Below are 57,213 nucleotides of genomic sequence, written 5' to 3'. Positions count from 1 at the left end.
GTCTTGGTTGGACTGAACACTATTCAGATCCGGTTTCCGAGTCCATGTATACCTGATTCAAATAATGTTATACCCCAAGAAAGAAAAGATCACTTTCAGCTATGCTGACTGTCGAGGAGATCACCATATGGGGCAGAGGCCTTATCGGGTCAGGTCTCAACAAAGCCATCGCTCCATGAGAAGTGAACATGATCTAGTTGTTTCACATGTTCCACATTTTAAGAAGCTCTACCCCGATCTCCTAAGTTGCGTAATTTCTCGACTAGTGATTGAAAAATCGGCCGAGCTATGTTTTTTTTTCTTTTTTTTTTTATGTTTTCTATCATTTTGACATAGATTGAAAAATGTTTTAGGTATAAATACTTATTTTTACACTTTCCCATTTTTTTGGATTATTTAAAAAAAAGTACGGTTTGTATAGAGCCGAGGCTCTAAACAATCACATTTGAGCCCATCTTCAAATAGTGTCAAGAAATAGGGTTTTAATATTGGAAAATTTTGTAATAACCTTAAAATATATTTTCATCTTTAATTATAAAAATTAAAACTTCAAAAGTAGTGTAGATCGAGTAGATCTATGAAAACTTGAAAATTGACGGTCAAAAAATGCGTTACAAGATACATTATTTCCAAAACTTGACATCCATTTTTTTTCTCATGTCCATGCATCTTGATGTCAAGAATCAATTTGATGATATTTGGGTATTACATCTTCTAGTAAAAATTTTGAGGTAGACTCGTTTGATTGTTTAGAGCCTAGGCTCTATATAAACTTTTCCCTTTAAAAAATACCCCCGCCATTGATTTTGTAAGATCTATTTTTTAAATATTTTTTTAACATCATTTTGAACTAGTGGTTTAAAAAACGGATCGGTACCCCTGATCGGGCACTCCAAAAACCCATCCGGATCGGTGAATCGACGATCCGAATCGAGAATCGTCCTACTCGGTTGGATTAAGCTTTAAAAAAATTCAAAAAAATTATTAAAATTCATTATAAATGTTATATTTTAAGAATCCAATAAGAAACGAGGGTACTACATTGTTAACTTTTATTTTTTTCATCAATTTGTGAATATTGAGACGTTCTTATCCTGTATAAACTTATGTTAACCATTAAATTTACATCGCACAAGAGAAAAATCATAGAATTATCAAGGATAAAGTATATCAATCATACATAGACTACAACAAGGAGTAGACTAAATCGATGAAAAAATGACCACTAAAATTTCGAATTAGCAAAAAACCCTAATCCGCTAACAAAACCCAAATTATTACAACCTAATTATAATCCAAAATTATTACAACCTAACTAACTATAATATTATATACTGAAATTAAAATTATTGGTTAACATATTATAATTATTTTATTATACAAACATTAACAAATCCAAAATATTTTATAATATGATCTAATTTAAAATATATTATTGACAACTGTAAGAAAAATAGTACATTATATGATTTATAATGCAAAAATTAATAAATAAAATAAAATTTTGATTATCAATATAGAAATTATTTGAATGCATATCAATTTTTGAAATAACACTTTAATTTTTCAAAATTTTAATTTTTTAGATTCTAGAATAAATTTAATAAAAAAGATTGTTAATAGAAAGATAGAATTTCAAATGGAATAATTTTATTTTTAAATACATTATTTTCTGTTTATTTTTTATTTTTTTCACAACAAAAATAGTATATTACATGATTTATAATGTAAAAATTAATAAATAAAATAAAAATTTAATTGTCAATATAAAAATTATTTGAATGCGTACCGATTTTTAAAACAGCATTTTCATTTTTCAAAATTTTAATTTTTTAGATTCTAGAACAAATTTTTTTTTTTTTTAACAACATTATTTTTTGCTTATTTTTTATTTTTTTTACAACAAAAATTATTATTTTTACAACAAAAATAAAAAAATTTTTATTTTTTTTACCATAAAAATAAAATGATTTTTTACAATATAAATATAATATTTTTTATTTTTTTTACAATAAAAATAAAATGATGTGAAGCACCCACGGGGTTTGAACCTGAGGTGTCCATCAACTAAGAAGAAGCAATGACCATAAAGCCACGTTGTTACAAGTGTATTAACTTTTCATATTAATAATACTTATTCGATATCTATTTTAATTTAATGCGCATTGTAAGTATTATCCCACATCCAAGAATGAGTATAAAAGTTTGTTGTATAAATAGTTTCGATGGACTACTTTAAATGTACATGTGTAAACGCGTGGCTACGATGCTGTGGTGTCTAAGGCTTGCCATGTGTGGCCATGTGTGACTAAAGAACGGCATTGATCATGTAACCGGGCGGTTTTCAGTTTTACGATGTAATCGGCACAGGATTACCGATTTTCGTGCCCCTCGAACGAATCCGTTGCGACTCGCCGATTTTTAAATTTTTAAATTACTGTACTCGCCGATTTTTAAATTTTTAAATTACTGTTTCTAAGTGTTTTGCTTAATCTTACTTTAAACTTACATTTCCTGTTTTTTTGATATTTTTTTATTACTTTTTTACATTTTTTTCTGCTACAGTACTTTGCTTAATCTTACTTTTAACTTACATTTCCTATTGTTTTTATATTTTTTATTACTTTTTGTTTTGCTTAATCTTACTTTAAACTTACATTTCCTATTTTTTTGATATTTTTTTATTACTTTTTTACATTTTTCGCTGCTACAGTACTTTGCTTAATCTTACTTTAAACTTACATTTCCTATTTTTTTGATATTTTTTATTACGTTTTTACATTTTTTTGCTGCTAAAGTACTCGGCGCTAATCGGGTCGAGTTACTGGGAGTCAACCCGAGTAATCAGCTCGGGCCTGGACCACTTTCCAACACTGTTCTCGACCACCAGCAACAACAATTGAATCAGGCCAACATTCCAACACTGTTCTCGACCACCAGCAACAATAATTGAATCAGGCCAACAGATGTTTCACCCTCCCAATCCTCACTGCTTCCTAGCGCTAGAGCATGGAAAATGCAAAGATGTTAAGCTGTCTAGGTCATCCCAGTCTTCATGTCAAAAGCCACCTCCTCATGGTCCCAACCCTCAAGAACATACCGAAGAGGAACAAAGCCACATTTGTGCATTGTTTCCACGGTAGACTGTGACGAGATGTTCTGGTGTGTCAGTCGACGATATCAAAATAATGCTCCCCAACCTGCAATAATGTCAAAGCTCAATCTCAAATAGAAGACCAGTGAACATTACCGAGTCCCTTAACTAACAATTACAACCACAAAGGCAAATGTCCTACAAACACAAATGTCCTACAAACCAATTACAACCACTAAGGCAAATGTCCTACAAACACAAATGTCCTACAAACCTTGCACATCATCATTATAGGCTTTTTCCAACTATTGGGGTTAACTACACAAATCCTGATCGGTCTGCTGTATCAAAGACGAAGCTATAACTCACCATATCTTTTCTCACTACTTTCAAATATGTCCTTTTGGGCCTACGTTTACTTTTTTTTAACATTCTACTTAAACCATCTAGCACCAAATAACAGGTATCATACCAGGTCTACAGTACACATGACCAACCCACCTAACTCTACTAAGTTCTCTTAAATGTATTCATTTCGAATTGTATCACTTAACGTCTTGCCACTCATCTATCTCAACATCTTTATCTCGACTACACTCGTCCTATGGGTATGTTGTTTTTTGACCACCCAACATTTAGCCCTATAAAGCAAAACTAATCTCACAACTATCCTAGAGTATGCGACGGTCATCGAAAATTCCGATTGCACATCTCTACCTCATCCACCCGACTCTAATTTTATGTGCGACATTTTCTTCAATCTCACAATTTTCCTGAATTATCGACTCAAGATATAAAAAATACTGATCTTGTTGATATTTCTTGACCGTCGTATCTTAACTATTTTCTCGTCTCTACTACTATTACTGGGAGATACCACCGAACCATAGGGGGAGAGCAATTCAGACAATTCATAACTATTAAGTAATTCACGGATTGAGTCCTTGAGCTCCTCCATTGCCATAAGCTCATTCCCCTTCCAGAAAACATATCCTCCATTGCCATAAGTTCATTCCCCTGTCAGAAAACATATCGCTGTGTACATGGGGCCAGTAACATCTCAATAAAAGGTTTTACAATTTGATAAGCTGCAGATAAAGTTCATCAATATGATGGGGACTATTCCAGTAATAAGAAGACCCATCCTCATTCATCTTGCCTCGTGCATGTGTGTGAGCGTGCGTGTGTGCGAGAGAGAGAGTACTAGGTCATTCTTATTAAGGGAGAATTAACTATCAGTGAAGATCGATTATTAAGAGAGCTACTGAAGAATAATCTAAAGGCAGGCAACTACTGAAATGGCATCATTCATTAGTATGCAACATCTCTGAGTTGGAATACAATCCCTCTAGTTTACACAATACAAAATTACATGCCGCTTATAGGCGAGTTATCGATTGTGCTATAAATTGATAACAAACCAATACTTTATAATAATTATACTAGGCAATGCTTCAATCAACCAACTGTTTTCACATTTTCTCTTTCTATCTCGTCATAGGGCTTAGCGCATGATTTCGGTAGAAAAGGCTCATATGTCAAGATTACTAGCAAAAGCACCAGCAAACACAAAAAAAAGAAAACCATTGAATCCCCTGCATATTCATAAAGAATTGGAAAGGGATTAGTAGGAACAGAACAAATGTCAATAAAAAGGGAGCATGATCAATAAAACAAAATGAGGGTGTTAGAATGATTACAGAGCTAAAACAAACGTGGGAATTCAGCGAGAGCATGCACAATTAAAGGCCTTCCTAAAGATTCCAACCTCTAATGAGATGTTCAAACTGAGATTATGTTTTTCATTATGCTTTGTGCCCTCTGTTATGAGCCTTCTATTTTCCTTTTTGAGTTACCACTTCGGTAGTTCTTTCCAGCAAATTTCCCTCTTCAAATTTTCAGGTTTTCCCGAGCTGTTTTCTTTTTCTAAAAGCAAAAAAAAGTGAAGTGGGAAAACTAACTTGCTAACATGAGATTTGAGCTTGGGCTTGAATGGTTAAAGTGTTCACATCGCAACACAACATCCCACATTCAAATCCTACTGCAGAAACACATCCACCCCCCCCCCCCCCCCCCCCTTCCCCCGCCTCCCACACCAAAAGAAAGAAAATAAAAACACCCTTGCCCATACTAGAGCATAAAAGAAAGAAAGAAAGAAAAAAAGAAAAGAAAAAAAAAGAAGACGAAAACACCCTTGCCCATACTAGAGCTTGACTTGGTTTCCTCATAATAAACCAGAGTCAAATTAAAATTATCATATTCTTTATCATATTCTTTTCTTGAAACTAGTCCATGAATTTTACTATCTCAAATTGCCAATTTACTGAGTAGAATGATCAAACTCGATGTATCTGGAAGTAACCATCATATCTCGCTAGTGCAAGTTTGGGGTGCAAACCATGACCGTAAGGTTTCACAAGAAGAACTCTACACCACTAACCTCACTAAAATGAATGTCATCAACCTCATGAACGATAGTTACTTGACATTACCAAAACCTATGCGCATCAAAGTTGAAGAAATTCATACCTGGGAGGAAGGAAGCATGCTGACGCTTTTGGGCCCAAGAAAATCTGTTAAGATTGGACAATACATGAGAGAATTAGAATTCTATTTCTAATGGCAAATTTGCTAGTTCTTGTTTTTTTGGGTAAGTAATGGCAAATTTGCTAGTTCACACTCATACAATGCATGTTCCATCAACTGCAGTGAGTATTCGTAACTATATGTTCTTTAAATATTTATTAGCAAACTGCGAAAGAGGGGAAATAATTAAAAGTGCACTTACATGGCACCTCCTGCTGCTGGACCAATTGCTTTAAATAGAGACATAGCAGTCAAAGAAATCCCATTCGCTGCACCTCTTTGGCATCGAGGCTGTGAACACAGTATGTTTTTGTCATTGAGAATAGGAGAAAATCATAAATAGCAGTCATAGCGAGGTTTGAATTTGGTAAAACTTTCAAATAATAACTGAACTAGATATGCACAAGGAAGTCAAATAGAATACATGAATAAAGTGAGAAAAATACCACAGAATTGTTTTGCAGAATGGCTATCCCAGTGACAATCGTAAGCTACGAGATAGATGAAGGACAACATTAGCAACAAAAACATAAAGGAAATCTAATAAGCAAAGAATCATTCAAAGACAGGCTTGAAAAACCACAAACCCAACAAGAAAATGATGATTAAAAGTTGCACTATGCCTTCTTTCTCAAACATCATTAAAAACAATATTCAACTAAGAAACTAAAGTGCATCTAATAGATATAGAAATCATGAATGATCTACCCCATTGAGAATATTTTCTTCGAGGGATAACCTTATAGAGGAAGCGAGCAAACCGCTGCTAAATGGTGTTATTCCCCAATTATACACAGCAAACTGCTACTAAATGGTGTTATTCCCCAAGAAATGTATAAAATATTATATAACATATTTTATTATGCCCATTAGTCCTATTTTAGTCATGCCCATTTCATCTTTTGTACCTCATAGACTACCCAACAGACCTGACTTTGTCATATAATAAATCCCCCATATTTCAACTTTCCAATGGCTTTGTTTTCAAGCAATTATGATAGATGTTTGAGGAAAAATATGCCCTTTTTTCACGTGAAACCTAGTTTTCGGGTTTCAAATTGATGTGAGTTGGCGTAGTTTTTTTTTTTTTAATGAAGTACAACACCCATATGGTTCCATTTTGAGTTTTTTTAGCTACCAGACTTTGCATTTTTAAAGAAACCTTTAGTTTCTGGAGATAGGACTACTTTAGTCCCCGGAAGTCAAAACTTGTTAAAACATATTCTTGTTAATTAAAATAAGAACTACGTATCTAGGGCTTACAGAGAGGGCATTCTTCAACAAGGATGCAACATTAATCACAAATTTCAGAGTGAAACCAGTGAGCATTGCGATCAATGGGTAGCACATGAGCAATGGTATGGTAAGAGCCTGCAAAAAAAAGGAAGCTCAAAATTTCAGGGGCAAGAATTTTAAAATAAGCCACAGAGGTCATTACTTAAATTTCATTTTTACACTTCCAACTAAATAAAAAAGAAAAGGAAAACATCCAAAACATGGAAACATATACCGACGCAAGGCGTGCGACATGAATTGGTCCAAAGAGCTTCTCAAGCTTTGGAAATATACAGAGTTGTGAGAACAGTAAGATAAAACCTAACAATATAAAAATAATCAGTCAATTCAGATAACATATACGCAGCATAACAGAAGGTAATTGAGAGAGGTAAGTTTGAGAAGATTTCATTGAGAATTGGTGAAAGCCTACAACAAGTGTGACAGAGACCAAGCACTATAAGAGAGAGAGAAACCTTTTCACAACCAACAAAACAGATGCATATGAAAAATATGGTTAATTGTTAAGTGTGCTTAACTTTCAATGCTCTTCTCTTTATGAAAGGTTAAACTGAAAGATGATAAAACCCCAATATCTGAGGTTGGTCTAAGGTGCTTCTTTTTCTAGTGATGTCTGCTGTGTTTGAAGTGTACTGTCTGTTCTAGATTACTCATTTGAGAGGGTAGATTGATTAATGGAGGACTAACAAATGAATTTTCACCTACACCTTATCCTTTGAAATGAATAAATCATAGAAAATATTATTGCTATACCTCAGATGGTTATTGGAAAATCTCATCACATTCTTTACAAATAAAAGTTCATTGATTAAATAAGACTTGCCGAAATACAATCCAGCAGACATGGAAATTCTAGCAGCTAAAATACCAATGCACATGATGCAGTTATGAAGTGAAGAATAACAAGTTAATATTCAAGAACTCAATAACTGTATTCCCTATGTATGCTTCTTAAGTACTCGTGCAAAAAAGAGACAAAATAAAAAATAAAAATAAGAAAAAGAGGAAGAAGAAGAAAAAACCACTAAGAAAGCACAACATGCACACATACCTGAAATTGCAAGCACCTGACCAACATCCTCTGAGGAAAATCCCAACCCACCAAGGCTTCGAGGGCTGTTAGCCCAAAGAGAAAATATCTACAAATGATATATTGGTTATTGAACCATGAAAAGAAAAGATGTTTACTTTTAATGGCAGTTACTATATAAACACACGATTATAAAATTTCCAAATTAAAAAATAAAAAAGGTCACAGTCATATCAACTGAGACAATTGAATGATGGAACTACTGAAAGTGTCAATATAATTGCAGTTCAGAAGTCCAAAGCCATACATATCAACTATAGTTGCATGTTGGAACGAGGACAGAAATAAAAGTTTGGCCTCAAAAGATTCAAGTTGGTGGAAAGTATTGTGAAAATGTCCATGACTTTGTAAAGCAATGAATGCTAATAATTCTAAGAATCCCATTGCAGCCATCAATTTTGTCTTTTGGGATTTAGCTGAGATACGATCATCGGGATTCATCTTGGTTACCACTATCCTGAACCATCCAGCTACAAATTGGCCAAATGTAAATTCTGCGGTTCTAAATAGAAGATTTACAATAAAATCCACTCTTGTAATCTCTGTCACTTTTCTAAGAGAATTGATGTGAATTAGGATTACATCTCTCTGAGTGGTTCAAGCACCTGCAATTGAAAGAGAAGCACACCTTCCAGTTAAATTAGTACTTCGATCCAAGACCAGAACGGGATAAAACCGTTTCATCTGTTGATCTACACACCTTGCATTGCTTACTGGCTACAAAAGTATTTGAAGTTTGCAAACTATTGTAGGTGCAAGAAGTGAAGTATTAGACTTTTCTATGGACCATACATGCCTAACAATGGAAGGGGAACTTATGTCATTATAACCTTGTCTTATTCAATTTTAGTCCCACGTTATTAGTGGCTCAATTTGTATGTATTGCAGCATTCTTGTCATTGCGCATATTTAGTATATATGGAGAGAAAATAAAAGATACACTTATATGGAGTTCTAAATCAAGGGGAGAAAAAGCCAGTGTCCAAGACAAGAAATATAACACTTTGTCTAACACCACCTCTGAGTGAATGGTGTAAAATTTGAACTTCACGTCAAACATGCCTTTACTCTACCAAAAGTGTTGCTGACAACTCCTTTATAAAACAAGCGAGGATCCAAAGTTATCGTCCTCTAGAGAGATTGAGATGTATTGTTACAGACTTACAGTAGACTCCATGATAGAGCTTATGATGCACTTGAAGAAGGATTCTGATTTACACGATCCAAGCATACACATTATTTCCTTGGCATGGTCATAAAAAGATTCAAGCAAGGGGCATTCAATTCTCAAAGAAAATTCACCTAGCCCTTTTATTTGCAGAATTTTATTTGTGTGCTGCAACGAAATCCATGCCTAGTTCATAATGAAAATCTTCAAACGAAATAACTTTCAGGCTGTCTAGATAGGTGTAAAGATCCAAATACAAAAACAAGACAAAAAGAGAAAGCGGTTTAAGGTTGTCTTTTCTTCCATTTCCAAATTACTAAATAACTGCAGCATCAATCTGCATAAGAAAGAACATTAATTTCACTTCGAAAAAAAAATACATTATGTACTTCATTCACTTCAAAAAAAGAATTACGAGGACACAAATCACTAGATATCAACTTGGTATGCAGTAAATAACAATACAAATGAATCAACCTCACCAAAGAGAAGCTCATGAATCATCTTTGACATGTAAAAATTTCACTAAGAAATAACGAGCAGATGAAATCTTTGTGAGAAGACCAACCTCAGTGTATGATATCTCATGAAGTGAATAAAAACCATATATAATAACAGTGGACATCAGGGACCAATTTTTGAAGAGAGACATTCGAGAAGTTGAAATCCTTTTTTTCTTTGTTTCTGTATCAGAAGCCTCTAGATCATCAGATGTGTCGAATCCTTTCTCTATCTCCTCCAAAGGATGTTTATGTATTGTCTCCTACAACAACAATCCATTAGCTTCAAAATATTAACTAGCCATTTGAAATTTAGTCAAATCTAATATTGGTAATGCTATATATCATATCAAAAGCATCATTTACAGCTACTTGACAAAAGAAAAGAAGAAAAACATCGAGTTGTAAACAGAATAGAAGGATATTAACACTCCAAATAGACCAAGATTTAACCTAAGGCCTAAATGGAGAAAGTAAATCCCAATTCGTTCAGTTCAGAATATAAACCTAACCAACACCCAAATGTTGATAAGACAAGATGTATGAAATAATTGTTTAGTACCTCTTACAATGAGAAACAAGGAAGTAAACTTGGAGAAGGACAATCACAATTCATTTTTCAATCAATCTTATATATTTCGGGTTTCCTGCTCATGTGGCTTAAAGCTCCTCATTGTGATAATAAGAGTGCCAATCAAAATCGAGCAATATTGAGGTTAACAAGCACATAAAAACACATCAAAGTTTGTTTCAAATTCGTCCAAGAGAATTATGTGACCAAATTATTGGTATCCGACAAGTTTCCTTCACCTTGAAGATTTTCGACAAATTCACCATACAGAAACTCATCACTAGGCCTTTGTTAACAAACTCCTGCTCATTACTCTGGTTTGTGATTCATAGACTTCTCAGAGGGCATTTAGGCTTTTTCCTTTTGTCTTAATATTTGGCTCTACCAGAAATTGAATCTTTTGAGAATCTATGAAACAATATCTATTGGCGCAATTTTCCCTAATCTCATAAAGAACATGCATTCCTCTTATTATTTTCAAAATCCAATAAGATTAGTGTAATTAAAGAGAGGATGGGTATAAACGGAACCTGATCAAGAAAAGAGCAACGCTAAAATCACAAAGTGCCAAAATTAACTAAAAGATTTATATCGAAAGAATGAGGGATGAGAAAACATACTGGCAGCCAAAAGGAAGCAATAAACACAACAAATGCAAAGACCGATATGCATAGGCAGGGTAAGAAGTATGGAAACCTGTAAAACAAAAAACATCTAAGAACTCAAAATATATATATGATATGGAATGTGTATGTGTGTGTGTATCAGGAGAGAGAGCGGGAGGGGGGGCATGGGAAGAGAGAGAGAGAGTCCAAAGAAGAGAGAAATTCCATACCTCCCAAATAATGAATCTTTGGAAAATGTATTGGGATATTTCTCTGCAGGCTGATATTTTTTCCGGAAACACAGACGTCAATTAGCAGACACATAGAGATGATGCAAAGAGAACAATTTCAATTCATGACACTAAATTGATGCCACTTACGAACAAAATATTCATTTCAATTTATAAAACCAACATGTTTCTTACTTCAAAAGCAAATTAAACAAGCAGAAACTATCAAAAACTACTAAAATATAATGAGAAGCTAAAAAAAAACTATTTCTAATCACTCAAAGCATGAGAAAGAAGAATTGATTAATCTGTTTCAAAATGTCATAGAGACCAGTAAACATGTGCTGCAAGGGCAGTATTAGAAGTACCTGAGCCAAATATCCTCCTATTGCTGGGCCAATAATTAGACCTATACCCCACGATGTACCCACCTGAAAATAAAAATTTCTGATGAGAATTCACCTCTTCAAGTAATGGTCTACAGAATATAACTAAGGCAAACAATACGAAATCCAGATACATACAACAGACATTGCCAAAGCTTGATGATCTTCTCGGAAAAGTTCTGATGCGTAGGCCTGGATAGAGTTTATTACAATTAAGTCAAAAAAAGCATAAACTCATAGGAGTAACTAGAAAAGTGTATAAGAACTAAGACAAGCATTACATGCAATTTCAAAGAACACATTCGACATAAACTCAATACTAACAGATAAAATTGCTTGAATGGATCAGTGCCAATTAAGGACATTTTAAACAAAATTCTAGGAGTATCATGGAAACCAGATCTTAAACTTTTATATACCTTAATTGTCCCAAGCAACCCATTGAAACATCCGAGAATGAATCTCGTGATAACTGCCATCCAGAAGCTGTTGCTAAGCCCAAAAAGCCCATTGAATAATACTCTGGAACAGGTATTTGTTTCACGGTTAGTTCAAAGCAAAACATACAATCATCAACTCCTTGTTAATGCTGTTTAGCCATCTTTTGATTTCTGAAAGTTAAAATATGTAGCAACAAATGGGGGAAAATATACAGAGCACAAAAGGATCATCTTCACTAACATTGAGCCAACTCCGCATAATATCACAGGTTTTCTTCCATATCGATCAGCCGCCATTCCCCAAAGGTATGAAGTCAAAAATCTTCCAACCATAAATGATGAACCTACAGAGAGAGAATGAATTGATCAGAATCATATGCCAACAATTAATATTGAAACTACTACAGTTTTCGTAAAAACAGAAGACTAGACAAATTATAATAAGATCATCTAGTGGGCTAGACAAACTATAATAAGATCATGTGGTGGACTTTTGTTTCCTTGATCAGGCTCATACGAGTTTTTAGAGAATACGTACCCACAAAACCAGCATAAAATCCGATATCTTCCACTTGTTCTGTGATATGGAAATCTCTTACCTGCACAGATCAGAAACATAAGAGGATAATGGATCAAAATTACCAGTGAACTAATCTTTCAAAGAGAGAATAGCTGTAACTTGCATACTCAAGAAAGTGTCATGGTGGTTTTTGAGTAAAGTTGTATATATTATTACTTATGAAATGCATCTTGTTGTACCTAATTTTTGGTAATTCTTGTGAACCATAAATTTTTAGAAAGAATGGCATTTATGAGCCTTTTGAATAAAATCCATTAAGGAAGCATTCATGAAATAGTATTTGTTATTGTTAAATTTCTGGAATAAAAGTATGCATGTTTGGTCTTTTTTATTTTCACGCACAAACTTAATTTGTTGCTCCACACACATCATTCCCCAGCAGAACATGCATCAGAACAAGACACAGCATATGGCACAAAAACCATGTTTGTCTATGCACACAACCAATAGTTCCCTTAAAACTTTCGTAGTGCCAAACACTGGGCTTTCAGTCCAGTCATCCACGCATGAATAGAATACTTATCATCAAGCATTTCAGATGGGAGTAGGTAGTTAATGAAAATGAAATGAATGCACAGTGTTTGGCACTATGCACTCAGACATAAATATTGACTAAATATGTGGCTAAAACCAACATGGCATCTTAATGTCAAGGTTACCATGCACAATAGCCATTGTTTGCAATATCATTGATGGAGGGCAAAATTATATTTATTTTTAATTTTGATTCAATTTTAAAGGAAGTATATTTTTATTTTAGTTTTAGGATTTTTAGTTTTTTAGGAATTCTAGGATTTTTATTGTTTTTTTATTTATTTCACGAGTACTATCCATAAGTACTATTCACAAAAACTATTCACGAGTGCTGTTCACGAGGTAAATTGTCATTATATAATTTAAGTTAAAGTTAAGATATATAGTTTATTTTAATCATTGTATGGACATGTAATGTCTATGAATATTAAATTATAATATATAAGAGCTATGCGGTGTTAGGTTTGGTGATAGTCAAAATCACCATACCTATGTTTTTATTAGAAGATAAAGAGTATTATGATAAAAAAAAAGGAAAAGAAAAGAGGTTTCTTTGGGAGCAAGAAAGAAGCTCAAGGTGATGTCTACAAAAGAGAATCAAGAAAGACACAATACCATCCTGTTGAGGGTCACCCTTTTGGGGCTATGTATGCGAAGTGATCTCTAAGGTGGAGATGGGTCTCCAAGAAAGCGAGAGACATAGCCTCCGAGAGAGGGAGTATTGCCATGAAGTTTTGGGTTGATATAATTTCCACTTCCAGAGAGATAAAGTTTCTCGGTTTCTCTTGAAGTTATCTTTCCGATAACAGTATTGCAATAGGAAAGAAGATATTGATCAACGGTGTTGCTCGATCTGCTTTAGAAGGGAAGATCGGTGAGGAGGTTTTACAGATGTTTAAAGAGAGGTATATCTCTTGTAACCCAAACTGTAATCTTCGCAGTGATAGTGGATTTCTACTTGTCAAGGTCATGGAAGTAGCCCTACGAAGTGAACCACGTAAATCATGTGTTGTGGTCTGATTTTTATGTTTATTTTATTTCTTGCACTCGATTTATAGTTGTATTTAATAGAAACAAAATTCAAACAAGATAGGAAAGTGTATTCATCTACTTCTCATTTAGCCAATCATGTACACAATCTTGGGTGGGATCCCGGCGTTTGGAATTCTCAATTCTGCAAGCTTTGGGTTCTAGAGAACCCTACATGTGGGGCCTTGAGAGGACAATTCCACATGATTTTTAGTAATTAAAGGAGTTAAAAGCTCAAGCTTTTGGAACCCTAGCTTAGGGTATGGAGAATAAACTCTAGATTTTTTTGAATTATGCTTGTATTTGGCTTTGCTCCTTGCTGTTTTTATTGTTTCGCTCTTGTTTCCCTCAAATTCTCTTGCATCAATCATACAGCTACATCAAGGCGTATGAATTGTACATCTAAAGCATACACTTCCTCCATGAGTAAAAACCTTTTCTCTAAAGCATCTAATACAAAAACTAGGAGCATGGAAGTACATACATATCCATATATGGCTAAACCATGAAACTTTAAAGGGTTATTCTAAGGTACATCACTCTAATAGTGACCTCTAGAATTTCATGTTTCCGAATTATATGACCATATAATACACTTACAAAACGGAAAATTATGTTAGCAACAACTTGTTTAAAAATTTTAAAAGGCATATTTATTTACGATTTTAAATCACCTCCAACATCAAACATGATTAAAAAAGTCGGAATCTTTATTAATTTAAAATTGATTTTGGAAGGATTTCAAAATTTCAAATATGTGCTTAACAATTACATCAACAATTTATAGTCAAAAGTCATTTTTCCAGATACAAGGGTGTCTTACAGTGAAATTTTTTTTTTTGTAGTGCGAAACTCTGATTTCATTGTTAGAGTGTGTAGTTGTGAAAAATTTGTAGTGCGAAAGTCTGATTTCATTGTTAGAGTGTGTAGTCTAAAGCAGTGTTTGCAAAATCGAACCGGAACGGTTAACCGGACATGGGCATGGAAGCGATTTAACTGAGCCTAACCGGTAAACCGGTAGATTCAACCGCTCTAACTGGGCAAGTCTCCGATGTCAAAAAAAGATACAAAACAAATCTACTAAAATAAGCATATAAAGAATGTGATTAAAACAAAACACACTCAAATAAAGTTGAAAATTAATGAAAAAATGGATTTTAACTAGTTGATTTGTGCCTAGGGGTATTTTTAAAATTTTCTGAAAAGATAGGAAAATATAAAAGTGAGTATCAATGACCAAAATATTTTTTAATCTTTACCATAATGTAAAGAACATTAAAATAGTGTTAAAAAAATCGACTTGACAAACACTTTTTTTAAAAGAAAATGATCTTTTTTTTTTTTTAAGAAAATGATAGTTTCTTTTAAAGAAAATGATATTTTCTGATCTTTTTTTTTTAAAAAAAATCTTTTTTATGACAATGATCTTTTTTTTTTTTAAAGAAAATGAAGAAATAATTATGTTATATATAACATAAGCTCTTATTTTTAGTTGCATATAGTTAGTGGGTCTAGTAATAAATGGCATATGGTTAGTGGGTGTCAAGTAATAAAGGACTTCATTCAAAGAGGATTCTAGGCAAGTAAATATTTTTGAACCAACGAAATCTTAAATCTTATTTTTAGTTGCATATGGTTAGTGGGTCCAGTAATAACTGGCATATGGTTAGTGGGTGTCACTAGGCAAGTAAATATTTTTTAACCTTGCATATGGTTAGTGGGTCTAGTAATACTTGGCATATGGTTAGTGGGTGTCACTAGGCAAGTAAATAGGCATAAGGTTAGTGGGTGTCAAGTAATAAAGGACTTCCGATCTAACTGACCGGTTAGAAGTTAGATGGGCCGGTTTTGCAAACATTGGTTACAGTAACCAAATTGTGAAATTGGAAAGCATATAAGAAGAATGTATCTCTAGCTCATAGAATGTCACGATCAACTTTAGTAGTCAAATGTAAAGTCACGTTGCCAAGGGTGTATCACACCTATAAAATTTTCCTCATATCCCAACCATCCAAGTTCACGTGGCGGCTTTTGAGTATTACCACTAGTGATACTGGGGGTGGCAAAAGAGCAGGTCGTGTCCGGATCTGGGTCCGGGTCCGGCCAGACCAAGACCAGAAGTCACCAAACCCGGACCAAGATCCGGCCCGGACCCGAAAATATAATGTGGTTCCAGATCCAAACCCAGACCTGAATAGTATTCGGGGTGCAAGATTTGGACCCGGTCCTAGACCCGACCTGTCGGCTCCAATTTTTGGACCCATACCCAGGCCTGGATCTAGGTCGGGTCTAGACGTCCGGTCCGGGTCCATTGCAACCCCTACCATGGACGAATTATTGTGGTCTCATTTTTTACAGTCCCATTAATAAAGTACACAAATAGGAAAACAAACCCATAAAAAGTTTTCAGAGAGCAACTTACATACCATGAAGTATAGGAATGGGAATAGCAACGATATTGGTAGCGCTGGAAAAGGTGAACCACCACAAACAATTGTAAGAAATCCAAATTTAAATGCTTCTTGTCCAAAAAGAATAATTACCAGACACAGAGACAGAGACAGGGAATAAACCTTCATATGAAGAGAGAGAAAGAGCAATGGAGTGGTATTAGCAATTCAAAATTAACAGAGAGAGGAGAACCCTTCATGAAGAGAGACAGAGAGAGACTTACAGCTACAAAGAATAACTGCCCAAATGGAAAACACATTTAGGAAAGGGGTTCCTCTTTCAGCTTCCTTAATCCTGTTCACTCTACATCCCGGGCAGTTCTCATGGTGAACCTTCGTATTCAACAGAGCTTCCCCGTAGTCCCCCATTTTATCTAGACCTTCATGCCAATACAATGGAAAATCAGATAATAAAAAAAAAAAGTACAATAAAAAATTTAAAATTCCCAGAAAAAAAAGAAAAATTCAGGAAAAAAGATTTAGAAAAAAAAAACGAAGGGTTTCCAAACAAATTCAATTTAGGATTATATATAGCATACGGCAGCTGTGTACAGTTCACCGTAAACAAGCGCATCCACCATCCGCGACAAATGGGGCGTGCAGAGCTTAGAGGCTCTTCCGCTTAACACCTGTCATCGAGAATGAGAGTAAATCTCCACCGTCCGTTCCTGTGAACAGACGGTGGTGTTCATGCAGCGCACTGTACACCAGACGTGAACTGTACACTAGCACTAAATTTAAATCCTGGCTAATAGCTTCTGGACTTGGGATTTTAGCACACCAGGAAAAGGGGTAAAAATCATTTTCTCACCTGAAAAAAATTATAAAAAATACAGAGTATCTTAATACTTTGATCACTTCACCATGGAAACACACGCTAAAGCTTGAAGCTCTATTTATAGCAACAATAAAAAATAAAACATAAAAACATAAAAAAAAATAAAAGAAGCTCTAGGCTCTCTTTTGAAAGCATACGAAATCCAGAAGTTACTGAAACCTTTTGTACCAGAAAACAAAATTCACTCTCTGTTCTTTACACGCGTCGACTTTTTTTTCTCGAAAATGCATAAAGCTGCCGGCTTCACCATTAGATGTGAAATTGGGACTATCTACCTTTTACAGTCGTCACAATTGATCTTTGAAATCAATTGGGACAATCTATCTTTCACAGTCGTCACAATTGATCTTTGGAATTGTGTGACGGCATTTATTCCAAAATTCATTAGAAATTTTTTTGAATTTTGTGACAAATCAAAGCTACTAAATTTTACCTCCCACAGTTGTATTTGTGATCTCTGTGTAGCAAAAGAATGATCTCATTGTATACACTAACAAATATAAAATAAGTGGTAATATATAAAGAAAAATGATTTAATAAGGCTGCGACCCAATCAAAATAAGTATCGCCACACCTTATAATTTATCAAAATTACAATTCAAGCATTAGAAAACCTTTAAATGGATCATTTCGACTTGAATATTATGGTTGTAAAAAAAATTAAGATTTCGAGCACTAAAAATAATATATATTTTAACAAATTATCAAGGCTCCTCATTTTGCGTTAAAAATAAGAATGGAAATATCCATAAGATTGTACCATTTTTTGAGTTTCAAAATTTAATTTTGGTGTTGAAAATTGATTTTAGAGCCATCGAGATTCCATTGCCGATTGCTTTCTGGACAAAAATTTGAGGTGATAGTTTGATAAGGGTGCAGCCTATTAAAATAAGTAAAGTATTGCCTTATAACTCATCAAAAATTGCAATTTAAGTGTAGAAAAACCTTTGAATCGATAATATTATGATTGTGGAAAAAAATTAAGATTTTAAGTTTTAATAATAATGTATACAACAAATCATCTAGACTAAAATAATGTTCACTATTTTTTAATTTCAATTTTTTTTTTGTTAGTGTGAAAAAATGATTTTAAAGATATCATGAAAAGTTTTTATGCCCAAAGTGCTTTTTAGACAGGACATGAGGTGAGGCTTTATTACGTTTTCATTAAAAAAAAGAAAAAAAACACACGAGGTGAGGTTTTATGTTGTTGGAAAAGGTTTATATAGAGCATATACTTTAAACAATCAAATTAAAGCCCACCTTAAAAATTTCATTAGAATAGGTTGTTTTAATGATCAAATATCTTTAAATTGATCATCTCGACATCAAGATGCATGGACATGAGAAAAAAAATGGATTTCAAATTTTGAAAATAATATATCTTGTAATGCATTTTTACACCATCAATTTTTAAGATTTTCAATTTTTCATAGATCTGTTTAATCTATACTATTTTTGAAGCTTTACATGTTATAATTAAAGATAAAAATAGATTTTAAGGCGTTCATAAAGATTTTTTATATTGAAACCACATTTCTCGATACTCTTTAAAGATGTGTTTTACTATGATTGTTTAAAGATGTGTTTTACTTTGATTGTTTAGAGCCTCAGCCTTATACATACGGCACCCTAGTTTGTTTTCATAAAGCCTGGGCCATGTAAAAACTTCATACCAAATCCAGAAGCTACCGATACCTTTTGTAACCGACCCACTGAAAAAGAAATCAGATTATCACTCTGTTCTTTACACGCATCTAGCTTTTTCTCTGAAAATGCAGACAAGTTGCAGGTTTAATCTTTATAAAAATATAAAATAAGCAGATACATGATATAATAAATAGGAACCAGAAAATGAGGAATTAAGACCATGTGCTCTCCTTCAAAACGATCAAGAAAAGGCTGAAATACTTTATAGCTTTTGACTTTTACGCATACATCATTGTTTAATAAAATAAATAAAAAAGTAAACATTGGAAACAAAACAGATTTGAGATCACGTGAAGATTCTTGACGTTTTACAGGTAAATAGTAAGATCTAGAAGAATTAACAGGGAGCCTGTAAAAATATCTTATAAAAATGTTTTTTGTTTAAAAAAAAGCATCGATTGAGAAATTAACTAGCATAAAAAACCAGGTAAGGGCCGGGTCCGAGGAACCGGCAAACAGGCAGGCCAGTTCAATTGGCCTACCCAGGCAAGTCACATACCATCTAAAAAGTGTTAAAGAATAAAAGATAAATACAAAAAATCCAAAAAAATATAAAAAATATATTTAAAGCTTGATTATAAAGTGCACATCCAAATGAAGTTGAAAATTAGTGAAAAAATAGATTTAAAAATACTCAGTTATGTCTAGTGATATTTTTTAATTTTTTTTAAAAAATAAAAAAATATAAAAATAAATATTCATGGCTTCAATACTTTCCAATTTTGCCAAAAAACATAAACAATATTTAAAAACACATTACAAATAAATCACTTATTTTTTTGGGAATTTTATTGGCCAATTCCAAGTTCGACGGGCAGAGTTTTGCTAACAAATAAATATGAAACCAAATTTGGACAAGTGTCATAAAAAATAAAGGGAAGATGGAATAATGTATCAGTATTTTCAGGGTTTTGCAGCAATCAGGTAACAGCATTTGAGCTTCTACCGTATAAATATGTATGGCATATATATATATATATATATATAAAATAGGAAAAAAAAAAAAAAAAAAGCCTGAATCAGGAAGGATATTTGAGATTTATAAAAAAAAAAAGTTTTATTTGGGCTTCTACGGTATAAATTTGTGATTTATAAAATGAATATATGGATTCATATGTCGAGATGTAATACTCTCTATTAAATGCTAATAAAGATAATGTAAGGTTTTAACTAGCATTTATTCATAAGAAATGGAACCCATGGCATGCCTTTTTACAAAAAAATAGACATACATAGAATAGAAAATCAGGAAAAAAATTAAAAAAAAGGAAAGAACGGTTTTGCAAGATATGAAGCAACACGAATATGCCTGAAAATCGCCCAACTTCATTGAACTGCGTTTCCAGCACCGGAACTGAGTTTTCCGACAAAAATTGAGGTGCCGATTTATGAAATTGCGGCACTGGAAAATACTTTTGCTTCACCGATATTACCAATATCTGAATCGGAAAATGGAGTCTATGCATTCTCCGGCGATGAACCAACACGAAAAAGCCTGAAAATCGTCCGACTTTACTGAGCTGCGTTTCCGGCACCGGAGCAGAATTTTCAGGCGAAATTTGAGGTGCCAATTTATAAAATGGCAGCGCTGGAAAATACTTTTGCTTCACCGACATTACCAAAATCAGATTCTGAAAATGGAGTCTATGCATTCTCCGGCGAGATTTTAGGTGTATTACAGTATTATGGAAGCAGTAAAGTAAGAAAATAAAAAGATTCGGCGTATAAACCCTAAGGCTTAAGGCCTTACTCCATTGATGAAAATCGAAAGCTTCGCAGGAGAAGAACAACTGGTTAATGGTGCTGATCTCAAGCTCAACCGTATAAACAAACTTAAAAAGACATCGCCATGGAAAATATTCAGAAGAAGCTCTGAAAAGTGAGAAACCAGGTGAAATACTGAAATCAAGCAGCACGAAGAAAAACTCCATGAAAATCAACCATCAGAGACACAACTCGATGAAAACTCACTTTAAGATAAGAAGAAACAAAAGAAAACTAGCAAAAAATCGAAAAAAAAAACTCAGCGTATTTCTCTTAAAAACAAATTTTAACCCCAAAACAAAATCTGAAAAACAGAACATGAATTCTTTTTCTGTCAAAACCAGGGAAAAAAGAGAGTGGAAAGCAGTTCATGGATCAAAATTTACAGCATAATGAGAGAGATTAGAGCTTTGAGTTCGTGTATACGTACGGAACCGTCTATTGGACCCGATAAAGTTGCAGAGCAGTGAGACTCGAGTCGGTCCGATAAGGGAGGAGACGGAAATGAATTCGCCATGCTTCTGCTTATATAGACCCGCAGGAGCACGCGGTTTGCTCTCAAGGTTAAAGTTAAAAAAAAAAAGAAAAAAAAGAAAAAAAAGAAGAAGCACGTGGTTCGTGCCCACACCATAATATAAGAGGCCGTTGAGTTGATTGGATCTTTTCATGTCCAAACAAAGGCAGCAAAACCTTAACCGAAATATTTTTGCAAAAATGAAGGGTGCCTATGGACCCTATCCATCCTGTACCCAAAAGCAGTTTTTTCTTTTTATGACAAAAAAATCTTGGTCATTATCATCATAATTTTATCTCAATTATTTGAGATTGGTTACTCGAATCCTATTATGTCATTTAGCTCTATCGAGGGCCGTAAATTCAATAAGAACATAAGTCATCATGTCTTTTATCGTTATTTCTATCACTGTCTTTTTTAGCATTTTACTTGCCTTTTTAGAGTCTTTCATTTGAACCAAATGGCACCTCCTCATTTGTACTGTATTATGTATATAGTACAATAACCCATGATTTTGGACCTCTTTTCTCTATGATAAAAAAAAAAGCATGTCTTATACAACGTATGTGACATATATTGTCACTCACTTTGATATAAACTAAGAGTGAATCCAGTACACATTGTATTATCATTATTTATAATGAAGCCCATCCGGCATAATGTGTACCACACTAAGTTAAATAGGAACAAAAAACCGGTCCATACACACTAAGCGATTAAACATAGAATTTATAAACATTAGTTCATGTCAATTTGGATTGGAACGAGATAAGACAAGGCATGCTTGGATAGTTTACAACGAAGCAGTCCGGTTTCCACTACATATCGAGAGCCGGCTGACTCATTGGTAGAATTGGCCGGCTATCCTGAACCGGTTTGATGGAAGGAATTTTTGTACTTTTTTTGTATTTGCGGTTTTTAAATACGTTTTGAATGGAGGAATTTTTATATACCAATGTTTTAAAAATCGTTGGCCCAATCGGGATCGGGTATTGATCAGACCATCCTGGATCCACTTAAAAAAGGGGATCCAAGCACTTTTCTACACTGAGTTGTTGTGATGACATCATGATTTGGAGTAAATCGCCATGATGGCATCAAAATTCGGAGTTAATCGTTATGATGACATCATTTGTTTGGATAGTATCCGATCAAATGATGTCATCATAGTGATTCACTCTGAATTCTAGTGAGGTGTCTAAACAAAAATTCAGATAAATATTTGGGTCACAAAGTGACTATTTTGATATCTTTATTTTTTATTTTTTAGCATAATTTATATATATATATATATATATATATATTAATGTCATAACATTAAAATTATAAGGAGCTTTATTTTATTTTTAATCATATGATATGGAAGTGTTTTCTAATAATTTTTTGAATCATGTTTATTACAAAATTATAATTAACAATTATACATTGATTACCAAATTTTGTATTTTATTTATTATTTTATTTGTATTATAAATTATATAATATATTTTTTTATAATAAATTTTAGATTTATCTTTATTTGTTTAGCAAAATATAAACCTACAATTAGAATTTCAGTATATAATAATATAGTTAGTTAGGTTGTGATTATTTTGGATGAGTAAAGTCAATTAATAAATAACTGGTACTTTGATGTGATACTAATTTCATTTTATATGAAAAATTATTTTTTTAATCTTATAATATGGAAGTCTTTTCTAATATTTTTAAATTATTTTGATACAATATTATAATATTGTATTATAATTAATAATTATAGAGACATCCAGACAGAAAAACAATGTCTTATTATTCACCTAGTTTTACAAAGTAATGAAAGTACATAATGCATCACTCCTAATTTATTTTAGAAATTAAAAGAATACTATTTTTAGATATTTATAGTGATTTTTTTTAAAAAAATTGAGACAAAAATTGCCAATTCGAGCGATTTTTCGATCCAATCTACCGATTTTCCGATCCAACATGGGTATCGGTGACCGATTTGAGATGCCCATACGATTTTTTAAATCTTGTTGTATAGACGGCCTAGAATTTTGTTTTAAAAAGATAGAACTTTTTTTTAGAAAGATAGGCGGGAGCCCACCCTATATTGTATTTTATATTTTAAGGGACAATTTCTTCCGCTTTACTAGATAAAAAAACATTGGGACAAATTTTGAGAGGGATTATGTTAAGTCTTTATTTGCTAATAAATTATTTGTTAGCATCTTGTAAAGTTGTTAATTGGAAAAACTTTGGGATATTTTTTTTTGAAAATTAAGATTTTGACAAATAACTCACTTTATGATATTAAGTCTTTATTTGACAAAATTTTTCATAAAAATTTACTAAATGCCTAACATAATACTTGTTAGTGCAATACGTTATATTTTAAATATTTATTTGACCATAAAATGAATGTAATAAATAACAAACAATCAGTTATGAGACAAGTTCTTAATATTATGTATTTTCAGTAAAATAATTAAAATTATAATGCAGTATCAATATTTAAACAGAGTTTTTAAACACAGTTTCAAATTGGCAAAGGGAAAAAAAAAAAGAGCCATTTTAGCACAATGTGAGTCGGACCGATTTCAATGGGTTCTAGAATCAATCCGCAATAATGTGTGTTGGATAGGCACCGACACGGATCAAAAGCCAATTTGACGCATACTGTAGCGCAAGAAGCCGGATTAGATACAAATCAAAAGCCAATCCGATTCATATTGTATCACAAGAAGCCGATCTGGCATAAGAGTTTTTAAACATTTTTTGATGGAAAAAGTTTATATAAGGATGCAACCTTATAATGTAAAACTATGGATGCACATCAAAAATCCATCGGAAAAGGTAATTTTAATGTTGAAAATCCCTTTGATTGGTCATCTCGACATCGAGATGTATGATCATGAAAAATAAAAAGATTTTAAGTCTCATAAATAATGCATTTTACAACATATTATCTATACCGTACATTTTCAAGATTTTCATATGTTTATAGATATATTTGATTTTAACCATTTTTTAAATTTAAAATTTTATAATTAGATATAAAAATAGATTTTGAGATAATCCTAAAAACATTTTACATCAAAATTATATACCATGATAAAATTTGAAGGTGCACATTACCTCTGTAGCGAGGGATGCATCCGTATGCCAACTGCACCCTTCTTGATAGGGAAAGAGAATTTTGGATTGGACCTTAACAGTAGATAAGACAATAATGGGTGGATGGATGGTCCACAGAGAACGTGGGCCGAGGTGCACAAATCTTTGGGTCGTACTGTGCAGAAACAGAAAGAGAGCAAGACAGCAGTAAGTACGAAGGCAGACTCTAGGGTCTACCATCCAAATATGTGAAATTTATTTTGCTGATAAATAAGGATAATTTTAGGGGTTGCTTTTGAATTTCTCTGTTATATTTTCATGAAATTCCTGCCATTTAAAACTCCGGTTTTTTTTGGCACATATGCCATGCTCGTTGCTGAGCACTATGCATCTACTCCCTCGGTGAAAGAACTGCTTAGGCAGATTTTTTTAGGGTGTATAGAGCCGAGGCTCTAAACAATCAAATTAGAGCCCACCTTCAAATAGTATTGATAAATGTAGTTTTAATATTGGAAATTTTTGTAATAGCCTTTAAATATATTTTCATAATTAATTATAAAATTTTCAATTTCGAAAATAGTGTAGATCGAGCATGTCTATGAAAATCTTGAAAATTGACAGCCAAAAAATGCATTACAAGATGCACTATTTCCAAAACTTGAAATCTATTTTTTTCTCATGTCCATGGATTTTGATGTCGAGATGATCAATTTAATGATATTTGGGCATCAAAACAACCTCTTCGAGTGAAATTTTTGAAAAAAACTCTAATTTGATTGTCTAAAGACTAGTCTCTGTATAAACTTTTATCTTTTTTTTACTAAGAAAAGGTTATATAGAGCCTAAGCTCTAAACAATTAAATTAGAGCCTATCTCAAAACTTTCATTAAAAGAGGTTGTTTTGATGCTCAAATAGCATCAAATTGATAATCTCAACATCAAAATGCATGCACATGAGAAAAAAATGGCTTTCAAGTTTTAGAAATAGTGCATCTTGTAATGTATTTTTGGACCATCAATTTTCAAGATTTTAATAGATCTGCTCGATCTATATTATTTTTGAAGCTTTAAATTTTATAACTAAAGATGAACATATAATTTAAGGCTATCACAAAGATTCTAGTATTGAAACCATATTTCTAGATACTATTTTAATCTGGACTCTAATTTGATTGTTTAGAGCCTCGGCTCTATACAAACTGCACGCTTTTTATGGGTTGGTATAGCGTCCATAGCACGTGGACGCTTAATATGTGAACATCCCCTTTTAATGGTAACGAGATTTTTATTTTCTTATTTAAGAATGATATCAATATGAAATTTTGGTTTTAGTTTCATTTTTTATAAATAAGATTGAAAAAAATTAATTAAAGTATTTTGAACAAAAAATATTGGCCAAAATAAATTTAGAGGTATTTTGGTAATTTTTTATTTAAAATATTTATAAATTTTATTTAGTTATATTTATAAAAATACACCTACATAACAAATTCAAATGAGCATATTATTTGAGTAAAAAATAAAATATGAGACTAATTTTCCGCCGTTAGATATAGCCATTTGAGATCTCAACCATTGGAAGGGTGCTTATGCACCCTACCACCCGTCGTGATGTGGATATGATACTTTTCTTTTTTTTTTTATTCTAAAATTTTGAGAACCATATGAAAATCACTAGATGATAAATAAAATAAAATAAATAAATAAATAAATAATTGAATTTTGAGTTTTCTAACATTTTAGATCTCACTTTCTAAAAATTAGACAATCCCTGGAGCCATTATTTTTCTCAAGGGCATAGAGAGTGCAATTTTAAAAATTCTTTTATTGAGGTTAATCTACATATCGAAGAGGTTACCTGCAAAATATGGGATCTTAAAATTACTCCTAGATTGAGTTTCACCCAAAGGTGTAAATAGACTATATACTCCTATACGAATATAAAATCTTTTATCCCTTTCTTTTTTCTTTTTTTCTTTTTTTGTGGAGTTCAGAAATAAAAATTGCTGACCACTTAAAAACAAGCCCGATTGTATGTCCAATGAAGGCCTTTGGAATGGGCTCACACGCCCTGGCTAGAGTTTAGACCTAGATCCAGTCTAGGTCTATATAAAGGCCTTTGGAATGGGCTCACACGCCCTGGCTAGAGTTTAGACCTAGGTCCAGTCTAGGTCTATAAAAAAGAAAACTAGATCTTAATATAAATATTTTCTAATATGTAATTAATTTTGCACGCATGCACGGGCGTCCACCCATATATATATATATATATATCCTATGGGGCTCGGTTGACCTAGCCTCATACTCAACCTAACCCAATAATGTCCATAATGGACCTAGCCTCAAATTAAGTTGGATTCAAATCATTTGGACCCACTGTATTCAATATTTGAATAAGACATCTAACATCATTCGGACCCACTGTATTCAATATTTGTATAAGACATCTACATGTGCCACACATCATACGGCAAGGTCGACCCCCCCCCGGCCCCCCCACACCCCTACAGTGGTATCAGACAAGTATCTCACATTGTTTCGCCAAGTCAACCCAATCCAATTGCCACTCCTACTTGTGTGGTGCATGCAGCAAAATCTGGAGTAGCTCCAGCAACCAAAGTCGAAATGCTAAAATTGACCACTGCCGCCCTCCTTTATTTAATGGGTGTAGAACCTAGATCAAATTAGAGCCTACCTTTAAATAGTATCAGAAATGTAGTTTCAACACTGAAAAATCTTTGTGATAGCCTTAAAATATATTTTCATCGTTATTTATGAAGTTTAAAGTTTAAAAAATAGTGTAGATTTGTCAATCTCTGAAACTTGAAAATTGACGGTCCAAAAATGCATTACAAAATACACTATTTCCAAAACTTGAAATCTATTTTTTTTCTTATGTCCATGCATATTGATGTCGAGATGATCAATTTGAGGATATTTGGGAATCAAAACAATCTCTTCTAATAAAAATTTTGAGGTATGCTCTAATTTAATTGTTTAGAGCCTCGGCTCTATATAAACTTTTTTTTATTTAATAGTAGTAATAATTGCACTCCTAAATAGTAATGGGAACATGAGAGGAGAAAACGATGGATACAAACAGAACTCATTTATTTTCTTTGACTTAAAAAAGATCTAAGTGGGGCTGATTATGTTTATATCATAATGATTATGTTTATATAATAATACAAAGGGAAAAGTTTATATAGAGCCTCGGCTCTAAACAATCAAATTAGAGCACATCTCAAAAATTTCACTAGAAAAGGTTGTTTTAATGTTCAAATATCCTCAAATTGATCATCTCAACATCAAGATGCATGGACTTGAGAACAAATGGATTTCAAGTTTTGGAAATAGTGCATCTTATACTGCATTTTTGGACTGTCAATTTTTAAGTTATTCAAGTTTTTTTAGATATGCTCGATCTACATTTTTTTGAAGGTTTAAATTTTATAATTAAAGATAAAAATATATTTTAAAGCTAGTCAATGATTTCCAAAATTGAAATCACATTTCCCGCTATTGTTAGCTTTTTTCTTTGGATATTTGGATAATATCTACGTTTATACTCTCTTAATCAGCGTTTACAAAGTCGGCCGAGTTACTCAGGCTCAGGGCCTTGCCCAACTCAGAGATATTAAAAAATCATATGAAATTCTAAAAAATAAGGAATTTATTGAGGATATTTTTTTTAGTGTTTCATATCAATTTGAAAAAGATTAAAAAATGTTTTTACCATAAATACTTATTTTTATATTTTTCCATCTTTTTTATATTGTTTCAGAAATAACCCCAGTCACAAATTGATTTTTTAAAATCTATTTATTTACTCTTTTTTTACCTCATTTTGATGCATTTTTCTTAATCTTACTTTAAAAATATATCTTTTTTTTTGGACTTTAGTTTTTTTTTATAAATTTTTTGAACATTTTTTTGTCGCTATAGTATTTTGATGCTACTCGGGTTACTCGGACTCCGTCTAAGTACTCGGATTGGGTGAGTAATCAGCCCAAGTAGTGGTTTTCACTACTGTATCTATACTACATTATTAGGCCATAGTTAAGAGGTGGATGTATGCATAAGAATAAAAAAGAGCCCTGCCGTTGGACAGGATTCACGGCACAATTTTTTAATAGAAGTATTTAGGGGAGATGTAGGGTAGATGTATTCTCAAGGTATAGGTACTTTAAAGTTTTTTAAAAACATATTTAAATCTCTATGTAATTTACTTCCTATAAGTTACCCTGATATATCTTTCTCTTTAAAATCCTATCCCAATCGGAAAAGTTTATATAGAGTCGAGGCTCTAAACAATCAAATTAGAGCCTATCTCAAAAATTTCAGAGGTGGTTTTGATACTCAAATATTCTCAAATTGATTATCTCGACATCAAGATGTATGAGAAAAAAAAATGGATTGAAAATAATATATTTTGTAACACATTTTTTTATCGTCAATTTTCAAGATTTTCAAGTTTTCATAAATCTGTCGATCTACAGTATTTTTTAAGCTTTAAACTTTATAAATAAAGATAAACACATATTTTAAGACTATCACAAAGATTTCCAGTATTGAAACCACATTTCTCAACACTATTTGAAGGTAGGCTCTAATTTGATTATTTAAAACCTAGATTCGAGCCCAGGCTCTATACAAAGAGCACCCATCATTATACTCCACGTTTTAGTATGTCTAAAAATCTCCTTACTATAATTTATGAGATCACATGAGTATAACACTCATGTAGGGTAAAGTTAAGACATTTTTAGTTATCCAAAAAAAAAAAACGTCAAGCCATTTTTTACTTAGAACTTATAATTTTGTCTCTATCGCACAGAAATAGATTAATATTATGGAAAGATGGACCGGAAGAGATGCCCAAGATTGAGTTATGTATTCTAATAGATAGATGAAGATTGAGTTAAAGATATTAGATCCTCATAATATCATTTCCTCTTATTCTTCTATGTTTTTTTTATCTCTTTTCTGCATTGACTTCTTTTACGTTGGTGGTCTTACTTGGATGAGTTCTTTCAAGTTCAGGCAAGGTAAAGGATCTTGAGGAAAGAGATTTAGAGAGAGACAAAAACCAAAAAGATTCATAAAGAAGAACTTCTAACACACACAACAAGGTCTATGGACTTCTATAAACCCATTAGTTCTTATTTTTTTCTTTTTATAAATATATTAACAATGATAATGGAGGGTGAGACATTATGTTGAGACATCCGCCTCCCTAACCACCGATGCCCCAACCCCATTCCCTTCCATAAGCCCATACTTGGTCCTTAATCTTTGTGTTTATGCAATATAACCAAGTGATCATAAGTATAATTTAAGGGGAAAGTTTATATAAGTGTCAAACTTAAAATGTAGAAGTAAAACGCACATCTAAAATCCTTTTAAAAAATGTTGTTTTGATGTTGAAAAACATCTAATTGATCATCTCGACATATATATATATATATATATATATATATATATATATATATATAAACAAAGAGATTTCATATCTTAAAAATAATACATCTTGTAAAACATTATTTAGACCATTCATTTTCAAAATTTTCATATATTTATAGATATGCTTGATTTAAACTATTTTTAGAGTTTAAAACATCATAATTAGAGATAAAAATAGATTCTTCCATCATCCTAAGAATTTCCGACACAAAAATTACATTTCATGACAAAGTTTGGAGGCGCACCTTAATATAATAATTTAATGTTGCAGCCTTATGCAATGCTTAGAAAATACTTCAGCACTTGACTTCTTTATAAAATACTTTACATTAGTATAAGTTGATTGCTAGTAATTCACAATTACTTCATCATTTTCAATAATGTTATAAATATAATAATATTTCTTTTCAATGTGCTTACTCTTTAATTTATAGCATTTATTTTTTGGGTTGTATTTGGCTGCTCATATTATAGAGCATTTTATAATTGTACTCAACAAATTTTAGACACTTATATACCCTTGTTTTATAATACTATATTTGTTTAGTAAAACTGTCTTAGGTCATTAGGAGGGGTGCGATATCATCCACATGGGTACAACACCTACGTGGAGTATTAAATGTCACTAGTGTGCTCCATATGAGTAATGCCACATACATATGGATTATGTCGCACCCCTCCTAATGACAAAAAATACACTTATTAGAAAAATGCCCCATGTACAAAATAAGGGTATATAAATGTCCAAAATTTATTGAATACAATTGTAAAATGCTCTATAGTGTGAATAACATGTAAACTTTCTATTATTTGGGTCTACTACAGAGTTCATAGTTTTTGTTACCGGTAACCTATAAATTAATAGCCTTAGAGTCTTTGATTTTCTGATATACCTAAAGATTATTTTTATTGCATTCCAGTGAGTCATTTTACAATTATTTGGGAATTGACTAACAAGACTCTATATCACTGTTGGAAAAACTAGGCGATCTAATTGGTAACTGCCCGATTAGATTAGAACCGGTCAGTGGCCGATTCCCATTTTGGCCGGTTTTGTTGACAGATAGGGTATTAAAAAAATAAAAAAATTCCAAAAATAAAGGATTTTGTTTATAATGTATTTTTAAAATTCTTTTTATCATTATGACAAAGAATTGAAATTAATTCGGTCATTAATACTTATTTTTACAATTTTTCATCTTTTTTTTAAAAAATCACCCACCGGTTTTAGAAGGTACAAACCGCAATCACATGGGGCTCACTTGCGTTGCAAAGGCTACCTCCCACATGACACTGACTTTACATTTACATTTTTTTCATCTTGTTTTAAAAATTTTCAAAAATACTTCTAGGTACAAATTATTTCTTTAAAATTCAATTCTTTTATTAATTTTCAACTTCATTTGGATGTGTTTTGTTTAATAATTCTTAAAATATATTTTTTATATTTTATTAAATTTTGTTTGTTTTTGTTTTTTATTTTTTAATACTTTTTAACCACCTGCGACATGCTCGATTAGAACGGTTGAATCGACCAGCTTACGAGCTAGTTGAACCGCTTTCGGGCCCATATCCAACTAATCGTTTTAGTTCGATTTTGTGAACACTTCTCTCTACATAATACAAGTCAGGCCAACCTATGGAATTTGTTCCATCTCAACTATGTCACTTCCACTTGATGGAATAGTTGCATTCATTTATACGTGTGTTATACATTTATTGATGGACTCAATACAGGAATTAAATGAAGGAGAAAGTTTATGTAGAACTGAGGCTCTAAACAATCAAATTTGAGCCTACCTCAAAACTCACTAGAAGAGGTTGTTTTGATGCCTAAATATCTTAAATTTGATCATCTCGACATCAACATGCATGGACATGAGAAAAAACTAGATTGCAAGTTTTGGAAATAGTGTATTTTGTAGCGCATTTTTGGATTATCAATTTTCAAGATTTCCAAGTTTTCATAAATATGTCCATCTACACTATTTTTTAAGCTTTAAACTTTATAAATAAATATGAAATTATATTTAAAGCTATCACAAAAATTTCCAATATTGAAACCATATTTCTCGATACTATTTTAAGATAGGCTCTAATTTGATTGTTTAGAGCCTAGGCTCTATACAAACCGCACCCTTAAATGAAACCGTTGCAATCATTTATACGCATGTTTATACTTATTGATGGACTCAGAAACCAACCCTGAATGGCATGTTCAATACTCCTCACTTGGTTAACCATGAGGCGACAAGGACCCTCATGGACCACAAGATTAAAGTGTCACACCGTACCCTTAAATGAAACGATTGCAATCATTTATACGCATGTTTATACTTATTGATGGACTCAGAAACCAACCCTGAATGGCATGTTCAATACTCCTCACTTGGTTAACCATGAGGCGACAAGGACCCTCATGGACCACAAGATTAAAGTGTCATATGCTCCTTTTCCCACTACAATAAAAAGAACCACAAAGATCGCCACAAAGACAAATCTTTGAAGGCACAAATCTTTGAAGTGTCACATGCTCCTTTTCCCACTGCAATAAAAAGAACAACAAAGACCGCTACAAAGACAAATCTTTAAGCTTAAAAAATAATGTAGATCGAGAGGTCTATAAAAACTTGAAAATCTTTAAAATTGACGTTTCAAAAATACGTTACAAGGTACACTATTTTTAAAACTTAAAATCCATTTTTTTCTCATGTCCATATATCTTGATGTCGAGATGATCGATTTGAGGATATTTAGGCATCAAAACAACCTCTTCTAGTGAAAGTTTTGAGGTAGGTTCGAATTTGATTGTTTAGAGCCTCGGCTATATATAAACTTTTCCCTTTAGATATTAGTGTGGGTTGAGCATGTAGAATTAAGTGGTGTGAGTGGTGAGGATGAGGGTGTAGGTTTTTAGAGATAGTGGATTTTTGGGTGGTTCAGCATTAGAAATATGCTGTCATATATATTTTTTAATAATAAAAGCAGGTGTTTCTCTCTCTTAGTTGCTGATCAGGATTTTAATGCAATTCCGCATATATAACTGAAATAATGGTTTTTAACTTGTCTTGGGCCTTGGAGTCGGCCCTAGCTCGACGTGAGTAACTTGATTGAGTTTGAGTGAACTCGACCGAGTAGTGTATAGAGCCCAAAAGGCCCTTAGAAATAAAAAAAATGTTAGATAAAATAAAAATTATAAAGTGAAATAAAGCCAAGGCAACAAAAACAATCCAAAAAAACCTAAAAAAGTATATAAAACATAGATTCAGAAAACATTGATTTATCACTAGAGATATTTTAGAAACTAGGAAATTTTTTAAATACCAACAAGAGATGAACTATTTAATAATTTATCTTTTTGGAAATATTCCAACTCAAGACCATGTGCTATTTTATGGGTATTTTGGAATGAAATTGAAATATATGGGTTAAGTGTTAAATTGCTAATCTTTCTCGGTACTTTGATAAACTCCTTTCTTTTTTTTAAAAAGATACTATAAAAACATGGAATATGACAAGAAAAATTCACAAATTATTTTTACAAAACATCCAGATTATATGTATAATTTTTACAAATCTATTTCACATTTTTCTACATTTTTTTTTTTTTTATAATTTCTTTGGAATGGCCCGAGTCGCACTGTGTACTTGGCTCAACAAGGAGCCGAGTCCAAGTTATTCAGCCGAACAAGAGTGGACTTGGTCGAGTTTGAACAACTAAAATTAGTGTTTGCTCATTGGATTCAGATTTTCAGGAGTCACTTTTCCTGGAAAAGCTCAGCCAATCGTGTTTGGTTGGCTTAGAATTAACATTTATGTTGGAACTAAGATTTCCGTAGGATTCCTTAATACTCATTTTAAGGCTAAATTTTGAAAATCTCAATTCCACCAAAATAGATGGAATTGACATTTCATGGATATGATCCATTTTGCTGATGAATAAAAAATAAATAAATAAATTTAAAGAGAGAAACTATATCAAAATTTAAATAGAGAAAATATATTAAAATTTTAGAGAGGGAAATTATGTCAAATTTTAGAGAGAGAAAGTATACAAAATTTTGTAGATAGAGAAAATATACAAATTTTTTAGTGAGAAAAACTATTTCAACTTTTTAGAGAGAAAAACTATCACAAATTTAAAGTTTTAGGGTGACCGTATTAAAATTTTAGAGAGAGAAACTATTTCAAATCTTAAATTTTAGAGAGATAAAGTATATTAAAATTTTAGAGAGAGAAACTATATTAAATTTTAGATAGAGGAACTAGTTAAAATTTTTTAGAGAGAAATATCTCAAAACATTTAGATAGAGAAATTATCTCAAATTTTAAGTTTTAGAGAAAGAGAGAGAACATATGAAAATTTTAGAGATTAAAAACTATATCAAATTTTAGATAGAGAAACTACCATAAAAGTTTTAAAGAGAGAAACTATCTCAAATTTTAAGTTTTAGAGAGAGAAAATATATTAAAACTTTAGAGAGAGAAACTATATAAAATATAGATAGAGAAAGTACTTGAAATATTTAGATAGAGAAGCTATTTTAAAAATATCAGATAGAGATACTATCTCAAATTTTAAGTATTAAATTAAAATTTTAGAAAAAAAAACTACTTGAAAATTTTAGAGAGAGGAACTACTTCAAAATTTTAGAGAGAGAAACTATCTCAAGTTTTAAGTTTTAGGAAGAGAAAATATCTTAAAACTTTAGAGAGATAAACTATATCAAAGTTTAGATAGAGAAAGTACATAAAATTTTTCGACAGAGAAACTATTTGAAAAATTCTAGATAAAAAATTATCTCAAATTTTAAGTTGGAGAGAGAAACTATATTAAAATTTTAGAGAGAAAAACTACCTGAAAATTTTAGAGAAATAAACTATCTCAAAATTTAAGTTTTAGAGATAGCAATCGTCTTAAAATTTTAGAGAGATAAACTATATCAAATTTTAGAGTAAGAAAGTACCAAAAATTTCTTAAAGAGTGAAACTATCTTAAATTTTTTAGAAATAAACTATTTCAAATTTTAAGTTTTAGGTAGAAAAAGTATCTTAAAATTTTAGAGAAATTTTTTTTATCATATTTTAGAGAGAGAAACTACTGGAAATTGTTTAGAAAGAGAAACTCTATGAAATTGTTTAGAGAGTGAAACTATCTCAAAATTTTTATTGAGAGAAACCATCTTAATTTTTAAGTTTTAGAAAGAGAAAGAGTCTCAAAAATTTAGAGCGAAAGAATATATCAAATTTTAAAGAGAGAAAGTATATAAATTTTTTAGAGAGAGAAATTATATCAAAAATTTTAGAGAGAGAAAAACTATTTCAAATTTTAAGTTTTTGAAAGAGTGTGTTAAAATTTTAGAGAGAGAAATTATCTCAAAACTTTTAGAGAGAGAGAATTTATATTTAAAAAAAAAAACATTCCAGACAATCCAAACAAAAATTTTCAATTTTTTTTTTATTTCTGTCGGATGCCGTCTAAATACGGAATTGACATTTTCGAAAAATCTAAATTTTAAGAAATCTAAATTTGTGATTGACTTTCTTCAAAATGCTATCGTTTTCCACGTGATGACCTAAATAATTTGTTTCCCGACGTGCCGACGAACGGATGTGCTACACGTGACATTTAATAAAATGGGTTGGCAACAACGTGGACCACGTTGCAACCTGGACTTTTTATAATTTATTTTATTTATACGGTCGTTGCGAATCGCCGCAAAAAAAAAAAAAAAATCCAATCATGGGGTCGGTAGCGAGTGCGTACACCGTGTTCCTGCGGGAGTAGATTATATACACTTTTATGTTAAAAAAAAGAAAGGGGTTGGTGACCGAGATCGGCCACCCAAAAAATCAGGTCGGATCGATGCTTTGACAATCTGGATTGGAGAATAGGCTAGGTCGACCGATTTGGGTTTCAATTTTGTTTTAGAAAATCACTAAAATTGTGTTTTAGGTTTTGAAAAATAATTGTATTGCACTATGATTTTTTTATTTCATAAAAATATATAAATATTGAAAACATGTCCTGTTTGTTATATTAAGATAATAGTATAATCTTTTTAGAAGTAAAAGTATTGATTTGGAGTTCTTACGACGATTATCAAGGACAAAATACTAACCGAATGATGGAATGGATAACACCAATGGTTTAAAAACCGGATCGGTGACCCGGATCGGGCTTTTCAAAAATCGATCCGGATCGGCGAATCGGCGATCCGGATCGGCGAATCGGCGATCCGGATCGGAATCGGGTGAATCGGTCAGAATAAAGCTTCAAAAAAATCCGAAAAAATTATTAAAATTCATTATAAATATTGGTTTTTAGGAATTCAATAAAAAATGAGGGTACTCCATTAAGAATTTTCATGTTTTTGAATGAATATGCGAATATTGATAGGTTCTTTCCCTGCATGAACCTCCATTCAGCATTTAATTTACAGTATTTCGTGCTCATCCCTACACTGTTGCTGTTGGGACTCGATATGTGAATAATATGGCTGGGATAGGGTGGCCTCAGAATCATCATCTCTCTCGTTTTCTCTTTGAATAATATGGATTAAAAAAAAAAAAAAACAAATTTTCAAAAAAATCTATCATGGATTAAAAAAAAAATCACAAATTTTCAAAAAATTCTATCATGGATTACAAAAAAAAATTCGATCATGGATTAAACAAAAAAAATCACAAATTTTCAAAAAATTCAATCATGGATTACATAAAATTCGATCATGGATTACATAAAATTCGATCATGGATTACAAAAAAAAACAAACAAAAAAAACAAAAAATTCAATCGTGGATTACAAAAAAAGAAAAAAATAGTTCGATCATGGATTACAAAAAATTCAATCATGGATTACAAAAAACTCTATCATGGGTTACAAAAATAGCAAAAAACAAAAAATTCAATCATGGATTAAAAAAAAACAAACAAACATTTCAATCATGGATTACAAAAAAAAAACAAATATTTCGATCATATATTACAAAACATTCGATCATGGATTACAAAAAATTCTATCATGGGTTACGAAAAAAACAAAAAAATCGATCATGGATTACAAGAAAAGAAAACAAACATTTCGATCATGGATTACAAAAAATTCTATTATGGGTTACAAAAAACCAAAAAATTCGATCATGGATTACAAAAAAAATCTATCATGGATTACCAAAAAAAAAAAAAAAAAAAAAAAAAAAAAAAAAAAAAAAAAAAAAAAAAAAAAAAAAAAAAAATCCGTACGGAATCGCCGATTCACTGTTCGGACTCGCCGATTCCGTACAGTGAATCGGCGATTCACTGTACAGAATCGTCCGGTTCTCTCTAGAACCGGACGATTTTCGATTTTCGGGCGATCCGGTTCCTTTTTCACTATTTCCGAGTCGAACCGGGCGAGTCCGGTTCGACTCGGCGTTTTTTAAAACGCTGGATAACACTATACGTTTTGGTACTGCATCCTCTCTCTTTTATTTTTATCCAACAATTTGCATAGTGCATACTATACACTATTAATTAAAGAAGGGAAAAGTTTATATAAGGCTGAAACCTTAAAATGTAGAATTGCATATGCACCTCAAAATTCTATCGGAAAGGTTGTTTTAATGTTAAAAAACCCTCTATTTGATCATCACGACATCGAAATGTATGAATATAAAAAAAAAATTAAAATCGAGTCTCAGAAATAGTGCATCTTGCAATACATTATCTAGGCTGTCCATTTTGAAGATTTTCATATGTTTATAGATATCCTTGCTTTTAACTATATTTAGAGTTTAAAATTTTCTAATTAGATATGAAAATAGATTTTAAGATAATCCTAAGGATTTTTTAAAACAAAATTACATGGTATGATAAAATTTAGAGGTGTGCCTTAATTGGATCGTTTAAAGTTACAAACTTATAAAAACCGCACCCATTCAAGAATGCCTCTCTCTGGCTTTGCCAATCTCACCCTCTCTCTCTTTTTGTGTTGGGATTTTTCACATATTGATCTCTCTCTTGCATTACGCCATTACCATACAGTTTAGTCCCTCATCCAGCATAACAAAAGTGTCAGGTGGGGTGGGGGGCGGGGGAGCCGGGGGGTGTTGAACATTATAAGACGCGGTGAAGGCATGTGGCGGTGGTGGGCTTGAGCTATCGTGGATGGCCTTTGAAACGTTAAAGAGGGTGTGGGCCATCATATTAAATTAAGCCAGAAATGTATATGGGCCCACCGCTACATCCATTTAATAAAAAATTCATATTTAGAACCGGACAGTTCAGTCCAGTTTATTGAAAGAATCGGAAGGTTCTATAAGAGAACTCATATGAAACATGTGATATGGAGAAGGAATATGTCGGTTCTTGATATTTTAAGAGATCTAGATCGGCCTGACCGATTCTTAATTTGGATTAGTAAGTTCTGATTCGGATTATCGATTTTTTAAATATTGTTTTTACAGTTCTCTATTTAAAATTGGGAAAATTATAAATTCTTCCTATTTTAACATTCCACACATCTTATTCCCATTATTTTTTATATTATACTTTAAACCCCAACACTATATTTTCTTATATCTACCCCCAATTAAATAATCGACGAGTTTTAGGATCAAAATACCCTTTGTTCTCTCTCTTCCCTTTTTAAAAAGGATGGTCATGTGCTATCAATTATGTCAAAATGCACTTTCTCTCTACCATCTCTCCCATTCTCTCTCTTTACCCGTTCACTCTATCATATTCTCTCTATCCATTCTCTTCTTTTATCTCTCTACCCATCGTGACTCCCATTCTCTCTACACCAAATGATATAAGACTTGAAAATACGGTCCAGCACAATTAGTGTCCGACCGTATTTTTTAGCTATAAAACTTTTGGAAAGTTATTGGTCTAGCACAACCGAAATTTTTTTTTGCGGTCTAGCACATTTTGTGCCGGACTGCTAACTTTTCAGAAGTTTATGGCTAAAAAATACGGTCCGACATAAAATGTACTAGATCACAAAAAAAAATTCGGTCCGACATGAAATATGTCGTATCGGTAACTTTCTAGAAGTAGTATGGCTAAATAATACGGCTGGACACAAAATGTGTTAGACCGCAAAAAAAATTTGAGAGAGGGAAATAAAGAGACCGGTAGTTTTGGGGGAAATTATAGAGAGAGAATATGGATGGGAGAGAGTTGCTTTGGCTGGGTAAGTAGAGAGAGAATACCAATGAGAGTTTATTTAGGCTTTTGGGTAAAGTATAGAGAGAGAGAAAGTTTGTTTTAGTTTGTGGGTAAGTACAGACAGATTAAGATAGAATATAAAATAATAAGTTCCAAAGGAGAGCGAGAGAAAAAGTGACATTTTGGTAAAAAACAAATGGTTTAACTATTTGACTCGGGGTGTATACAATAATAAATAATACTGAGATTTAAGGTACATTTTAAAAAATATTGGGAGTAGGATACCTAGAAAGTTGAAATTCAGGGTAGTTATCTTTTTTCCTTTAAAATTTTATAATTTCTAATTTAATGGCTAAACTATTTAAAAAGGAAAAACTACATCCATGCCCCCTTAAATATCTTTCATTATACAAACATTTCCCGTTTTTTGTATTTTATGTTTACACTTTTCTTTTCTTTTTTCCGCTCTTTTCCCAAAACTCGAGCACATTATAATTATATTAATAAAACATTTTGAATGATAGTTACACTTGTTTTTCAATGGACCACCTATTTGCATCCATCTTTAAGATGGATGCTTTATACCTTTGGACAGCATATTGTAGAAATGCATGTAGCCCACATGATACAAATTTTCAAAGATAAATGGTCTCTTTGTAGAAAATCCTTTTATAATTATTTTGATGGGACAACATGTGTGTAAACTTTTATTACCCAAAAGACTTCCTACTCATATAGGAGTGTACTGTCTATTTACTTCCTTAAACAAAACACGCCTTAGGATTTTTTTAGATCTCAAAATTTGGGGATGTATTCTCTACAACCAATAGACTAATCTCAATTTAAAAAAAATCCTAGCTAAGTTCTCCATGTATTAGAGAACTACGGCCTCAAGATTTAATTGAGACCATCCAATTTTTTGAGGGCTCGCTCTAAGTGTTGTAAAATTCAAAATTTCAAACTTTTCTTCTGATAATAATCATCTAGTAATTCTTATATGGTTTCCAAAATTTTAGACTAAAAAAAAAATTCTTCCTAAATAAGTGTTCAAGCAAGAGAGTAGATACGCACTATACTCATGCATGATCATAGTATACGTGCTCTTCTTCTTCTATTAGCTAAGAGTTGAACAATCTCTTACTATCAAAATTCATTTGATAAAATTTTGAAGGGAATTCTACGCGTTATAGAAAAGTATTGGATGAGTGAGGTATGCGTGTACCCCTGGCCATCAAATGTCTATTTTTAAGATGGACAGTAAGGACCTTACCACAATCTAAGATAAAAAGAAATTAAGAATAATTTTAAATGCTAAGATTTATTTATGAAAAAGTATATAAAGAGATCATTTACTTTTACAGAAGAATGTCACAATCACTCATGTCCCTTGGAATTCAAATTGGGTGGTTGTAGGAGTGTCATTGAATAGACTAAAAATAATAATAATAATTCTAGACCCTAAGCTATCCAATTTGATATCCAATGAGTATGAATATTTGTGACCTCCTTATAAAAAAAAAATGAAAATTTAAAATGAGACTATTTACCTTTGATATAAGATAGTCACAATAATCTTGACCATTGAATATGAAATTGGGTGGCTGCAATTATTCCATTGACCAAGCCCAAACTTCAAAAGAAATTTTCTTGACCTTTGTGACATCCAAGCTATCAAATTTCACATTTGTAAGGAATTGGAACTACCTTACATCAAAAGTAAATGATCTCATTGTATATAATCCCAAAAGTAAATGGTTTCTTTGTATACAGTCCCTTTATTGATTTATCGTTATAATCATAATCCCCATAATCTACATCATGGGTCCTTAAAAATTTGAATTCAGATGACGCAAATGAATATATGTGTTTGCATACTCACAGATACCCACCCTTCTGTTATTCATCATCATCATAGCATTTTATCAATTAATTGGAATCGACTACCCACCCTTATGTTATTCTAGGCCAAAAATTCCACCAACGTAACACAAGCCTACAATAAAAACACCAATCTCCATGAGGCTTTACAGCTAAAATGTGGGTCAATTGACACCTTTGATTCGGTGGTTATGGCTCCCCATGGGTGCATTATGAGCCGCTTTCCAGCGTATACCATTTATATGCTTGTTTCTTTGCATACTTTTCATCAAAGCCATCAGCTAGGAGCATTATTTACCCAAAAATAATTCTATATGAGCGTATAGAGTTTTGTTATCTTTCATAAAATATCAAAGGGAATTTACAAAAGAAGTTGTCCATAAAGAGATCATTTATCTTTTGTACGTGGTAGTTGCAATCATTATCACTTATTAGATGTTAAATTGGATGGTTTGGGATGAGTCATGAAGTCCGACAAATTTTTTTGTTTTTAGAACTTTATGCTTATTTAATAACACTCTTACAACGACCCATTTTGAAATTCAAGAGATAAAAATGATTGTGACCTCTATGAACAAAATTCTATATATTTTATATTTTACACTCAAATACCACTTTTTGAGAGCACAAAGGGTATTTCAATTTTGTGCCTTTTTTTTTTATATCAGATTAAACTCAAATTTAGTCCTTCATACCTTTCACCATAACACGCCTCTAAGAAATATTTAAAAATAATGAATGACTAAATTACTCCTAGAGTATTTTGGGTTTTTAAATAAATTTATTTATTTTATATTATTTTTAAATATTTTTTATAAGTATGTGATGGTGAGAATATGATCATACCAAATTTAAGCTTAACTCTATGTTTTGATAAAAGTATAAAATTTAAATACGCTTTATGCTTTCAAAAATAATGACTTCAATTGACATTATGATGCAAGTGTGTAAAGTGTGCCTCAAGTACCCTCATACCCATGGGCATGTGTGTTGCATGCCTCGGGAATTCTCTCTATAATGTTCCACGAACACATCAGTAGAGAGGGTTTTATAATATATATATATAATAATGATCCTATGAGACCCTCTCACACTCATGTGAGTAGGACCCCAAATGATCACCATCAAATTTGGCATAGATCTCTAGAAAAGTCAAGTCCAACATCCATGTAATAACTTTTTTAGATATCTGTGCCAAATTTAATGGTAATCCTTTGGGGTCCTATTCATATGGGTGTGGGAGGGTCTCATAGTGTCTTTCTTATATATATATATATATATATGGAAAAATTTAATATAATGTTGCAACCTTATATTATTGAAGTTAGGTGCATCCCAAATTTCCTACACAAGAAAGTGTTCTAGATTTGGAGAACCCTCCAATTGATCATCTCGACCTCGAGATGTATGGACATAAAGAAAAAAAATATAAAAAATAGTGTTTTGTACTAAGTTATGGGTGGTCTATTTTGAAGATTTTCAAGTGTTTATTGATGTGCCTAATCTTTATTATTTTCAAACTTTAAAATTTTATAACTGCGGATGAAAATAGATGCTCAAGTCATACGAAGCTGGGGATGAAAATAGATGATCAAGTCATACGAAGCTCTGTGATGCTAGAACTTAATCCCTAAGCAAATTTTAGAGGTTTGCTCATCCTTTTTTTATAGGAAAAAATTTATATAAAGTCTCATCCTTATACTGTATAGTTGTAGTATACTTAAAATATCCATTAGTGAACGTTTTTCCATTGCCGAAGAACCCTCAATTCGGTCATCTTGACCTTGAGATTCATAAAAATGAAAAAAAATGGGATTTCTACCTTTAAAAATAATTCATCTTCAAACACATTATTTGGACCATCCATTTTTAAGATTTTCAAGTGTTTATAGATCAGCTTAATCATCACCATTTCTAGAACTGTAAATTTCATAATTGGGGTCAACAATAGATTTTCATATCATTGTAAGGCTTTGTGGCACCAAAACTGATCCGTCGACATAGTTTTGAGGCGTATCTTACTTTAATGGTTATTTCAATCTCTGGATTTTTCAATCCTGGGAAAAGTCGATTCTGGAATTGAGATTTACTGGAATTGACATTTTTTGGAATCTGGTGTATGCTGTTTGGATGGCATCTAGTAGAAATCAAGGAAATGCTAATTCTCCGTTTGGATTTCCTGAAATATCTTTTTCATGGAAATGCAAATCCTCTCCCTCTCTAAAATTTTTGAGATAGTTTCTCTCTCTAAAATTTTAATACACTCTCTTTCAAAAACTTAAAATTTGAAATAGTTTTTCTCTCTAAAAGTTTTGAGATAGTTTATCTCTCTAAAATTTTTATCTACTTTCTCTCTCTAAACTTTGATATAGTTTCTCTTTAAAAGTTTGAGATACTTTCTCTCTCTATAACTTTAGATTTGAAATAGTTTCTCTCAATAAAAATTTTGAGATAGTTAGTCTCTCTAAACAATTTCAGGCAGTTTCTCTCTCTAAAATATGATATAATTTGTCTCTCTAAAATTTTAAGTACCTTCTCTATCTAAAACTTAAAATTTGAGATAGTTTCTTTCCAAAATTTTAAGATAGTTTCTCTCTCTAAGAAATTTTATGTATTTTCTCACACTAAAAATTGATATAGTTACTCTCTCTAAAATTTTAAGGTGTTTTCTCTCTCTAAAATTTAAATTTTAAGATAGGTTCTCTTTTTGAATTTTTAGGTAGTTTCTCTCTCTAAAACTTTAATACACTTTCTCTCTCTAAAACTTAAAATTTGAAATTGTATCTCTATATAAAATTTTCAAATAGTTTCTTTCCCTAAAAATTTTAAGTACTTTCTCTATATGAAATTTGATATAGTTTCTCTCTCTAAAGTTTTAAGATATTTTTCCTCTCTAAAACTTAAAATTTGATATAGTTTCTCTCTCTAAAATTTTTGTGGTAGTTTATCTATATAAAATTTGATATAGTTTCTAGTCTCTAAAATTCTCTCTCTCTCTCTCTAAAACTTAAAATTTGAGATAATTTTTCTCTAAATGTTTTGAGATATTTCTCTCTAAAAAAATTTAAGTAGTTCCTCTCTCTAAAATTTAATGTAGTTTCTCTCTCTATAATTTTAATATACTTTCTCTCTCCAAAAATTTAAGATTTGAGATAGTTTATCTTTCTAAAAAAAATTGTATATTTTATTTCTCTAAAAACTTTCATATATTTTCTCTCTCTAAAATTTGATATAGTTTCCCTATCTAAATTTTAATATGTTTTCTCTTTAAATTTTGATATAGTTTCTTTCTTTAAAATTTTAATATTTTTCATATCTTTAAAATGGATCATTTCCATGAAATGTCAATTCCATCTATTTTGATGGAATTGAGATTTCCAAAATTTAGACTTAAAATGAGTATTCATAAATCCCATGAAAATCTAAATTCAATGGAAATGTCAGTTTAAAACGAACCAAACACTTTTGATCTAGCTTTTCTAAAAACATGTGACTCCAAAAAATTTGAATCCAATGAGCCAAATTGGCCCTAATTGTATAAGGTTTACAATCTATACAAACCTCACCCTTCTTTTATATATAGTTGACTCTCTCTTTCTAATTCATAATGATGGGTTTAAGAATCCACCTTTTCTCTCTAAACTAAGGCAAAAACTAAGTTCTGCATAACAATGCTTGCAATGATGTTATTTGAAAATTACCTAAAATATTGTTTAGTTAAGAAAAGTACTAACATAATTCCTAGTTATAAAATATTTCTCTACCTTGGTTATGTACAAGCCAAACTAAGTTGGCATGCAAGATTTGTTGGCTTGTTGATAGTCTTAGGGTACTAGTGAAAGATGGTGTGGCTTTGTGATAATGTGATGAAAATACCTGAAAATATCAAATAAGAGGCGATTTTGCATCATTGTCCTAACATACTGGTGCATTAGATACGCAAGATAAATGCTCAATCCTCTATTTTAGATATCTCGATGAAAAATTTATACAAAGAACCTTATATATATTAATTATCGTTAGTAGAGGGTAAATATTGCTTTAAGATAGCGGATTGGCATGTCTTAAAATCTCATCCCCTCAATTTTGTCCAAATAATCAAGCAAACTGTTATTTCCTTGCCCTTGTTTCAGCCTCCCGTTGCTCCAAGACGTACCCTGGTGATCGCTTATTTACATATGTGTAAAAAGAAGGCGATTTGAATAAGGTCGTCAATTCGGATCAGGAATCGATATCGGCCGACCTGGTCCCCAATCAGAATTGGGAATTGCTCTAGTTCACTTAAAATCACTCAGCTCCATCAAGGAACTAATTTTGTCAAGAACTAGGCGATTATGTTAAGGGAACTAGGCAATCTAGACCCACCAGATCGTCTAATTCCCACTACCCACATTATATTTTTATTGGTTTTTATTTTTTATTTTTTTGGATTGATACTCACACTAGAGAATCATCTGATTTGTTGATGCATAGTAACAATTCACTGACCCATACAGGATTTCCAAATGGCTGATTCACCTGTTCGATCCAGTTTGTCAACTTATAATCTTATTGATAATAAAACTCTAGAAATCATATTCTAGCACCTCCAGCCCTAGCCACTCATGCCCGAGAGCCACTCCTACCTCTTATTTATATTTAAGAAAATGGTTTGATAGGGCTGCAACCCTATTTGAAGTAAAGCCTCTCCTCATAACTCTATGAAAATTGCAATTTAAGCATTAAAAAACCTTTACATCAAATCATTTTGGCTTGAACATTATGATTGTAGAAAAAAAAAAAAACGATTTCAAGCTTTAAAAATAACATATATCGTAACAAATTATCTAGCTCGCCCATTTCACCCTAAAAAAAAATTTCCACAAACATGCAAAATCTATACCATATTTTAGTTTCGAAATTCATTGTCAGTGTTGCAAGTTGATTTTAGAGCCATTATGAATATTTCCGTTGCCGACTCTAATTAACTAAAAAAATTTACGATGATGTTGATGGAGATTTCCGTTGTCGAGAATGCTTTTGAGAGGAGGATAAGAAGTGGGGTTTTATTTTGTTTTAATAAAAGCCTAAGTCTGGTAAAAACTTCATCATTTATGTTGAACTGTTAGGGTGATGTGAAGTTTTTCAGATCACTCCCCTCAAAAGCTGCATGGACTTTGGTTCCCCACTAAATAAAGTGAACGAATCGTCCTCAGTTAATCTGTTGGGGTCCATGGCCTGAGCATTCGTGCATGAAGGGATAACAGATTGAATGATTGAGAAAGAGAGAGAGTGAGAGAGTTAGAGAGATCAAGAATGATTGAGAAAGGTATAAAAAGTGAGAAATAAAAAGATCGTAGAAGAAAGAAACAAAGAACGGAGACTGATAAAAGGCTGCCTATGGGGACCATGCATCTGGATACTAAGAGACTGAAGGCTGCGTATGTGGACCATTCACGTGAACACTAAGAGGGGATCATAAGCTAAGAAAGGCCCGTGAAGTATAAACTATTTGTATGCGTCAGAAGCTAGATCATATATATATATATATATATATATAAATTAATGGATGTTAGTTTAAGCTGACTGTGTAAGTTAATGATTCAGATTGAATTGGGATCGATTTGACGGATACAATTTTATTTTGTATTTGAATTTTTATTTTTATTTTTTTACAAATCCAAATCACTTGAAAATTTATGCGCACACTCTACTCATCAAAGCGCACCTAATAAAAATATATAAAAAAATAATTCAGAAAATATAAATTTATATTTTGGTCAATTTATATATTTCAAATTATATTTTAAATATTTGTATTAAATTCTACTAGTTTTTAAGAATTGACGTTCAAAATTTTAAGTGATTTGGATTTGTATATAAAAAAAAATCAAATACAAAATGAAGTCGTGACTATTGGATTTGGGCCCAGAATCAATCTGGGCCGTTGGTTGATACTGTAGTTGTCAGCCTATAAACTGACATGATCTTTTCATATATATACATGGAAAAATTTTATATAGAATTGAAGCTCTATACAATCAAATGTGAGCCTACCTAAAAAATTTCACTAGAAGAAGTTGTTTTGAGGCCCAAATATCCTCAAATTGATCATATCGACATTAAAATGCATAGACATGAAAAAAAAATGGATTTCAAGTTTTGGAAATAGTGAATTTCGTAACAAATTTGTGGATTGTCAATTTTCAAGTTTTCATAGATCTACACTATTTTTTAAGCTTTAAACTTTATAAATAAAAATGAAAATATATTTTAAGGCTTTCACAAAGATTTCCAATATTAAAACCACATTTCTCGACATTATTTGAAGGTAGGATAAAATTTGATGGTTTGGAGCCTAAACCCTATACATACCACTCTCTCTCTCTCTCTCTCTCTCTCTCTCTCTATATATATATATATATATATATATATATATATATATTACAATAGGAAAAAGTTATATAAGGTTGCAACCTTAAAATGTTGAATTACACATGCACCTCAAAAATCCATTGGAAAAGGTTGTTTTAATGTTGAAAAACCTCTAATTGAAAATTATGAATATGACAAAAAAAAAAAAAAAAGATTTTGAGCGCCAGAAATAGTGCATCTTGCAATATACTATCTAGACCGTCCGTTTTCAAGATTTTCACATGTTTTTAAATCTACTTGATTTTAACCACTATTGGGGATTAAAATTTTATAATTAGATATGAAAATAGATTTTGAGATAATCTTAAGAATTTTTTTCACTAAAATTACATGTTATGATAAAATTTGGAGGTGATGAAAAATAAAGCAATTTGATGTTTAAGCTTATTCTGGGGAAGACTTTGATTTTTTTGTGTTTTTTTTAAATAAATAAAATAATATTTTTAATTTTGTAAAAAATAAAAATGAACAATAAATAAATTTATGGGAAAATATCTCCATACCCTTTTTATTTTTAGGTTTTATATCTTAATAGACCAAAGTTTCAAAACATATCTTAGGTCATAAAAATTCTAACTTTATCACATTTAAACCTTTTTTTTTTGCCCAAACAAATATAAAGAAAATAAATTCTAACATTATTTTTCTCTCTTCACATGATTTTCCTTTAAATTTCTCTCTATGACTTTTCCCAAACCTCCTCTCTCTCTCTCTCATTCTCCAAATCCCTCCCTCTCTTTATATGTGCTTAGCCCTTCTCTCTCTCTCTTCCCAACCTCTCTCTCTCCATTACTCACTATCTTGGTGATGGGCTGACATTGTTGCAAACCTTAAACAGTGTGCATCAACAATTGGTTGAGAGAGTGGTTGGGAATAAGAGAGAGAGATAGAGAGGGGTTGGGGTGAGAGAGAGTGGTTTGGAAAAACACGGGTAGAGAGAGAGCGAGAGACTTGGAGAGAGAAAGTGGGGGAAAATATAGAGAGAGAAAAAGGGTTTGGGAGAATATCAAGGAACAAAGAGAATGAGAGAAATTTGGGGGGAATATATCACTTAAAGAGAGGAAGTGTTTAGAATGAATGTGTTTTTTTTATATTTGTTAGGGCTAAAAAAATACTTAAAAGTGGGTAAAGTTAGTCAAGGGGCAAGGAGATATATTTTAAATCATTACGTCTATTGAGATTTGAAAACAAAAAATAGGGGTACAGAGATATTTTTTCTAAATTTATTTCTATATTTAATAATTAATAATAAATAAAATGGTTGAAATTTTATTTTATACTATCAATTTTAAATTCAATTTTTAATTCCCTTGGAATCAGGAGCATTGTAATAAAAAGTACTTTAATAGTTCTTTTAAATTTCAAAAATATGTTTTAACTTTTTTTTATCTGCATCAAGTAGGTGAGGTGGTATTTCTTTCTTTTTCTTTTCTTTCCTTTTCTTTTCTTTTTATTTTTTTTATTTTTTTTGTGTACTTCTCCATGTAGATGTTAAAGTCGGTAAAGTGGTATTTTCTTTTTGTACTCTCTCTCTATGGCATTATGAAGTTTACACATTTTGCTTACTTTTAGAAAGTTTTAATAGTTACACGCTATCTACTTGGCATTGATTTTGCTTCGTTTGTGAGGAAAAATCCTAAGACTTCAGGTTTCACCCCAATCGAAGCCAAGTTTACAATGTGGAAAAGGAGACAAAAGTTTGAAAAAAATAGATCAGTGACTTGGACGGTTTTTTTGGAAAATCAGGTTGGGTTGGGGGATCTACGATCCGGATAAAAAAAATCAGTTGGATCAGCTAGATGCGGCCTCAAAAAAAATTCAAAAAATCATTAAAAGCCATTATAAATAATGTTATTTGGGTTTTCAAGAAAAAAAAAGGATAATGTGTTATGAATATTCATAATCTTACAAAAATAAGTGAAATTGAGATGTATCCTGTTTGAATGTATGATGATTATATTTCAGTTTCACCCATTATTTCATAGCGTTTTTCTCTGTATAGTGTGATGGGTTGCCATACAAATAGAACTATATTAATTTTTTTGGCTTGAAATGTGTAAATGCTATTTTTCCTTACACTTTCATAAGTATCTCGTGCCTACAATGTTTTTTTCGGCCTTTTAGGAAAAACCATATATAAGATACTATTTTTATAAGACACAATATTTCATGGGCGATTTATAATATGCGACGGCCATTTATAAGATGCTATTTCCAGGTCATTTCCAAAAACCGTCCCATAAATAACTAATAACTAAGAAAGGGGAGTTCCGGTTATGTCAAACCGGGTGGTTCTAGTCAGTAACTTGCCTGCTCCTGATAAATAAAGGGAATTGGATTGGTTCACCTGATTTTTAATTTGATCTGGGTATATCATTTTTAGAACTTTGAAAGAGACTCTTTACACATGCAGGTCACAAACATTCTTGTAAGTCAAATTTCAAATCGGGTGGTAGTGAGAGAATCATTGACTGGACTTAAAATTTAAAATAAAATTTTTAGAACTTCATGACACACCCCAAGCTGTCATCGAATTTCACATCTAATCGCTAGGAGTAATTGTGACCTATTTATAACAAAGATAATAGTTTCATAGTATACAATCGCATACAACACAGTGCACATGATTTCATTGCATGGGGGAACCCTTATTTGTAGTAAAAAAAAGTAAGCTAAACATTAAAAAAGAAAAAGGAAAAAGCGTAAGCTAATATGATAAAACAAAATTTTATGGCTTTGAGAATGTAATCATATACTAATGAAAAAAAATGCACAAAAATACTATTTACCTTTGGCAGTGTAGTAGGCCTTGGCCGAGTTGTGGTGAGTTCCAAGTGCATAAATTTTTTTAAAAAGAAGATTAAAAGTAAAAAAATTACTAAAAAAAATGTTTTTAGATGATTTTGATGGTTTTTAAGATGAATTCAGAACTTTTCTCATCACATGATCAACTTTTTTACTTTTTATTGATTTTTATCAGTATTCAAGGTATAAAATGAAAAATTTAAACAATCCACCTTTTACAGATTTTTTTTCATATGTTATTAGCTATACTCTTTCAATGATTCCTATGAATTATATTATTTTTGCTGATTTTTAAATATTTTAACATTTTTGAACCTATTTTCTATCATTTCTTTTGGGAGAGTAGGACTTAGGTGAGTCCACTTAGGCTTCCCCAAGTAACTTGCCTGAAGTCAATAACGAGTGCCTGACCCAAGGTGATTAGAAAAATATTGAGGAGGTCACGGTCATCTTTTGCCTCAATATTTTAAAAAATTTAAAATTTAATTTTGTGACACATCCCAAGTGCAAATTTGTGTCAGAACATGACTGTGACCTCCTTAGAAAAGAAAATGATCTTATAGTATAAAATACCTATAAATAACAATGAGATTATTACTGATTCTTGATGTCCAGTCTAATCCCTTATAAGCATGTATCTACATCAACAGGTAAAAAATAAAAATGCAATCTTTCCTGATTGACCCCATAGCAAATAATGAGCGGATTTTGGAGAGATTTTTCATCAATCTAATGGCCGGTGAATCACCTATCAAAAAGCGAGCAGCCACTAGGTTTGAAAATAAGGTGGGATCCACAGATGTAGTTGCTAAGTTTGAGAATAAGGTGAGATCCACAGATGTGGTGGCTGGTGAACCGCTTCTTCTTCGTCCATGAAGAAGAAGACAAAACTGAGATTGGATAGAACTGAACAAAGGTAGTATCGTCATGAATGTTCTATTTTTCAATCATACACTTTCCCTACTGCATAAAAATATATGCCGAATGTGCTTAGAGCAAGTGGCTTTTACCTACCCTATGTTAAATAAATAAATTGAAAGATAATTTTGACTATAACCCAATTTTTAATCTTAAAATAATTTTGGGGAATGATATACATAACATTGTTTTTGCTATTCCCACTAAAGACATTGGTGTGTGTGAAAATTTGCTTTCTTAAGATTTCACTTCATATTGAAAAACCCGGGTACCACAAAGAGCAGCTCCTTTTAATATTATTGAGGGAAATTTATCAAAAATCATTTAAGATGTTAACCATTTAACATTTTATCTATATGTTTTGATTTAATATCAAAGTGCCCATTAAAATACACATGATTTTCAGTTGGGATAGTAGAAAAAAAAGAGGTAAAATACTAAAAAGTTAAAAAATGAAGTGTATTTTAGAAAATTTTCCTTTTCGTTAATAAGTTGGACCAATAATACACTTATTCCCAAATAATCACAATTCTTATAGAAGGTTGGAGCCGTACTAATAGGGTCTTTATCTTTCTAATTTTAATTGTTTTTCAAGGTAGATTAACTTAAAATTCTGGAGTTCTACATTTCTTAATTAGATATACTTTATAAAAATAAATTGATCAAAATACCCATAAACCTTTCATAAGCATTTTGATTTATTTTGTTTTTTGAAATTACCTTTTTATATTGTTTTAAATGAGTCACACCAGAAAATACTAAAAAAACAATTACAACTGTCAATTTTCTTCCCTTCCAACATGATTCCTTAGAGCAACTAACTCATAAGACTACGAAATAACAAGGGACCACATAGATAAAGAAGAGAAGAAAGAAGATAATGACCTATCCACCTAATTCAAAGAACGAAATTCAAGAAAGTTGAATGATCTTCCTTCCTGATCATTCATACCGGCCTACTTTTACATGGACAAGTATTCAACAAAATTTTAATGATATAGGGCAAAATGGTCCAACATTTTCTCTTTAAGTTAGGTTGGCCTGGACTTGAACCTTTGGTCTGGGCAAACCCAACACAATGATCACAATCCTCTTTCAAAACACCTAAATAATCTTTAGCTTTTTGAGAAATATGTTCTTTAGGAATCTCAGCAATTTATATTTTACATTTTCTTTTTTCTTCTGTCTCATTATAGATAAATATTCTTTCCTTCCAATGTTGCATGTTAATGGGAATCAAATATATATGATTGCTAAACCCATGTAGCAGGTTTGCCATGTGATTTATCTCTCACTCTCTCAAGGAAATGCCCTTCATCACCTAAATACATAATTTAATGGGCATGTTGGGTTTGTTGGATATGGTAATATCCAAAATCACCCTCATAAATAAATATGATATTATGTGGGATTGGATTGATATTGATAAGTTTTCTAAAAAAAAATAAAAATTCAAAAAGATTGGGACTCTTGGATATATCTGTTGGTTCTTGAGATATATATAACATTTATAAGAAGTTTTATATTTGATGTGCCTCCTGTAAATTGAGACGGTGGTTTCTTGTAGAGAAATAGTTTCCATGAAGATTTGGGTGGTTTCCCTTTTGGATAAAGAAAGTTTCGGTTGTTCTCAGGGTTCTCCACTTGGACAGTGGTTTAGCTGTAGAATGGAGATGGTCTCTTCTTGGACAGTGGTTTAGCCGTGGAATATAGATGAGAGGTCGACGATGGCGCGGATTGGGAGACTAGGTCTAAAAGGACTTATTCGACTAAGTTTTGTCGAGGGTTATGGAGGTAATTCTATGTCTTAAAATTTGTAATGTAATTTTCATTGGTATGGTGGATTTCAGTTTGCCGTATTTGTGGATGTAGCCTTCTTGGTGTCAACTACGTAAATCTTTGTGGATGTAGCCCTCTTAGGGTGAACCGCATAAATCTTTATGTTCTTGTGGCGTGTGTGTTTCATGCTTTATTTCTCGTATTATGGCTCGTGCTCTCTCTTATTTTATTTCTAACTGGATAAATACACGATCTTAGTGAAATCCAACCTTAGGGATTCTGGTTTCTGGTTTCCGCATTTAACAGGATTCTTAAATCATAACAATGTTTAAGCAAAAATTGAAAACACGGAATCGGGACCTGAATCAGCCCAATTGATTTGGATTTTGATCATGTCCGAATCACCTGATTCGGTGAGTTTGAAAAACAAGGAAATTCAAATAAAAAATGAAAAAGTTAGCACTCAAGTGATCTTGGGATTATGAATATTTAGATTGCCCACCCATTAATTCCAATCCAGATTGAACAAAAATCCGTGTTTAATAAAGTGCAACCTAATCACTATTATAACAAGAATGACATGCTTTTAGGAATGGGTTCAGGGTTAGGTGGATAAGGTAATGGTGCAGTACAACATGATATATTGAGTTTCATTTTTACTACTTGATTTTAACCATTTTTGGAGCTTAAATTTTATAATTAGATATAAAAATAAATTTTTAAATAATTCTAAAAAAAATTTTCACCAAAATTATATGTTATGATAAAATTTGGACGTGCGATTTAATTGGATTGTTTAAGGTTGCAACCTTATATAGAAAATACACATTATATTCTCCTAATCATGAGCAAGTTACTAACATTACCACTTTTGCATGAGGGTGCCGCCTTCGAGTGTCGATAAGGTTTCAGCCCTAGAGAACCCTTTTCTTTGGCAAATGGGTGTAGTTTGTATAAAGCCGAGGCTCTAAACAATCAAAGTAGAGCACACTTTCAAATGGTGTCGAAATATATTGTTTCACTACTGTAGATCTTTGTAATGGCTTGAAAATTTATTTTCATCTCTAATTGTAAAATTTAAAACTTCGAAAATAATGTAGATCGAGCAGATCTATGAATATTTGAAAATCTTGAAAATTAACGGTCCGAAAATGCATTACAAGATGCACTATTTCTAAAATTTGAAATTCATTTGTTCTCATGTCCATACATCTTGAGGCTGAGATGATCAATTTGAGGATTTTTTGGCTTTAAAACAACCTCTTTTAGTGAATTATTGAGGTGCGCCCTAAATTGATTGTTTAGAGCTTCGGCCTTATATAAACTTTTTCCTTAGTAAATACTAAATCGAAGCAAAGGAATGATAACGTTGTCACTTGACCGCACATGTTGATTGGCTGCACATGTGCTAATATGTGAAAGGGTGGCAATGGGCTGGACCCAAGTCCCTGGCTCTGTTCCCATAGAGCCGGCCCTAACAAGGCCAGGGCCAAGCCAAAACAAATGAAAAAAAATAAAAATAAAAACCCAAAAATAAAAGAGGACAAGGCTGGGACAAACTAAGCAGGCACATGCCCATGTCAGTTATAGCCTAGGCCCTACTTTTTAGAGTTGGACTAACAGGGCAGCTTGGGCCGGGCTACGCGGCCCATTGCCGGCCCTAACCATGAGATACAATATAATTGCAAAGAGTTATGGGCACGTTTCGTTGGCAATTATATCTTATATTATGTTTTAGTTGTTAAGTATATATTATTTTTTAGTTCACAATTATTTTTTAGTTGTTAAGTATATCTAGTTGACAATTATTTTTTAGTTGTTAAGGGCACGTTTGCTGACAATAATACCTAGTCTCGCTGCATAATATTATTTTTTAGCAACTTTAAATATGTTTAGCTAAAGTGGCTTTTAGCAATACTTTGAATTAGGTGAAAACAACTTTTAAAAAGATAAGTGCACCCCACATGTTGATTACAAGATAAATGCCAATTTGGCATGCGGGTGCAGCCTGAACTGTCGATAAGGTTGCAGCTGTACAAAAACCTTTTTCATTACTAAAAAGTAAAAACTAAATAGAAACAAAAGAATGGTAACGTTGTCACTTGACCGCACATGTTGGTTTGCGGCACATGGTGCTATTATGTGAAAGGTTGGTCTTGGGCCAGGTCCCCCCAAGCCCATCTTTGTCTCGGCCCTTGCCCCATAAGGCCGGTCCTAACAAGGCGAGGACCAAGCCAAAAATAATTGATGACAAATAAAAGAAAAGATGAGAAAAAAAGAGGGCAAGACAAGGACAAATTGGGCCGCACTAGCCCAAGCCTAGCCCTTGGACCAGAATTTGTAGCCTAGGCCCTAGTTTTTTAGGACCGGACCAGGCTGAGTCATGGCCCATTGAAGCCCTAAATATGTGATACAATAAAATGGGAATATTTAAAGGTAAGTTTGGTTGCTTATTAATTTTATGAGGAGTTCACCACATACTATCATCTTTTTCGGCTGTTGAGTATATACCTAGCGTTATACATATTGCTCTTTAATTATTTAAGTTTTTTTTGGCAACTTTAAATTTATTTTTGACTAAAAATAAAGTGAAAGTAACTTTATTTATGCCACCAATTTTATTAGGAGGGTGAAGATTTAATATTAGGAAAAATATCTCCTTACCCTCTATTTTTAACTTCTAAATCTCATGAGACCCAATAATTGAAAATATTACTTGTAAGCAAAATATCTCCATCTTTTCTATCTTATAACCCCCTAGACCCTTTTGACCATAAATGTTTTACCTAAACAAATACTAAAATGACACCTTAAAATTTAATCCCACGCTACTTTTCTTCTCTCTCTCTAAAAATTATCTCTGTTCAGTGCTCCCCATACTAAAATGCCGCTTCTCTCATACTCATCCAATGAAAATCTCCTCTGAAACCTCCTGGCCCCTGCAACATACCCGAAATTTCGGCCAATTCTCATAAGCGAATGATGAAAATCAATTAACAAAGTTGACATTACTAGCGAAAGGAGAAACCGGAGGCATCATTCCAGCCAGGAGAAGACGATATGTTTTCGTTTTTTGAAGTGTCATTATTATTTGGCGGCGGTTTTACTATCATTATGTTTCGAGTCACTCTATTGGCTTCATCCGAGAACTCATCAATTGAAAATCATTACACACAAAATGAAAAATAGAATTAAATCGATTACAGTAAAAAAAAACACATACACAGAAAGAAATGGGGAAAAATCAGTCGAAAAGAGTGATAAATACACAAAAAAATATATAGAAAAAAGCACTAATACGCAGAAATGTAATGAGAGAAAGAAATAAAGTGGATTTTTCTCAAATGAAAGAAAGACGAAAAAGAAAGAGAGATCAAGTTGTATTTTCCGGCTCACCTTTGGCCAGAGATGGCCGAGATACAGGTTTCTTGAGCTTGCTAAGCCCATTTTCAAGTTGTGGTCTGGCTAAAGTGTCATCCCAAAGCTTATCCAAGAGTGCCATAGTTCAATCTTATCTCTTTGTTAATCAAAATTATCGATTATAATCACAACAATCCCAAATTTTATTAGACAAAGATAATATAGGGAGCTCTGATCAGAGATAATTTTTAGAGAGAGAGAGAGGAAAAGCAGTGTGGGGAGCTTTGAACAGAGATAATTTTTAGAAAAAGAGAGGAAAAGTAGCGTGAGATTAAATTGTAGGGTGTCATTTTAGTGTTTGTTTAAGTAAAAAATTTAGGGTCAAAGTGGTCTAAGGGGTTATAAGATCGAAAAGATTGAGACATTTTGCTTACAAGTAATATTTTCAATTTTTTAGTCTCATGATATATAGAAATTAAAAATAGAGGGTAAAGGGATATTTTCTCTTAATATTATATTAAAGAGTATGTAATTTTTTTTACTATTTTAAAATACATGCCAAATTTATGTCGTTTAACTAATATAGGCGGTGTAGAGCATTGCAACCATTCTTCTACAATAAATGTTGTCACATCATGCTTACTGCAATCTTTTTTACTAAATAATTTTGAAATATAGATGCTTTTTGTGCTTTGGAGAACGGTTGAAAACTAGTTGTTCAACAAACCTTTGTCGTAAATTATTGATTAGTTTGCGTCTTTTAATGTAGCCTTGCTTTGTGGATTGCTTGTAATCTTGTGAGAAGGACATCAGTATCATATCATTTTTTCAATTAATTATTTTCAACAAAAAAATTGACACTATCAAATTAATGACAACGATTGTGAGTTTGTTTGTCGGGCATATAACTTTGCTATTCCCACCTGACAATATGTGACTCCCTTTTGGTTTTTTTAGATAG

General features: G+C 32.0%; 1 protein-coding gene across 6 annotated transcripts; it reads right to left on the bottom strand.

Moving 5' to 3' along the window:
• Nucleotides 1-2,876: 2,876 nt before the first annotated feature.
• LOC18426144 (protein ZINC INDUCED FACILITATOR-LIKE 1) lies at nt 2,877-21,371 on the bottom strand. Of its 6 annotated transcripts, none has more exons than XM_088858870.1 (19): nt 21,302-21,371; nt 19,096-19,166; nt 16,784-16,939; nt 16,536-16,576; nt 12,505-12,565; nt 12,208-12,310; nt 11,946-12,048; nt 11,665-11,718; nt 11,509-11,571; nt 11,141-11,190; nt 10,926-11,001; nt 9,803-9,997; nt 8,028-8,115; nt 7,191-7,276; nt 6,944-7,051; nt 6,127-6,171; nt 5,883-5,971; nt 5,624-5,667; nt 2,877-3,200 (listed from the first exon to the last, which is right to left on the bottom strand). In XM_088858870.1, exons 3-19 carry the CDS (start codon nt 16,926-16,928, stop codon nt 3,181-3,183), a joined length of 1,371 nt encoding a protein of 456 aa, XP_088714996.1. In that variant the 5' UTR covers nt 16,929-16,939; nt 19,096-19,166; nt 21,302-21,371; the 3' UTR covers nt 2,877-3,180. The 6 variants fall into 6 exon arrangements, with proteins under 6 accessions (XP_088714996.1, XP_088714982.1, XP_011620398.1 ...); XM_011622095.3 differs by lacking the exon at nt 2,877-3,200 and adding an exon at nt 4,386-4,689; XM_088858856.1 differs by lacking the exon at nt 19,096-19,166 and having other exon boundaries at nt 20,417-21,371.
• Nucleotides 21,372-57,213: the final 35,842 nt, after the last annotated feature.

The sequence above is a fragment of the Amborella trichopoda genome, chromosome 1 (genome assembly GCF_054954075.1).
Source record: "Amborella trichopoda isolate Santa Cruz 75 chromosome 1, AtrichopodaSantaCruz75HAP2 v2.0, whole genome shotgun sequence".
Lineage (NCBI taxonomy): Eukaryota > Viridiplantae > Streptophyta > Magnoliopsida > Amborellales > Amborellaceae > Amborella > Amborella trichopoda.
The sequence above is the reverse complement of the archived record's forward strand: the minus strand, read 5'-3'. Positions and strand labels throughout refer to the sequence as shown.

What these genes read in the sequence shown, in the direction of transcription:
- LOC18426144 (XM_088858850.1), bottom strand. Translation starts at nt 21,038, where the DNA reads ATGGAGTTTTTCTTCGTGCTGCTTGATTTCAGTATTTCACCTGGTTTC. An exon ending in ATTTTATGCTGGTTTTGTGG is followed by an intron (nt 12,311 to 12,504) that starts GTACGTATTCTC and finishes CTCTCTCTGTAG; the next exon opens with GTTCATCATTTATGGTTGGA. An exon ending in TTGCTTCCTTTTGGCTGCCA is followed by an intron (nt 9,998 to 10,925) that starts GTATGTTTTCTC and finishes TTGTTGTTGTAG; the next exon opens with GAGACAATACATAAACATCC.